The sequence below is a fragment of the Chlamydotis macqueenii genome, chromosome 5 (assembly GCF_036417535.1).
Source record: "Chlamydotis macqueenii isolate bChlMac1 chromosome 5, bChlMac1.mat, whole genome shotgun sequence".
Taxonomy (NCBI): domain Eukaryota; kingdom Metazoa; phylum Chordata; class Aves; order Otidiformes; family Otididae; genus Chlamydotis; species Chlamydotis macqueenii.
In genome coordinates, this window is record NC_141560.1 from 7,135,839 (window position 1) to 7,206,973 (window position 71,135).

The window sequence follows — 71,135 nt, forward strand, 5'->3', positions numbered from 1 at the left end:
ACTTATCTGGTGCTGTGACTTAGCAGTAGCAAATCTACATTAGGCTGAGAATGTGTTATTTGGAGTGTGCAATCACTTTAGGTCTGTGAGAAAATAAGTTGCACAAAGCAGAGAGGTTTTGCCAAGGGCAGGGTTAGAAAGAGGAGAGCTGATGAAGGGAACAGCTCGCCTGGGAGGTTATGCCGTGATGTTGTCTGTTCTTTGCCAAAGGTTTAATGCGTGGCGGGGAGTCTCACCTGGGTCCCAGCGGCTGAGCCAGAGGCCAGCAGTTGTCAGGTGGATGCTGGAACAGCATGTGCCCTAAGCCCGGGGAGGTTGTAATGGCCATCAGCTTTTAAAATGGCTTTAGTGACCTACGTTCACTTACTGCCCCTGTTGGGATTGTAATTCTTGGTACGTACTGAAGCTGATAATAAACTTGTTGGAAGGGTCTGCAGTGTAAATCAGCATCACTGAACAAAATCATTCAGTGTGAGTGTTTCAAAAGGTAAAGACCTCTTAAGTCACTGATCTCATCTGTAGAAATGCTGCACACCAGGCAAGGTGGGATCTCCTTAGTCTGCACTCCATCTAAAAATCCAAAACACTGGGATTCCCACTACATTTCTCCGGAGACCATTTCACAAGGGAAAATTGCTGCTGAACTTGTTTTCTTGCTGCTTATGCTGTATTTACCCTTTTATACTTTGATTGGTCCTAGACTAAATTCAGCAAGACACTGGTATTAATTTTTGAAGATTCTTTTTGCTTCTTAGTTGTCCTTCAGCCTAAAATCTGCAACTATTAAATTCGTTCTTCCTAAACCCATCGTCCTATTTGTAGGTTTCTCCTTCTTCTCAGAGTTCCTAAAAGAATATCTGTCTTGTGATAATGTGGGAAGATGTATATCGGGCAAAAAGGCACCTTAACCTTCTGCAAGTTATGTTTTTATTTAGACTTTAGGTAAGTTTTGAGAGACCATATCATATTGACATGATGCCAATCCTTTGTTAACTTGCTTCTGTTCCCAGTAATTTCATACCTATAATATTCCATCTCCTGTGTTTTGGTGGTTTTTTTTTTTTTTTTTGTTTCTGTGGAGGTCAAAACACAGCAAAAGAGTTGTGTTACTCTGTGGAAGAGAGGGCTTCTTCAGAGCCTTTCTGGAGCAAAGTGTTTGAGATGGTTGTCTGCCATGGGCTGGTTCTGCATGCTTTAGGCCTGTCACTTTAATAAATCAAAACATAATTCTCTGTAAATTCTCCACCCTTCAGTTTTCCTGTCTGGACATGCTAGTGCTAAGGATGTGATGTCAGGAGACTGAGATTTTTGACTGCAGGTTGTTTTGTACTTTTTTTTTTTTTTACCAGGTCTGTTGACAGCTGTAACCAGAATGTGTGCACTTCAGAAAAGGTACTTCTGTTCCAATGTTCTATGTTTTTATTTTTATGTAAGATTTAGCAGTTGAATGAAAGCTTTCCAGATCTCCGCAGGAATATGTGTAATTTGTCCATCATTTCTGGATTTCTAGTGATATTCTCAATGGGTGGAAGTGCTTTTTCTGTTTCTCCTCTCAGTTCTAGACATCTTACGTACATAGTGTGTCGACAGGTGTTGATGGACAAGCAATTTACAGTAATCTCTTATGGTGCTTATTCTGTAGCTCCCTGAATTGTAAGTGACATGCTGGCAAAGCTGAACAACTGATCACCAGATACTGGCATAGTGTTAAACATGGCTTCTGAGGCTGCTCAGAATTTCCTTCAGCCACTGTCTTCTTGGATGACTCAAATATACGAAGCTATCCAACAAGCAGGAGACTCTATATCTGCTTCGCTGCTGAATTTGAGTGGAGTGGGTCGTAAGTCAGACGGAGAGAGGAACCAGGACTTGGAGAATCATGGAGGAGTTTATGAGGATTATTCTGAGGAATCAGACGATGAACAACTCCTGGACCTCTGGGATGAGGAATACTTATATCCTAGAGAAGATGGTCACATTGGGGGTCCTGATCTTGCTTCACAAGACCTCCTGCATGGCTCTGACATGGGTCGACCGAAGCAAAAATGGCTTACACATACCAGCAGTTTACCAGAGCAGTGTGTTGAAAGCACCAGGTCTTTGACAGCCAATGGATCCTATTGGACAAATGAAGATCTCCAGCCGCTTGATCGGCTTCCTCCCATTGCTGAGGAAGAAGGTGAGCCCTCTATGAGGATGGGAAGTCATGAGCACAACCTCAGCGTGGGTGGCTCCTTAAAAAGTGATAATGGCAAGGCAAGTTTTGCAGGTAAGCAGCTAGCATGCACCCTGACAGTATTATCGAGACTTCTGTTTCCTGGTATTGATTTGATTTAGTTGCTAATCTGCTTGTTATGTTCTGTGTTGTCTTTGTTTCCCACAGCTAAGCTAAAACTCCCCAAATCACAAAGAAAAATCTAACCTTTCCTCTTTTGTTTCCAATGCTTCTCTCATTCATGAGACTAATCTTGTTGAAATAAGTAGACATCTCCAGGGTGAAATGCTGTGTATTAGAAGGCAATTGGGCTCTGTTGCAGTAGCAAGGAGTATTTTGCTCCCCCTGTGTTTTGTTTCTGGTAGCAGGACCCTTCAAAGGGAGTGTTTAGCCTTAAGCCTTTGCTTTGAGAACCATCTGCCTTTGCGTCATTGCTATTAAAGATATATATAATCTCAAACCTTGTTTCTTTGTGCCAGGAATCTCAAGATGTTACTGTGCCATGTGCTGTGAAATGCTGTACTAAAAAGCCAGCCCTATCTCATGATTTTATGGATGAAAGGCTCCCAAATCGCTTTCCTCCCCTCCCACCGCCCCCACAGGCTTTTCAAATAAGACTGAAGAGGACAGCAGGCAGGAAATTATGGGAAGGAGAACTGAATTTTATATTTTCAGTTTTAAATAGGCCTAACTATGACTTCTGATCGTTAAGTGACATGAACAGCTTTCCAGGCGATTGTGTTCAGGGCTGAGTTTCAGCCATGTGACTTGTACTCACTAAATATCGCCGTAAATGTGGCTGGAAGTTGTGTGGGTCACAGAGGACTGATGGAGATATGTGTCCCAACCAGAAGCAGGAAAACTGCAGTCCTGCTGACACCATCCTTGGGTCTTGCCGGGTTAAAGCCGGCCTTTCCAAACATCCTAGGAAGGAGATAAGGTAGAAAAGATGGGATGGGGTGGAGGGAGGGGGAAATGGATCTACAATATGGGGCTTATGAAGAACTAGAGACTCACTGAGTCTTCAGAATATCTAAATTCCTTTTCCTTAAGCAAGCAGTGGATGCTCTTGAAAATTTTTGGTTTATAATGACCAAGAGCTTTTCATCACTCTTGGCTTCTAGGGAAGTCTTACGTATTTAGCCTTTTCTTTGCAGGCTGCAGAAGATCAGCCTGTTTGTTTTCATATTTAATGGGAATATCAGACTGAGAGGGTATAAACCTTGATGCTGTTCTTTAATGAATGTTAAAATTAGCTCTTTTCTTTATTACTATTCCTCACACTGTTATGGCCAGGGAGTAAATAATTAAAAAGAGCTTTTGGTCTAGCTATTCTCTCCCAAGCTGGGAGTGCTTCTTACATATTGCAAATGAGCCGTTGCCAATTCTCACATTAAGCACCTCAGAGTTGTATCTCTTGGAGCCAAACCTCTAATCTATGCAGATCCCCTACCTTCTGGTACCTTTATCCATTGCCTGTGCAGTAATCCTGTCCACAGGGTTTGTTCATAGGCACGAAATCAATGCTGCAGGGGTGGATTTACTGTGTGTGCTTGGATTGTCTCCAATGTGTGCACAGGCACCATGGAACAGGGCATGTAGTGTCCTTCCAGTGAGTACTGGGGCCACGGATCCTCCTGGATAAGAGCTATCCGGGGCACAACCTCGTCTCCTGCAGAGCCTGTACCCTCAAGCGGGACTGTTAGTGATTCACGGCAAATCCTGGGGCTCCTTGGAGTAGGCTGGGGAGCAGCCACCTGCTGAAAGTGTTCTCCAGATCTTTGTCCTTTCTCTGGACTATGCTCTACCTCAGAGTGGATGGGAGGAAAGGTGGTGAGCTCTCAGGGAAATGGGGGCCAGGAATGGGCTGCTCTCATTTTCAGAGCAGTTTCTCACCTGCAGTCCTGTCTGCAGGGACATCTGAGAAAGAGGGTCCTTAGAAGAGTGTTATGGACTAGGTGGATGGTGAGAGACATACAGAGTGACAGTCAGATGCCAGAGTAACCCATCACTGCAGCTAAAGGTCACTCTCTCCCAGCTGAGAGCAGGTACCGATCAAATTGCTGTTGGACTCTCTTAATGTTTATTGGGTTTCCTTCTCAGTAAGCTGTCTGGAGCCAATATGGACTGGAAGGCTGGCCTTGCAGAGCTCCCCAGCACCTGCATAGCTGCTGCCTAGAGCTGTCTACTTCCACACAAAGCAATTCAGAGGGCATTGCGTAGCTTTTTACACCAGAGGGAATGTCACTCCAGGTGCTCTCAAATAGTCTTTTATCTTTTTATCTCTGCAGTGCCCTGCACGAAGGGCCATCTGATGATCTCCAGACTTTATAGTCATGAAGTTGGCTATTTGAGAGTTGGAGGGTTTGTAGCTGATGCCTGTTTTCTCAGAACTAAGTTGTATAATAGGAGAGAAAGTGCTGAACTGTGATTTGAAAATGTCTTCCACAAGATCTTTGATGTGGAAGAACTAATTTTGCTCTTCTAAGTGACCCTTCACTTCCAAAACACACACATGCTCTTTGTATTTCATTTCTCAACTCTTTATGTCCTCTTTTTCCTTCAGATTCATTCTCTAATATCAGGAGTATGAACTCTTCTGATGGTAACCTAGGCATGCAGAGAGGCTGTAATACCCTGGCAACTTAAAATTTCAGTCATGGATCAGAATGATCAAGAGAAGATGTTTTGAGGTATCCTTATTTCTGTTAGCTTTGTTACCTAACCCTAAGTGACAATGTAAGCGAGCATATGGACTTGCTGACATTCAGCAAAGGCATTCAGTAGCATCAATATTACCTTTGAACATTTTTCCTTCAATCTGGCTTTTTTTTTTCCCCCTGCTTCTGCAAAATACATGTTTCCTGTTTATCCTTATATTCTTTTCAGAACATTGCATCTTGACTTTATTTCACTTAATGTACCATATTTCTCTCCACAATAGAATATTTTAAAGCTAAATTGGCACAAAACAGTAGCGATGCTGAATGCTTTTTGTTGCCATGGAAATATTTCTGGGCACTTACTGAAGACCTGGTTGCCAATAGTAATGTAACACAGAAAATAGATATGCCTCATTTAGCAGCCACTGGTTATTAAAGAGCCACAGAAACCTGTTACAAGGTCATTCCAATATATAGTTTATTGAGTTTAGGGGGAAAAAACCCCACCAACTCTAGATGAGAATAATTTTGTTTTAAAGAAGATGCAAAACAAAATCCAATAGTTGTTCCCCTCTCTTAAACTTAGAGCACACTTCTGAGATGAAATCAAATAAAATTGCACTTAAGAACCATCATTACCCCTTCTCCTTTTTATCAAATATGTTTTTGATCACATTTTTGCCTCCTAGGGAATGTTTCTTAGCTCCCAGAGCAGCTTTTCTGAGGCCCCAAAGCAGCACACACATTATCGAGAACCATTTTTAGGCTCAGGGATCTAATAAAGTGTTTGAGCAATGAAATTCTTGGGTTCTGAAGTCAAACATCTGTTAGATAGTGTGAGGCATGCTAATCAGCAGGGTGCAGGTTTGGCTGCCGCTGAGTCCTTGTCTGTACTTAAATGATGCTAGCAGTGTTGTGCCAAGGTTTCAAGCAAATGCTGGGAAAAGTTTTTCACTTTGGATGCTTTTGATCCACAGTTAAAAAATGAGGGGGTAGTTCAGCAGGAAATATTGCAACGCTAAGTGTTTGTTTTAGAGGTTAATGATGGGACAGCAGACCCTTCCATGCATGAAGATCTCTGCCACCATTTGCACATCATGTAGTTGTAAATTTTGCAAATACAGATGACCTTGCTCTTGCAGGCAAGAGACCCTCCTTCATTGTCTAACCTCAGTGTTTCTGACAGAGAAACTGTCTGCCATTGCAGAATGGGGAGAGAGCAGCCTTTGCATCCCCCCTGCGGCTTAAGATGCTGTTTGATCAGCTGACTGGGGGTGGTTGGCGAGAGCGTGGGTGCCAAATCCATCATTGAACATTTGGCTTCAGAATTGGAAAAAAAGCAGTGGAGCAATAAGCCATTTCTAAAAGTAGTGCTCTGCAAGCAGAGAAGTAGAGCTGGCCAGTCTGTCTGCTTCCCAGCCTGAATCTGTACAGAAAAAAAAAAAAAAACAAGAAAAAAAAAAAACCACAAAACAAAAAAAAAACCCCAGCCCCCCCCCCCCGCCAAAAAAAAAAAAAAAGACAAAACAAAAAAGTTATTGAGCAACCTGATCTGGTTGGAGATTTCCCTGCTCCTTGCAGGGGGCTTGGACTAGATGGCCTTTGAAGGTCCCTTCCAACCCTAACCACTCTATGATTCTATGAAGTTTGAAGAGCAGCAATAATTGCCATGGCTTTAGCCCACTTCTTCCTCAGGGCCCATTTTTTTTTGCAAGCAAAAAGTCAAAGTGAGCATTAAGTTAGGAGTTTAGACGCTGCTCTGAAAAGGCATGGGGACAGGCACACTAGCAGAGCTGTCTTCTGAATCAGAGCTGGTTCTTGCACCACGAGATCTGTGACTGAAGAGCCTCCCGAGCCGTCTGATGCTGTGTTCATACCACAAGTGTGATTTATAGGTGAGCACTACACTTAAGCTGCATGAAGTCTTTGGGGATGTTTTCTTCAATCAATTAGACAATCTCAGTGCTAGCTAAAGATTGTATTTCAGTCACACTAAAATAATTTTTTTTTTACCTTGGAACACTAGGAAATTTGACATCCTAAGAGGAATCATGTCTAGATGGCTACATAGCTGTCCTCAATGCGTGTGTAAGGGGGGGCATCCCTCTGAGGCTCTGGGAGTTTTTAAAACTAGAAAGCACTAAAGCACTATCCCATTTACTTACCTTGGCCTCCAGCTTAACACAGGGCATTGATTTTTGCCACTAATTGCTGTAGCAGAGGAAATTATTCTTTCTGATGTATATGAGCACTCCTGACCTCAGTAAATGACCCTTCACATGGCCAGGAACTCCTGGGCAAGAAGTGAATTTTCGTAAACCCATACAGCAAAATATACCTGTAACAAAAAGATGCTGCTTGTGTAATAAATAAAACTTCTGCTTGAACCTGAGACCAAACTAGATAGTTGGCCAGTTTCCATGGAAAGATCCTAAGTGTTGATTAATTTCATCACCTCTCTGGCTCTGGAGCCAGCCAGTGCTCTAGCCAGAATGTAGCCCTCTAAAAATCAGTGCCTGTACTCGAAGCAGGACATTTAAAGAGGCTACACTGAATCAATAGCACCACTAGGACGGAGTGAAGGAAAGCAAAGACAGACAGGGGACAAAAGCACTTCACAGAAAGTACTCCTGGCTGCTGGAGTGGGAGAAAGCACTAACATGACTGGGGATGTGCACCTGGTCTCTGCAGCTTTCTGAAATGAAGTGCAGATGTGGGTTTGCATTGAATGCTTTCTCTCTGGGAAATTCAGAACCACTCAAAGTGTTTGTGCACAGACTTTTGTCCTTGTGGAGGTGGTACCGTGTTCCTTTTTTATGTTTAAAGTACCTCTTCGCAGTTCTGTCTTTTAAAAGTTTCAAATTATAGGGGATCTTCATCCGTGATGCCAAAAGTAAGTGGTGGTGAGCGTACGCAATCACCCTGAAGGAGGGTGGGTTGTGTTATGTCAACTTTACAGCTGGGGGAGTGAAGTCAAAGAGTGGTTCAAAACACAAATTTTCAAAGGTGCTACCGTTGTGGGCTCTGTCTTGGGCCTGTGAACATTGCTGTTCATCCTCAGTCGGTGATTTCAGACACGGCATCTTTGTAAGCCCACACTAGATCAGCAATTTGGGTTTGCACCAAGTTCCTTGTCTGGTGGGCAGAGCTTCCTTGTGCCTAGCTCCCTAGGGGGCATGAGGACGGATGCTCTGTTCGAGAGGACTTGTGATTTGCTCTTGCCATCCAGAAAGTTACATAAGCTGTATGAGGAAGGATGTATTTGAGAGGAAGAAATGGATTTTGCCATTCAGTGTGGTTACAGAACAAATTGTGTATGTGAGTGTGTGTGTGTGCATGTATTTTCTGATCCACTTTTGCTAAGTGGCATCCTCTTCCCACTCCCCATATGGCAGTTGCGACTCTGTCTTCCTCTGGGAAGGTTGTTTAGGACTCAAGAGGCTTCATTTACCAATAAACAGCATCTTGGCAGCATCTGGGAAGTGCTGCCTCTCTCCTAGAAACTCTGCCTCCTCACCTTCCATCTCCTACTACAGACGAGGCAGGTGTGAATGATCTCATTGTGTTGTGGTGGAGGTTACGTGCAGGCATACTAGCAGCACTCTGCAGAGCTGGAACATAGTATTTCTGTGTGCGGATACAAACAGTCGTGCTTTTTGTATCTCTCTCTTTTTTTTTTTTTTTTAAATTTATTTTTTACAGTTGTTACTAGCTTGGCCCACTTAATAGATGGCAGGCAAATACTTGCAGAAGGGAATGACCATTAGGACTTTTGGAAGCATGGATGATCCATTTCTAAGTCCTCCTAGCCTCTTTGCGTTGCTTAACAGCACAAAAACCACTAATGTAAGCCTATAAGAGATGGGATCACTCTGCCAAAAGGTGAGCTAGTGCTGGTTCTCACCCCTTGCCAGATAGGGGTGTGCATGTGACTTCCTTGTCCCCAGTTCATTTTTGGCTGTTGTAATGACCTGTTGGCAGCAGCCATCAATTTGAGTGGCCTCACAGACTCCTGAAACAATTTTAGTAGCCAAGTGGAAAGAGTGCAGTGAAAGAAAAGAGGGAGATTACAGTCATGGAGGGAAAAGATGTGTGGTTTTATAGTCATTGAATGGCATTTCTGGGCTGTGTGGGTTCTTGCAGGTAATGATGAAAGCATGGCTGGGCAGATGCTGTTTGCTTGATGCTCATGCAATCTCCTCTTCCTGAAGGAAGACTCCATCAGTACCTGTTAGTTAGATCAACATGATCTACTAGATCAAATGACTTAGGTCAGATCTTAAACAAGTCCATAGCAAAATCTGTAGCAAATCCCTTCTAAGGATCATGGTCTCTAAGGACCATAGCTGATGGTCTTGTGGCTTCATCACCCTACCTAAGAGTTCCCTGATGTTCAGGCGAGTACTCTCGTCTTAGAGAGCTCAATATCCATGTGAGATGAAGCATCCCTGGAGGGACTCTTTGCACCGGGTGTGAGTTCTTGCCCATCCAAACTGGGCACTCAGAGACATTTCTCTCCTCAGATTGAGAGATTGCAGCCCATACGGTCTGTACGTACCAGCATAATTTGTGTGGGAGGATTTTCCAGCAAATAGTTTGAGAGTGGTGGTGCCGGAGAGAAAGCCCTGAATTTGGATTAATGAGAGCTCTGAGGTTTGCTGAAGCTCTGTGTCGCAGGTCAATTTTGGGGTCTAGACTTATTGCCATAAATAACGTAGCTATAAAACCATTGGCCCTGAGGGTGCAGTTTTGCAGTTGTCAGTAGCTGATGTAGAACTGCAGCTGAGATGAATTGTCCTTCCCTGATCACACGGTTGTGCTGCTTTCCACATCTGGCTTCATGAGCATGCTGCTGTGCAGTGAACCTGACCAGCTTGTTGCTTCAGCTGGGAATTACCAGCCCCTTCCCTGTTACTTTTGAATCAGGTGAGTTGGCCACGATTGCTAAAACTGAAACAAGGGGAAGAGGGGAAAGGAAGGAGGACAGGATTGTCCCTTTTGGGTGACAGCTTTGGTCCTGAATGCATGGGAGTCTGGTTGTACCACGTCCTCAGCCACTGCTGCTGCTGAGGTCTGTGATTTTTCCCAGGAGTGCCATGGAAACGGTGGTGGTACAGCAGTGGCAAAGAGGGGGGGCTGTGGTGAATCAACCCTCTGGAAGCAAACAGAAAGTTTCAATTAGGGAAATCAGTGGGAAAATAAATATCTGCCTTGTTGCAGTGCAGTTGTTATCCGTAGCAACCCCAAACAAATATCTTTGCGAGGGAGTTGATTTCCACCCTGTTAATCTGTAAACAAAGACTTGTGCCTAGTAAGCTAATGGTTACAGCGCTGGGTGCCACAAATGGTGTGTAATTGGTGTGCGTACGCTGGCTCTCACGGGTTGTGAGTGTGGCGTAGTCAAACCGCTTTAAACAGGAGCAAGAGTCAGTGTCCTGGGTTTCCTGGGCTTTTCCTTGGCCAGTTTGTTTTCTGCTAGGTGGAAGGCCATTTTCTGGAAGAAGCTAGTGCCAATTCAGAGAAACCTCCTTAAAAGAAGTGGAGAGAGCTTACAAAGTGACTCCAGTACATTAGAAGGAGAAGCGTTCATCCAAACCAAGCAAACAAGTAGAAGAGACAATTGACGGAGAACCTGAAGGAATTCAACTCATTGTGGTATGAAAGCTACCACGAAAACTGTCGTAAAAATAATGCTTATAAAATGAAAGTTATTTTTTTGTTAAAGGAAAGGACAGTGTTCTCTAACTTGTTGGCCGTTGGGATCCAGCAGTTTGTTTAGCTTCTGAGTCTATGAGCATTTAGACCCCCACACCTCTGAGCACCACAACTACACCCATGCCCTGCGGCGTCCCCAGCATAGACACAGCATCTGCTGCCAGAAGGTGCTTTTCTGCCTCTGTAGCTGCGTGTTTTCTTCAAGCCAACCTGACCGGGGCTGGCGAAGGGGTATCGGCTGACTAATGGATGTAACTACATCCACACCAGGCATTTTCCTGGCTTAGCAGTGTCTCCTCAGTGTGTAATCTCTTTTGTTTTTCTTCCACTTCTCCACAAATCCTAGGCCTGTACTAATAAAACCCAGTAGCATAAATGAAGCCTGACTCATGCTTACTCCGCATGCAAAATGTAAAGCAGGTGATTGGGAAAATCAGGGATGATTGTGCTTCTGCATCTTGGCTTCCATTTCCTTTAGCTGTGGAAGAACCTTAGGCAGCAAAGTGAGAGTCAGCTTGAAGCTGAATCTCATGTTCCTAGTTTTAGGAACCAAATTTGAGAGTAGGAAAAAAGCAACAGGAAAATATGTTGATTCTCATGCTGTTTTCTGTGGGCAGATCTCTATTTCTTTGCACAGCAGTGTGCAGAATTGGAGTTTATTGCTCTGACTGCTGTATTGTTTGGCTTGATGGTCAGAGCCAAATAATGACTTGTTTCTGATTACTCCCTGACTTTTTTTTTGTTTGTTTTTTTCTCCTTTTTGTTGGAAATGTCCCCTGGTATGAAAACTGCCAAGTTGTAGTTCTCTTTGCCTGCATTACATGCAAACACCCAAGTCTGTTTGCCTCAGAGAGCTCCCAGTTGGTTTGGTCATGGGCTGAGGATGAAAGAAGAGGTAGAGATTGACGTGTTGCAAGAGCAAGATGCTGTCACTTGTCACTGAGTAGAGAGATGTGGACCTTACCTATCACCTTACCTATAACACTGTGCACCGAATGGTTCCCTGGTTGGTATACGTACCAGAAAGGGACAAAACCACATCGGTCTGGGTGCAAGGAGAAAGCCCAGCTGCAGGTTGCCTTCTGTTCGTTAGTAAATGACCAGTCGGTGTTAGTCAGTGGTGTGTGGTCGCTGTGCACGGTCTCTTTGTCCATAGTGGCATGTGTAGAAGCACGGGTTTACTGTATTACAACGCATCCATCAATTTTAAGTACATTTGAGATGTAGATGGATATTTTGGGTTTTGTTTCTGTTTTATAAAAAGAAGGCTTTTTGGCGATCGGATTGTATTTCCAAATAGTTTTGAGCATAAATGAAGTTTATGGGGTGCTCTCCTCCTTAGTTGAGACTGTAAATCAGGTAGTTGGATTATTTTGTGCTTCCGTTTGAGGTCCCAGTTCAAATGGTTGACGGCAAGAGCGAGAATAAGACTTCAAATTGAAGACAGTGCAAAGTGGAGCTGTAGTCACGTAGGAATTGCTTGTAGCAACTCCATGTGTGTTGCTGCTTTTTCCCGTTGCAAAATGTTCCTCTCTTTTTTTTTTTTTTTTCTGAGAAGCTTTAACATAGCCATCGGTTGCAGCAGACCTTCCAATTTTCCGAAAGAAAAGCCCTTTTCCGTCTGTGTGCAGTTCTGGGTTTTGCTGAGTTAGGAGCCGTTGCAGATCACTGTTTCTCTGTGTCATCCTGATCATGAAAATTTTAAGGCCAAGCCTATGTGACTGCTTCTGTAATAGCGAAGAAGTGGCACAGAGCACTCCTGGGATCCTCCGACAATATACATTATGCATAGTTGTACCGATATTGTCTTTGGTTATATGATCAAATAATTTCTTAGTTTTGTGGAGTACTTCTGCTTCCTTCGGGGCTTGGTGATATTCACGTTGAAACTCTCACTGACTTCTGTAAAGCATAATCAAAATCTTTTTAAAAAAAAACAAACAAACAACAACACACAAGGGCAGCATTAAATGTATAGGCAAGCAGAAATTTGACATTTGCAAACTTTTCATTGTTCAGCCAAAATGACTGTTGTTTGTTTGGGTGTTTTTGGGTTTTTTTTGTTTTGTTTTGTTTTTTTTTTATCATGCAGGCAGACACGGTTCATGCAGTACATCTATATTTTACACCTACACTATGTGTTTTATTTGGTAATTTTTTTTCTCGGATAAGCTTTGAGCAAATGATAAGTTATTCTTCATACTTGGTAACACTGCAGAGAACTCTTGAATTATTTATGTCATGCATTTTAGCTTAGTGTATTTGAATGCCTGTAAGCTAACTTTTTAACTGATTGGGTGTTTGAAATTTCTGAATAAATAGTGGTATTTTGAAATACCTTGCCAGGAAACGAGGTCACCCTCCTTCCTTCCCCGCTGTCACCTCTGGGGAGGGGAAAAAAAAGAAAGTCCCATGTGTCTCCTTCTGAGTGGTGGGAAGTTCATTTGTAAAACAGATGCTGTATAGAAGTAATTGAGATGAAGTTGCTAGAAATATGTATATGCTACACAACATCTGCAGATCTCAAGATGTATTCATTATCTTTCCAGAATTTAGATTGTAATTACGGGCCCTTCTAAGTTTCCATGGTGATGTAGAAAACGTTTCCCCCTTGTCCTTTCCTAATCAGGACACTTGTATATTTGAATGGTGAACATTTTTCCTCTCCCCTGGGTAAAGTTAGTTTTATTAATACAGAGATACTAAGTTGACAGGGAGCTGTCTGCTGCTCAGGCAGGGATTCAGCAGCAGACATACCAACCATTTGCTGCAGATTCCCCAGTGCCAGCGTTTAATTAGCCTGTGTGCTTCCAAATGCTGGTAAGAAATAGCATCCAGTGTCATGACGAGTGATGCAGTCATGCTTTGGGGATTTGTAAAGTTGAAGTCAAAGTCAAGCAGCCAATAATATATCAAACCAGGCCAAACTCCTCCCCTCCATCTCTTCACCCTTCCCCTTCTGGTCCAGAAAAAGGACGTTGCTCTGTTGTGCAGGGAGTTGCATGCAGATCACCCTGGGAGCGGTCCAGGAGTGCTGCATCCATGTGCCCTTTGCAAAGTTTCTTGTAATAACCAAAATTGAACACTACATTAATGTGCATTTATTTAAGCATAAGGCTTCGTGCCCATGGATCCAGGATTTTAGTGTTACAGTAGTTTTAGAAAGTGGTGAAAGACGTGGCTTTATTAGTAAAGGTGATATTTTACTTACAATTTTTGACAAGGTATTTGAGTGAACTCAAATACCTTGAGGACTTTTGTTTATACTGGAATAATTTTTATTTTTTATCTTAAATGCCCAGAAGATATACACATATAAATAGAACTTAGCAGCATTTGTTGAGCATGTAAATCGACTTTGTAGAGATTGCATGAGCTGCAGGTAGTGAATTGACAACACAGTAGGCTGAAACTGAGTGTTTAGTTTTTATGTGATTCGATTATTTGAATAGATTGTAGCACATTTAGGCCATAGGATTGTTACAGCTTGAAATAATTTTTATTTTAAAAAATTTCAAAGAAACTTATTTTTAACAGCTTACATAAAAATAATCAATTCTTTTTTGATAGCTGGTCACTGACCACTTACAAACTAATATCTAAAACCTTTTTCATTTTTGTCAGAGTAGGAGCACTTAGCTTTTTCCTCCAATTGAGAGCAATTTTCTAGAAGGAACAGCAGACTATTTTCAAACTGTGGCAAATCAGACCAGAGGATCAAGTCTACCAGCATGGAGGCATGGAAGCTGCTGGCTTCTGCTGGGCTGGTGGTGGGAGCAGTTTGCCTCGGCACCGCCAGCTTCCCCGCTCTGTCCTCTCTGCCTGAGGAGTTGAGTGCTGTCTTCTCTGCAACGGCGGGTAAATTTATGGAGCAGTGATAGCAGTTGTCGTTAAGTTTGTACTGCACGTTTTCAATAGACCTAACACAGTGTGGAAAAGCAGGATCCGGTTTCCCAATCTGTAGCCATGTGGTTGATGCAGGTGAGATTTTGGGATTGGACTAGATGACCTTTAAAGGTCCCTTCCAACCCAAACCATTCTATGATTCTATAATTTGGGATGAAAAAAGGTGCTTTCCCTCCTAAACCGGGCAGTGTCACTGGGAAACCTGCCGTCTGCCTGTTGTCTGCAATGCTCGTTTGTTCAGCTGCTTGGGTTTGCCATAGCGATTATCAAAGCAAGTCTTGGCAACCGTATCGTATACTTCATGCTCAAGAGCAAAGCAGCGGACCGGCCACACTTGACAGCTGGCTTGTTCACACCCGTGTACGCAAACACGTGCATAGACACCGACTGCCGGTCGTCCCCACCGCTCCCTTCGCTGAGCGTGCCGGTGGATCAAAACGTCCTGCTGCTGTGCTTCGATGATGCTGGTCAGCAAAATGCCTCTGTGTTTTCATCCTGACAAAGCACAGCCAAGTATATATAGCAGGTGTTGAACCCTCCTTCCCGCATCTGGAGGATATTCACACTCTAATGAGGGTGCAGTCATCTCGAATTCAAAGCACATGTTGGTAGCAGGAGGGGAAGGGCGCTCGCAGGGGCGTGCTCAAATGCATATATCTTCACTTTTAAACGTTGCAATTCACATTGGTCTCCCGAGTTCCTCTGCCGCTGGTAGATGGAGTCAGTGGTGCCTGTTAGCCATGTGTCGTATTTAAGTGTTTGTGGTATTACCCAGAGCAGGTTACGTCTGAATTGCTTTTTCTGCGCCAAAGAAGTTCCCTTTCCACCTTAGCGGGAGCTGAAGAGGAATGGAAGCATGATCACGTTTTTAAGTCCTTTGCTTACTGCTTTGTCTTTGCACATGCTAATGATTTTACAAGTGGTTCTCTCTGTATGTTGTCCTACTTTGTGTTCTACTCTGTTAAATATCTTCTTTAAAAAAAAAAATAGAATAACATGCAGAGCTGGGCAAGGTCTAATAATACGTAAAAGCTGCTGATACAATATGACATTCACAGGCTTTCCAGAGGTTGAAGAAGCAGATTATTCTCAACTTCATTCCCTAGTCCTCCCTAAACCTTTGGTCCCCTTTTTCTCCCCAGAAGGTCCATCTGGGAGCTAGAAGTGTACCATGTTATCTGGCTTCTTGGCCAAGGGCAGCAGATTGTCTAAAGCCTGAGTTGTGTTTTTCTCCCAGTAAATAGTTACGGGGAGGATGAAGAACAGACAGCACCTTCAGGCAGCAATGATGAGGTGATTAAGCAGTTTGAGATCTCTGTGTTGTGCTCACAAAGTCTGCGAGCAGAAGTATCTGAAGCAGCAACACCAGCAGCCATGGAGCGTAGACCCAAATTCAGCCATTTGCTCTCCAGCATGAGAAGTACAGTACAGAGGTATCTGAATGCAAAGGTACTGTTTGCATGAGATAAGATTAGAGAAGTTGGACTCTTCAACATGGAGAGGTTCTTTTATTGTGGAGAACAAGTCCTGAATCTTGCTTTTTCTCTTACTAAACTTGCTTTCCCTATTGGTTACCTGCAGCTCATTTCTAAAATACTTTGAGGGAAGAGTCTAGATCCAAGCCCTGCTCAAGTCCGTGAAGATCTTTCCATTAACTCTATATGACTTTTGTATTCTGGCTCCTAATCCAGTGATTTTGGTTCTAATTATTTTTGATCTGTGCCACTTAAGTCATTTCTTAGCAAGCCTTTTAGCAGAAGTTGAATGTCTTCTTTTGTAACAGCTTTGCAAACACAAGGTGAACAGTGAATGAATTATGCTGTATCATTTGCCAGCACATATGCCAAATGTCAGGCAATGACAGAAACTAAAAATTTATGGCACAGAAGGGAAGAATTTTATGATCTTCTATGGACTAATGTAATGACTCTTTTATACAAACAGAGATGAAATGCATTTAAAAATGTAGCTACTTAGAAAATTGGCCTGAACACATTCTAAAATCAAGTTCATTAGAGGGAAGAGCCGTGAAAGTGCCCTTTCTTTTTCGTTCCGTAGAATGTTTTAATTTTGAAATACAATTGCTTGATTTTTGATACACCCTCTGATTAGAGCAATCATTTCAAGATATGACTCTCCATCAAACTCTTCTTCTGGAACAACGTGGTGCAGAATTGCTCTTACTTTTCTTTTCAGAGGTAATATTAACAGTGTGTAAATAGCTGTTCAGAAACTAGATGAAACCAGGTGTTGAAGCCAGCTGTCACTAAGACATTCAGTTCTCAGCCCCGTTCCTCACTAAGCTCAAGATTAGAGCCTTTGTGATGACCAAATGCCCATAAACTAATCCTTGGGTCTGTCAGGTCTCCTTCAAACCCAGAGAAGCTTCTGAAGCACGTGGAGCTGCTGTTCCTGGGTGTACAGTGGTAGTTGCACACACCCACGGCTTCCGGAATGAGGTGTTTATTTTGGAGAAAAGCTGAGTAGTTGAGGTAAATCCTAGATAACCTCACACCCTGCTAGCCCCCAGTTACTGGTCTGAGAACTCCATGTGTATGAGAGTCTGCTTTGGCCCCTAGCTGGTGTTTTGACCACAAAACACAAAGATTTGTGGGTGTAAAGCCATCATTGTGCCCCAAGGGGGTATCAAATCCTCTGGACCTTTCTGAGTGGGAGGGATGAAAGATCTTTCAAAAGTGCTGAGTCCAGATTGGGATCACGGCACTTTCATGCTTTCTGTAGACTCTGTCTGGGACTTCTCTTCTCCTTGTGTTCTCTTAACAGACCTTTTACTCATATAGGTGGTAGTTTTATTTGCTGTATGTCTAAGTTTTTTTAAAGATTTCTCATTCTGTAGGAAAAGTTGAGCATCTCAGAGCGCCCTGAATAGCTTCTGTCCCACTCAGCCATGACATACGGTAAAGTCTTCTCAAATCATGTTCTTACACAAGCTTTTCCTTGACCCTCTGTTTCTGTTGTCACCGTCATGACAGTCTGCACTTTGGATTCATTTAGCATTAACTTTTCACCTGTTAAATATCTTTGTAGTAACCTGAATAGAGCTTGGAAAGAGGAGTGCAGACCGCAGGAAGTGTTTGAAGGATGCTCTGGGGAGTGGAATGGCTTGAATGCCACCTCTGCCCACAGACTCTCTGCAAATCACCCTGTTAATGAAGAGCCTGTTTTAGTTCTGGAAACATGGAGTCTTCTCAGGCTATTACCCAGCATGTGGTAAATTAAACAATCTTGGCCTGATTGCATAATATCACTTGAAATTTAGGATCCTTTTTCTCTTTAATTCCCAAAATTTACAAGCCATTTTTGTTTAGATTTATTGTAGTTAGGTAATGATTCTGTTCCTTTGAGGCTCTTCTGGGAAGTTTTTTAGCACTTTTTGATAGCTAATCTTGAAATAACCAGGGGCAGGAGCGCTGCTTGGTCTCCTTGCATCTGGTTTGGTTCAGTGCAAGGGAGCGTGTGGTGCCGGGGTACTGCAGAGTGGTTTGGAACTGGGGCTGTAGCGAGGCAGGAGGATTACTGCTGTATGAGGATTACTGCAGTCTCACAAGCTCCTGTCTCTGCTGCTGTTACTGTCTTTCAGGAGGAGGCATTTGAAAGTCACTCCTAGCAGGTAGGAGGATTTTGAGTCCAGAAGTACCTAGATCCATCCTGAAATCCTTTCCTCCTCTGACCCATATTTAAACATGTTCTTAACTTTCAGCATGTGTTTATATACCATGTGGAAGAAGGGATCACATTTCTTTAATTTGGAAAAATCATAAAGAAAAGACAAGCTCTATCTTGTAAAAGCACAGTGATTCACTGCAGTCCCTGAAGCAAACGTTGCCTCGGTCAGTGCAGGTAACAGGCACACATTAAACTCTTCATCTCCCTGTTTCTTGCTGGTCAATGAACTATGTGGTGTTAATTGAGCGAGATCTACTAGGCTCCATCTTTTAACGCTGGCAGTGTGTTTTAGGAAGCGATGAGGCCTCTCAGGACATTTCTTTAGCACATTGTAATGCTTCATAGAACTGAGAGATTGGGCATCGTTGAGAGGGAAGAAATATACTGTGGGTTAACCAGGCCATTTACCTGCCAATGTGAGGGAGGACTTCACAGTATTTTCCAGACTTATTTTCAGTGTTTGATTATCATCCTTTCATCTGACGAAAGTCACAGTTTCTTCATAGCCAGTTCTCCAACCTTGGACACAGACTTTCCTGATTTATTGGCGATTTGTGTTCCCCTGTGTTCCCTTTGTCTCCTTCCTGGCTTGTGGATGGGTGACACAACAGGGAAAGGTTGGGAGACAGGACCGGGGGAAAAAAAAAAAATCACACTCTTTCAGTGTACAGTACTACCTGTCCTTAATTTTAGAATTGGCTGCTATTGCTCTGTGGGGACTCCTGGCTAATTAAAGTTCAGATAGTTAGATAATGCTGTCTCAACGTATATCCCTGATGCTGTGCTGTTTATTCATGTCAGGTATTCATAAGACAATTGACATTTTCTTTCTTAAGGATCTCTTGGGTAAATTACAGGCATTTTACTGCCCTGACCTTTTCCGTTACATGAAGAACTTCTGTTTTCACCGTTTTATTGTGAATATAATGTTAGAATGGATGTAGTCAAGAGATATAGTTGTTCTAGTCTGTATAGTTGGGCTATTACCTGTAATGGTCCTCTAATACTGGTATTTATAGGTGATTATCTCTTACCAAACTACTTTAAAGAAGAAGCCAGACTGTTTCACTGAATGATTTTGGTGAATCACCTTTTCCCTTCCTTTCCCTGAATACTACATTTGCGTTTCTATTGCATTCATTTTGTGCCTGAGTCTTAGGGAGATGTCTTGCTCTATTAATATATTTCTGGAGTTCTCCTGTTCTGAATAGCCTTTTATGGCTTTAATGTAGTTTTTGAAAATTCCTCTATTATTGATCTAGATATTATCCCAGCAGGAGTCAAAACCACAAGACAATTGTGTGAGCGTAATTTCTTACTACAGTAGCATTTTATTCAGGAAGCCTGCTGTGTGGTGTGTGCTTTGATGGATGACCCACTGTTTAAAATGTGTATTAGACATTGGCTTGCTAATTAAATGCCTTAAGGAACGCCTGTACCCCTTCCATCTCAGTAAATTTGTGGAATTTCTGTTATTTTATTTCTTGCTTACATTCTCATGTTTGCTTTTTTTTTTTTTTTTTCTTCCCCTGACTTTGTAGGAAAGAATGGGAGTAATGGCAAAAAAAAATCAAATTACTTTCTACCCTCACTCAAGAATTTCAGCTCAGGACAGAGGCGAGAGACAATGAGGGCTCTCAGTTTCAGGACTAGGTCTACCAGATGGGAGGATGAGGAGGAGAAGAGGTGGGGTTTGCATTTCAGCAGGGAGTGAGAAGAGCACTCACTTGAAATTTGAGAGATCTGAATTTGGATCCCTCGTTCCTCCTAAGGACCATCTCCCATGTCTCAGAACAGGACCATAATTACAAAGCTGTGAGGTGCTCTCAGCCTTCTCTGTTGAAGTGCCTGTGCTTGAAATGTTTTACCAGGAGGGAGAATGTGAGACCATTCATAGCTGAAGAAAGGGGATAAAGTTTTTCTTCTAATCTCTGAGCTGTTAAATTGAAAGAGCAGCCAAGGAGAGAGGCAGAGACTTCTGTACACCACCAGGAAATTTGTCCTAAGTATAATCCCCATTCTCCTTGTTGGATTTTGCTTTTTTGTTTTGGTTGGTTGGTGGGTTTTTGTTTTTTTGTTGGTTTGGTTTTTTTGGTTTTTTTTTTTTGTGGAGCAGGTATGAATCAGAAATAGTGTATTTGCTGCTAAGGCCAAACATAGAGTTTCTTCTACTCAGAAAGATTTGGACTTCTTGTTCTAGACAGAGGGCAACCTGTTCCAATGTCTCAACACCGCATAGTAAATAATTTCTTCCTTGTATCCTGTCTAAATCTACCATCTTTCAATTTAAAATCATTACTCCTTGTCTGGTCACTACAGGCCTTGCTAAAAAGTCTCTCTCCATCTTTCTTATAAGTGCCCTTTAAGTCTTGAAAAGAAGCAGTAAAGTCTTCCTAACACCTCCTCTTCTCCAGGCTGAACAGCCCCAACTCTCAGGATTTCTTCATTGAAATGGTGTTCCAGCCTTCTGACCGTTTTCATGACCCTCTTGCAGACCTGCCCTACATCAGCCAGTTCCCTCAGGACCTTAGAATGCATCTCATCAAATGCCATGGACTTGTGTATGTTCAGGTCCCTCAGAGGCTCTCAAACCTGATCTTCTCCTACAATGAGTGGGATTTCATTCCTCCAGTTCCTGCCTTGAGATTCAGGGAGTTGAGCAATTGCCAGTGAAAACTGAGGCAAAAAGTTGAGTACCTCAACCTTCTCCATGTCATTTGTCACCAGGTTCTGTGTCTCATTTATCAGGAGGAGAATGAAATTATTGATTCATCTAAACCAAAGCAATCTAATAATTTGCTATTAAATGCAGTAATTAATACTATTTTCTAAAGATTTGAATTGGAAACCAAATTTAGAAGAACAGATTGTTCCATAGTAATGATCTTCTTGAGAACAAACCTGCAGGTTTGAGAACAAACAAGCAGGTGGCCCTGCTTGGTCAGGGTGGGCGGACAAGATGACCTCCAGAGGTCCCTTCTAACCTCAACCATTCTGTGAAACCTTTAAACCCCAAATGACTGCGTTTGCCAAGGAAGTCATTCTGTTTTCTTTACTGTCATCAGCTGTCTGGAACAGTATCTTTCACTGTAACACCTCCTTGCTTGTTTGAAAAGAGATGGAGGCAGAATCTGTCTGTCCATGTTCCTAAACCAAGGCCTGGCATCAGATGCATTAGTAGGAGGAAGGTCGCTGTTTTTCTTCTAAAAGTGCTTGGAGAACACATTCAAATCATAATGTTGTTTTCATCTGTGTCCCTGCACATGTAGTTATCTGTGTCACTCCACCCAGAGAACTCTCACTGATGCCTTCAAGTAGAGGAAAGTGCCCTGTGTTCAAATTGAGACTTTGATGGTGTAGAGAAGGAATCTGTGGTCTGAACCAGAGAGGATTATTTTATTCTCATTAATGAACCTTACCTGAGCCCATGGAGTAAGTGTGTAAGATCAGATGAATTAAAACTAATAAAAGTAGACAGGAAATTAGGGAACACATCTCCTCTCAGTGGCCTTTGGGACAATTGAGCCCAAACATCAGGTTTGAAGGTTCCTAATTGGCTTGCGGGGCTGGTCATGCACACCCAAGCTCTCAGGGTGGGTGGTAGAGTTGTGGTGGCACTCTATTATCTCCGCGAAACCCCTTTCCTCACCAGTATCATCCTGTTGAGGGCAATGCTAACTCCTGTCCTTTCCTCCTCCTTCTTCTCCTGCATAGAGGGAAATTGCTGATACCTGTTCATCAGGCATATGCTGTGCTTTTCTGTAGTTTGTCTGACCGGTGTTTTCATGGAAGCGATTGCTTTTGGGGCTGAAAAACACCCCCAAGGCACTTGAATATCCCAAATACTCCATTGATAATTGCACTTAGTGGTTAACTTCTTCAGGTAAAGGCAACTGGTTTCTCAGTTCAGGATGGGGTGAGAAACAGCCACGTCCCCTCCATCAAATGCTGATTTATACAGGATTTGTTATTTTGTTAGTTCAGTGCTCCAATACTCAGAAGTAGAAACTCTCTTATGTACACTGGAGATTGGGAGGGGGGAGGGGGAGGAAAAGAAGGGAAAGAAAGGCACATTTTGGGAGATAGAGGGGGAGGAATTTATTCTAATCCTCTGAAATTATTTTTTTGCTGAAAATTGTTAGATCTGGATGGACTAAGCCAACTGAGTTACCAAGACAACCTATCCTGTCATGAAGGTGACCATGTATCTGTTGATTCAAGAACAACAATTGAGAACAGGGGTGCTGGGCAGCGCAAAGGGCCTAGGATGGAGTCCAGCATTGCCGATGGCGTTAGCCGGCAAGCCGCGGAAGGACGTTTGGAAACAGAGACAGCATTTGGCAACCAGCGGTTTGAAGTAAATGATGCTACTGACAGCTCATCGGCTTGGAGCCCTGAGGTATGGTGAATTGTCATTTATTACACATGGTTGTAAGCTTTTGAAGGATATTGGGGACCAAAACATGTTAGGGGAGAAATGAAGTGAAAAATTGATCAGCACAGCACAAGATAATGGTACTCCTGTGTGCATGAACATACACCCCTATGTGTTTCGTCTTTTTCTTGTATTTTACCTCTTGCTACTGACAGTTATTCAGAGAAGCTGTTTTATTGCTTGATTTCTGACTGCAATCTTTGAACTGAAATGGGAGCCATTAGCTGCTTGACAGCATTTACTGCCATTTAGCAGTGGCCCAGGGCTTTGTTCCTGGCTGTATGTGCAGGGTGTGTGTCTAGGGACATGGTGTGCGGTCACTGGGTCAGATCTGTGCCTCTTTTTCCAGGTGGTTTCTATGGCTTAGACAATGGGAAGCACCTGGAAAGCTGGAGGTAGCTGGTGGGGGTGACCTGTGACTTGGCCAAGTGACCATCACGCTGGTCCCCATTGATTCCAGGCATCCTTCTAGGGAAGGAGAGAGCCTCAGAGCTCCTCTGCTTTCCATTAGCTCTGTGTCTTTGTTTTGAAGCCTCAAGAAAATGTTACAGATTTTAAGACATTGTAAACACCTGATGACTTCACATTCCCCTTTTCTCTCATAATCTTTTTGTGTGATGTGTTGGTTTTCATTATTATTTCACCAGAAGATTAAATTTTTGAAAAAATATCAGCCTGCACCAGACATATTAGAAGAACAGCACAAAGGTCACATTTTCTGCCTGCGTTAAAAGAGGCTGTTCTTCAGCTGCGGAAACTAATACCTCTGTCACTTTCTGAGCAACAAGGCTTTGAGGGAAGGGCTCCTTTCCTCAGAGCACGCTGCCTGCAGCAGTTAAAGAGATGGAAATCAGTGCCTTGATGTGTATGCTGAGCCCTAAGGGGTGTTTTGAACCACATTTTGGTTTGCTGCACAAACCAGTCCCACAAAATACTACACAACACGTGGGAACTCCATGAGGCAACAGGTCTGCCCTGTCTTTGCTGTGTGTCTCTGACACGTGCTTTTTATCTGCCAATCTGAGGCTCATTTCTCCTTGTCCACATTTAGTGTTCATTGCCATGGTTCACTTGTGCTGCAATGTCTCCAGTGTCCTCTTGTGTTTCTTTGGAATGCATCTCAATTTGCTTCTGGTATCTACATTGTGCAAATGCAAAGACCGGTTATAGCATCAGGGGGCAGATATGCCCCAGTCCCTGTTTATGTACTACAAGCAGCTTCTCATCCAAAGGTATTGTGTGGATTAATGAAAGACTTTTTATTGCAGGAACTAAATGTTCTGACATGCCAGAAATGTCCAAGTGCTATTATGCTTCACTCAAAGGACCTCTCTTTAGAGACAAAAATTATAATTTTATGTCCGTGCAGTGGAACCACAAGTACCATTTCAAGCCTTGTTCGTAATTAGATGCTCTTTCAGGTTTCTCTGGCAGAAATGGACTTATTTTACCTAGTGAAGTGGATGTTGGCAGTCCTGAATGACCGGGTTAGACATATGGTATCAATCAGTACACTTGGCTTTACATCTCAACAACTGTGCTGGGAAGAAGGAAAGAAAGAAATTCAGAGGAAGTTATCTAAAACCCACACTTCCTTGGATTCCGGTTTAAGTGTCTGTATAACCAATAGGTTCAGAAAGGGCTCTCAGCCTCAGCTGAGCTCTGAAAGCCAAGAAGAATTCTGTCAATGACTTCCACAGAAAGAAGATTGAGCATCTGTAAACTTTGTGTACTGAAAGCTTGTACGGGGGTGAGTGCTCTGGTAGCACCATGCTCTCTGAAAGGGCCAGCCCATGAGGTCTTTAAAGCTTGGCTGCCCATGGAAAGGTCACTGCCACAGAGTTTGGCATTGCTCTTTCACTCTCTGCCTCATCAGTTTTCTCTGCAGTGGATGCGGCCACAACTCTAGTAGTATAATTTGAGATTTCCTGAAGTCCAGATCTTTTCTAGCTGTTTGGTCAAAAACCAGATAGCGGACCTTCAGTGTGCCCTGCATGCTGCAAGAAGATGAGATACTCAGCCCTTTTGGGGCAGGAAACTGCCTCTTGGATCTTCATACCTGTGGGTTTGTGGTGACGCACGGGAGTTCGCATTCTCCAGCTCAGGCGTGTAGATGAAAGCAACGTTATGCCGCAAGCACGGTTGTATCCACACTTTAGCAGCAGTTCTCAAATGTGCCTTGATTCCATCTCCTCAGTAGCAAACGCGCAGATGAAAGTGAGGAGGGATGAACATGTGGAGGGAAACATGAATCAAGCACAATCCCATTATGTTTCCTTCTTAAATATTATTTCATCAGCCAGACAGAAATAGCTTAACAGCTACACAGCAGCACTTAACATTTGCATAACATCACGTTCTCTCCAGGCAACCTGGTCTGCTTTGCATTTTTGTCTTTGCAGCCTGCTGTTCTTGCAGAAAGGCATTTTTATGGGCGACAAGTCATTTTGAGTGCTGTCTAAGTGATGTTTTTTCTGTTTTTGACATCACTTCTACAAGACCAATGACAGCAGGTCTCCATCACCAATGTGCACACATGGACTTTTATTCACATGCACGAATCCCTTAAACACGTATGAAAATACAAAAAGCCGGAGCTTTGCATGCCATGGCAGATGAATCTGAGCACTTGAAAAGTACGTTGATAGGAAGTAGATATAAATTTTGAGGTTTGTCTGAGGTCTTGTTTGAGACCACCCTAGACACTTCTGAAGGGCATTACATCAGAAGTCCTATGGCTCATCATCATCGGTACTCTAAACAATACGATTCCTCTGTCGAACAGAAGTGTTACTTGAAATGCAAAAGAAGATAAATGTTTGAGGAGGAGGGTGACTCAGACTGCTAGTGACAGGCCTTAATTCACCTTCTGGCTATTAACTGAAAATCTTTTCCTAGTACACTCATGTTTAAATACAAATCATTGATCACTATAGCAACCCCTTTATCATATGAAGCACGTTCTCGCTCTAAGATAAAAAAACACTTTTGAACAGAAATGCGCACACCCACTCATCGAAAGGTAAGGGGAGCATCCATGTTTTTTATCTTGTTTTATCAAGATGATTTTTCTTTTAAAAGTAGGTAAAAGATTGTGTGTGAATTGGCCTGCACATGTTTTGATTGTTTATTTTGAATTTTTATTCTGAATGTATTAGTACCCAAACTGAACAGGAGGAACAGATGCTTCTCTTGGGAGATCTAAAAAGGGAATAAAGAATCAATATGTATTTAATCAGACTGTTTTTCTCAATTGTAATTGCTTTAGCTGTAGGAAAAATATTGAATTATACGGTAGCATCTAGAAATGGAATTTCCATTCTGCAAGAAATTCTGACATGATGATTTCCCCTCCCATCAAACTGAACACCATACTTAGGTTTTTTTTAAATTTCCAACAGAACAAAGTATTCAAAAAGCCAGGATATTTGACTGAATTGTTTTGTTTCAGTAATGTAAAAAAATCCATTTTGGAAAAATTTCTGTGTATGTTCAAAGTAATAGGTTAAGTTGTTGGTTTTTTTAAATCAAATTAAACCAAAAAGTTTTACTAATGCCTCAAAATTCACATGAATGAAATTTTTAAAAAAGCCACCTTTTTAGTTTTTGACTATGGAGGATTTTTGCAAATCTCTTGCAAAACACTTCAATATTGGTGAAACTTTTTGTTGAATATGTTTCGACAAGTGCTGTTGCTTACTAGATTATATGGGGTATATTACACAAAATCAGGCAATTAACTAGTGCTGGCTTTTCAAGAAACAGTGGGAGCAGAGCAACTGCCTACACTTGCAAACGCAAGTGAGAATGTTTTTTTAAAAATAGAATTGGGATCACAGAGGCAGTTGAACTCCGATGGAGGTTTTACTTCTTCCTTCTCTTTGCAGGAACATGATGAAGTGAACAGTGTACCAGCTCATCGTGGTGCTCATGACCCCATCTGTAAATGTGGTGATCTAGATGTCATCTTCAACTATAAAGCCTCAAGTCAAAAGCTGATAGTTACCATCTTGGAGGCCAGGGATATCCCAGACAAAGACCGCAGTGGTGTGAACATGTGGCAAGTGCACACAGTCTTGATGCCTAGCAAGAAACAGAGGGGTAAGACAAGGGTTCAGAGAGGACCCATCCCCATGTTCAAGGATAAGATTACCTTCAGTAAGCTGGAGCCAGAGGAGTTAAGCAGCCACGCCATTCGTTTCCGCCTCTATGCGGTGCACAAGATGATTGGAGAGAAGATGATGGGAGAGCAGTTGTTCTACCTGAGCAACATGAGCCAGGAAGGGGAAGCAAAGGTGACATTGGTCTTGGAGCCAAGGAGTAATTTGAGTGTAAGTTTGAAAGAACTTTTGAAAGTTGTTCGATTTGAAAGTTGTTCTTTTGGGTTGCAACAGTTGGGTTCCCTTCCTCCGATACCTAAAGAAAAAAATTATTTATCTGGTGAATGGGGACCAACTGTACCTGATATCTTTCATTCAGAGCTTTTGGGATGCAACTGGTGGATCTGTTCTATTGTCCTTAAAAAGTTACCAGTAAGGGGAAGCACAAGGCATCTTTTCCATATGCAAAGCTGTGCCTTATTAACAATGACTCAGCTAGCAAGCTTACACAAAATCATGGAGATCTTCTACATCCACACAGGTCATCAAATGCTGTGCCATGCAGAAATAGTAGGTTGGTCCCAAAACCACCAAAGCTAATTACATCTTAATTTCAACAGGGACAGTAGTTCTTGTGCACCGTTATGTTGATGGACCTATACTAGTACCAGTGCAAGAGCTACCTCATTTGGCATTAGCTCCTAGCTTGTGAATCTCAGCATTGTGCACTTCCCATGTTGCCATAAACACTTAGTAATGTTCCTTTTCATGACAGATGGAAGTGCAGAGGTGGGTCATGTCAGGAGGAACTGGCTGTGCTGCTTGATAGTCTTCCATGCACATTACAGTTATATCTGGCTCTGGCTATGCCAATCAGTTTGTGTAGATGAGCTCTGTCATTATTCATTGTCTACGAAAAGCTCAGTGAGAGGCTGTGCACACAAAATGAATAAAACATCATACTCTGGGTGAAGAGAGGGTAGAGAGAGCATCACGGCAGCAGAAAGGAAGAAAATACATAGTACACGACCAAAAAATCCCAAACTGCATAATGTATTCCGTCCAAAAGTCATTGTGAAGCAGATTTACTGTGCATTTGATGTAGCAGGATGTATGCTTATCTCGGAGGCTTTGATTTACACTAGTGATAACACCTTATGCAGAGTTCCTCATCTTTAAAGAGAAAGTTCAGAGATGTGTTTTTGTAAAAGTGATGCTCTGATTCTTCTGTTGCCCCATCATATTTCATTCTTAGTCATTGTCATTTTTCATGACAGATCTTACTAAACAAGGCTGCAAGATATAATTTAAGGGAGGGTGGTGGTGAATGTCCTGATGAGACTTTCAGTGCTCTTTCCCTGCAGAGTGCAGACTCTCAGCTTAGTCTGTCAGCAATCTCTCACAGCGATAGCGCTTCTTCAACACAGTCCCTGTCGCATGGAGGGGTGCCAGAGCTGCTTGTGGGATTGTCGTACAATGCCACTACGGGGCGGCTGTCAGTGGAGATGATCAAAGGCAGTCATTTCCGAAACCTCGCAATTAATAGGCCACCTGGTAAGTACTTTCACTGCTATTAAATAACACCATTGGGTTAAAATTTGCTTTTTATTTTCTTCCTCAAGATATTCAGTTATGTCATTTTTGAGCTAGGTCTCCTTGCAGAGTATCTGATTGAAAATTAAAAGCATTATTTCAAATATGTGTGCTGGTAAATTTTACAGTGTAATTGGAGGCAATCATATGAAGACACAGTTGATGGGGCAGTAATACCTGAATTTTATTGCATATACCTTTACAACATCTGGTGATGGCAAAACTGCTATTATACCCAAAGCACAGAGTAATTCTCGGCTGATCCATAAAAAGAAAAGTGCATTTCAAGTGATTATGTGTTACCATGTGACCCCCAGAGGCACTGTCTAGTGCCATTAAGTGTTTCCCAGGGCTATACTTTGTTTAGTCCCCTTGCTGTGCTGCTGAGCGCTAGGTGACCTGCTGCTTTGGAGCCTTTGGGGATCCTGCTGCTGTGAATTCTCTGCTGCCGCACAAGAAAGTCTTCTGCAGAAAGAAGATTTGAAAGTTATTCTTTTGAGTTGCAACAGTTGGGTTCCCTTCCTCCGATACCTAAAGAAAAAAAAATGGAAATTGCCTTACAGTATGTTTAGTTAGTGCTGGAGCTGTAGTTAGTCCTTGAGAGGGATAGTGGATGGATGCCGTTGATGTCCATGATGTAGATGGGGTCATGCAGCCATAGTGCATGGTGTTACCTGCTTTGCTGCTGGAGTGCCTCATTCAGGGGTTGGATGGCAGTGCTGTATTAATCTCGTGTCGTCCTTTTGCCTTCTCTCTGAAACATTTTGTTGTTTGTTTGTTGGTATGTTTGCTTTTTGTGATGTGGTTGCCTGCCTGTCAAAGGTAGTAACCTTTGACAGTTCCTTGCATTCACTGGATTTGACATATTATCTCCGGCTTGCAAAATGCTAAGATGGCTTTTGCAAGATGCTGTGCTTTTTGGCCCAGAGCTAGCAAAGTATTTATGGAATATTTCAGTATATGAACATGAAAACTTAAGTATCCACTAAACTATACTTCAGTATATTACAGAAATAATCTGCGTCATCAATCAGTCCCTTGAGAAGTAAGGGCAAGTCTGTGCAAGAGTAAAACACATGACCCCAATCTGTGTAGCTCCAACTAGCCTTGGATTAGCTGTGGCAACACAGATCTCCATGCGAGTTACTCAAAGACAAGTTCTTGTTTGCATGTAAGTGTTTTATAAAAAGGTTTCTAGTAGAGACCTTTGTAGCAATTTAACACAAAGGTAAACTAGGACAAGACTTTTATCACATGCTCTAGCAGGCAAGCTTGCCTGTGTTTATATATGCTGCAGTGTAGATACATCCTAAAATTGTATTCTTAGAAATGAAATTAAAATAGTCCCAGTATAGGTCCAAGTTAATTTGCTACATTTTTTTTTCTGGCATATTTTTATGTATCTACCTGTGGTATTTGAGTTTTGTCTCTTAGCTGCCTGAAAATGTGGATTATGCAGCACTTCCCCCACTACCAGAGGGAATGCCATACTGGACCTGATGGTCACCAACGCAAGTGAGCTAATCGGTGATGTCAAAACTGGAGGCAGCCTGGGCTGCAGTGGTCATGCACTGATGGAGTTTGCAGTCCTGAGGGAAGTGGGTCAGGCAAAGAGTAAAATCAGGACTCTGAATTTTAGGAAAGCAAACTTCCAGCTCTTCAAGGAGTTAGTCAATAAGACTCCTGGGGAAACTGCCCTTAGGGAAAAGGGAGCAGAACAGAGCTGACAGATCTTTAGGGATACTTGCCATAGAGCACAAGAACTCTCCATCCCCAGGTGTAAGAAAGCAGGAAAGGAAGGCAAGAGACTGGCATGGCTGAGTCAAGACTTGCTGGTCAAACTCAAGGACAAGAACGAAATGCAGAGGGAGTGGAAGAAGGGGCAAGTATCCTGGGAAGAGTATAGGGATGCTACCTGGTTGTGTAGGGATGGGGTCAGGAAGGCCCAGGCATGGCTGGAGCTGAGCTTGGAAAGGGACGCAAGGAATAATAAAAAGGGCTTCTACAAGTATGTCAGTCAGAAAAGGAAGGTCAAAGAAAGTGTACCCCCTCTGATGAGCCAGAGTGTCCTCACAGTGTTGCAGCCTTCCAGAACTTAAAGGGGGCTTATAAGAAAGATGGGGACACACTTTCAACCTGGAGTACTGCATCTGGAGCCCCCAACATAAGAAGGACATGGACCAGTTGGAGCGGGTCCAGAGGAGACCACAAAGATGATCAGAGGACTGGAGCACCTCTCCTGTGAGGACAGGCTGAGAGAGTTGGGGCTGTTCAGCCTGGAGAAGAGAAGGCTCCAGGGAGACCTTATAGCGGTCTTCCAGTGCCTAAAGGGGGCCTACGGGAAAGACAGGAAAAACTCTTCAGTAGGGTCTGTTGTGATAGTATGAAGGGTAATGGTTTTTAAATGGAGGTAGATTCAGATTAGATATAAGGAAAAAAATTTTTTACACTGAGGGTGGTGAAACACTGGCACAGGTTGCCCAGAGAGGTGGTGGATGCCCCATCCCTGGAAACGTTCAAGGCCAGGTTGGCCGGGGCTCTGAGCAACCTGATCTGGTTGGAGATGTCCCTGCTCCTTGCAGGGGGGTTGGACTGGGTGGCCTTTAAAGGTCCCTTCCAACCCAAACTATTCTATGATTTTATGATTCTGTTCTTGAATCAGGCCCTGCACAAGTTGCTTTGTTTCTGGCTGGCTCAGGTGTCTGTAATGCCCACTCTTTTCCGATAAGTGAAATGTTTTCACTGCATAGAACTGAAATAATTGCCTTCCCGCTTACTATTTATCGTGACCAAATTACTGACTTTTTTTTGTTTTCTTCTAACAAGCGTCTTTCTGGGTGCATGCTGTATTGCTCCATGTGTTGCAGTAAGCTGAGCAACCTTGTACCTCGTTGTCTGCGAGTGCTGGGGAGTTGTGTCTGTCCTGAGCCTCTGGTGGGATGGAGATTTGCAGATTAGCAGTGTGTGCACAGGTTAGCTTTCTGCATGGGAGAGTTTAGCTGCCTTGATTAGAAGTCCCATTCAGCTTTTTAGCTGATGGATGCACAGGAGTGGAATAGCTTGGTTGGCAGCATCTCTAAACCTGAGAAGCACTTTGTTTCTGTTGACGAGTTCAGAACAAGAGCAGGATATGGGAAAAGGAGACATTCCTTGAGGGGTCTTTCATTTTAAATTCCACCTGAATTTTCAGTTTTTGTGTTTGTAGGGCTTCAGATAAACCTAGTTTAATCTGTTTGATAAGCTGGCCAAAGTCTTCTATCAGGCACCCAAACTGATAGTCCTGACATTATTTCATAACAGTTCTTCCATCGTCACTGTTAAGGCTATCTTCAGTTGGTTCTTCACATCCTTTCTGTATCCAGATCAACTTTAGCATTGTCAGACCAGTATTTCTCAGTGTTAGATCAGTTTCTAGGTGAAACACAGAAATTCATAAATGATTACAGGCACGTTCTGAACCCATCACAATCTGCCTCTTTTATTCCAAGTCACATTGTTGTTTCTGCATTCTGCATTGTTCTTTTGCACCTGTAAAGATCCCAGTAGTGGTGAGAAAAGGAAAACCCAGTGAAGCAGAAACTGAAAGAAGTTAAAAGGAAGGAAGAAAAACAGCATTTGTCTCAGGTGCTGGAGTAGCATTTCATTGATAACTCCTGCAGACACTGCAGAGGAGTGCTGTGAGGCCCGATCGTTACTGTCTGAAACGTGCTGATGGCTGAACGAGATGCTCAATAAGTCCTTCACTAGGTGAAAACTAAAACTGCTATGTCCCTTTCTGGAGGGAGAGCAAATAGCCCTTGTGTTTTCTCAAATACGTTCTGTCTGTGGTTCTGTTGTTTGAGGCTCGGAGGGAGTGATTTATTTCTTTAAAGTATCGTGGGGATATCTGTGCATAATAGTGCTTTGGGACACTTAAATCCTAAGCCCAAACTGCTATTCAGGCCAGCCGTTTATGGTAAAACTGAGAGAAGTCAATAGATGGAATCCGTCTCCATTCCCAGCCCTGCATGCACAGAGCCTGTACAGTACCCATATGTGGTCCTGTCGCTTTAGCGGTGTCTGCTGCTGACAGCTGCAGCTATGGGGAATGACAGGAGAGTCTTGCACAACAGCAAATCCTTTAGCTGTGCTTTTTGCCCGCCTTGACCCTCTTCTTTATCACCTGGGGTCCTGCCCAGGTGAGCTCAGCATTTCCTGCAGTGTGTATGCTCCCTCCTCATCGTCCTTGCACAGAGATTGCACTGTGTGCAGAAGGACCTAGACTGGGGCATTGGTGATTTTAGGTGTTAAAGACAGCGGAGGGTAAACCAGATGGTTTTCTGGAGAAGGAAAGGGAGATTGTGCACAGCTCAGTTTTTCCTGGGCACATCATCTCCTTCGCTTAAACCTTTAAATGTGGTGCAGAGAGTTAAACTGAGTCAGGTGAATATCAGAGTCATGGGTGCTTACATGGGTAATAACTGGGTTAGGAAACAGCTGGACAGCTTACAGAGACTTAAAGCTTGCAGGCAGTGTCTTCTCTTCAGGTCACGTATGTGGGATTTAAGGGTAGTTTGGTCAAGGATAAGTGTGCAGGCATTGTTCTGGGGAACATGCTGAGTTATAAGCCTGAGTTTACAGTCTCTGATCACACAAACAGATCCATTATCACTCAGAGCACTTAAGAGCACTCAAGAGTATGGCCGCAGCATCGGACTGTAAATTATCAGTGTGTGCCAAAAAGCCTCATGCAGAAAAGCATGTACAGTTTGGTCAGATGTGGACACCCTCAGTATTTTAGTGCTAATGGCTTGTGTGCTGTGCACCTTGTTCTCTTTGGTTCTTGTAAAAATCATTAACCTGTGCTGGCATTTTGTAGGGGTTCATATTTTGGTCTGTGGTGTTGTATCTTCTTAGAAAAAAAGACAACAGTGTGTTTGTTTAAAGGATTTTTATTATAGAAAAAAAAGTAAGAAGAGAAGCCTACTGGCAGACACATCTTTAAAAATTTATGACCAGTTATATACTGTGTGTATGGTGGTAGTACCTTGGGACTGTAGTGATGGACAAGGAATCATTTCTGTAGTCAGTGTATAAACACACAACAGAGAGGTGATTGCTGCCCACACGATGTTTAACCTTTGTCAGCTGCTCTGCTGAGTGCAGCCCTCTCTCCTCTCATCCATCCTTCGTTCTTTCCTCTTCTGCCTTTCTTTTGGGGTTTACATCTGTGTGTAATGCAATTAGAGAAGGACTATTGTAAAGATATTCCCTTGCCTAAGACAAGTCCTCCAAGCTTTTCAGCAGCTGCAGAATTAATCACACATAATGATTATATCCGTACACGATCATTATTACACCAGCAGCATATTAACCCCATTAAACAAATACAATAACATTAACGCTGGAAAAGACAGGAGGGAGAGAAAAAGCTATCAGGATTTCTATTGGGAGAAGGAGAAATTCTTGGAGTAAAGACTTGTCTGAAAACAAACATCTATCTGGGCCACAGATAACAATGCCAAGAATTGCAGAAGATGCTCCCATAGTAAAATTAGGATCCTTATGTGGTATTTGTTGTTCTGGTATCAGAGTGCTTGAAAGCCGTTAGTGGATTTTATTTTAACAACTTGTTTGTGAGGGAAGGAAAGTTAATATCCCTGTTTCTTTCCTGGAGAACTAAGGCACAGGTTAATTTCTTTGATTACTCCCAGTCAGACCAGGAAGCTGATTAAAAAAATTAACTTTTAACCTGCATGTCTTACGCTGAACAGGGAATCTGCTTGAGCTCCTAAAGCTTTGTAATTCATGCTTCCATCTCATCAGTAACAGAAGGAGGATCTGTACCAGGGTGGACTCAGTCTTCCAGAGAACTTGGTTAGCAGAGCAGTAGAGGTGCTGGGCAGCTACTTGTTGCTGGGTACTTGCCAGTCGGTCACAGTAAGATTGTACAAAAGATGACCTCTTCTTCTGCATCTTTTCATTGTCCATCACTAAATATAGCTTGAATAAACTTACAGTAATATCAGCTGAGAAAGTTTTGTTCAGGGTAGTAAAGATGAGGCCAGCTGCAAGCAGCCCCGGAAGGATGTCTCAGTAATGAGTGGCTGGGCAGTGAGGTGGAAGATGAAGTGTGGGTGAAGATAAGGGATTGCATGGGGGCAGCGGTGAAATTAGAACTTCATCTGGATCGACTCAGAGCCACTTGGGAGAGAAGTATTAGGCTTATATTAAATAGCTCCAGGCAAATGTCTACTCGAGGATCAGCAGTAGTAGCAGAAAAAACAAATTCAAGGTTAGAAATACACAGTGGGGAAAATGGAAAATTGATATTTGACTGTAAATATACAGTCACTGGTGTAATGCATACCATGTGCAGTTCTGGCTCCCTCTGTTCGAACAGAATATGGCAGAACTGGAAAGATGTGGTGAGAATTGTCAGAGACAATCAGGAGCATGGAAATAGCTTCTAGTGAGCTGCAGCTGAATAGACTGTGCCTCCTACGATGCTACGACAAAGGAAGATGGGAAGATTTTATGGAGGTCTATGAAATCGGAAGTATTGTTGAGAAAGTGAATTGGCAACAGTTATTTACTATTTCTCCTGATATGAAACCAAAGGATCATAAAATGAAGAAAGAAGGTAGCGGGTCCTGAAGAGGAGACAGCTCTTCACTTACGCTGTTGAGTTTATCACAGCAGAAGGTTATGGATGCTAGAAGTCTCGTTGAGTTCAGTACAGCACAGGACAAGTTCATGAAGAAAGATTCACTGAGGACCATTAAATACAAAGACACTGTCTCCGCCTGAGGGAAGTTCTTGAGTCACAAATCACTGGAGACTGGGAGAGTATTTGGGAGAGAATCAGCATATGCCATATTTGCCATATTTTTACAGCCTTATTAAGGGATGGATGGGTGGATGGACTGGCTTGGTACAGCTCCTCCCACCCCATGTGAGACGTGACTGTGACTGATTAGGCTCAGAAAAGAAAGTTGCAGAATAGTGGACTTTCAAGGAGTGATTGTGAGGTTTTTGTAGGGGATGTTCCGTGATAATTAGACATCCAGTGATGGCATGCAGTTATCCAGTAGTGTCTTCTATAGTTTTATATTTCTAAAAGGCCTGTGAAAAGTATAATCCGTGTTACACTTGCTGGGTATAAAAATGAAGGTATTTTTGAATCAAAGGAGTGCATTTGAAGTGGAATTTATGGTGATGCCTCTCCCACTCCGGTGAACAAGCAAAAAAAAATTAGTTTTTTTCCCCTCCCAAAACAAGCAGAGGACAAAACCATTGCTTCCAGGATGGAACTCTCCTAATTCCAAATTTCAGCTGGAGCTGAATGTTTAGTGCAATTCTGCGGTGACTTTACAGAGCAGTGTTGGCAGGTGATCTAATGACAGGCTGTATAATAAAGCCACGCCTGTGGGCACCACTGCTGGGGGGGAGAAAAGCCAGGCTTAAGCATCTTTACATCATGCTGCTGCCGTTGCCGAGGTGTGCATTCGTGCTTTCTGACACGCTCTCGGTTAAAGTTCCCATCCCCTCTCTCAGGCAGCAGGGGTGCATAAAGCCCCGTGTATGTTGTGGGAAGTGTTGAAATGCCCTTGTTGGAGGATTGTGCAACTGCAGAGGTGTCTGTGTTACGCTTTTCTGCGTAAGCCTGGATTAAAGCTACACCTCATTAGGGCTGGAGAGTGCAGGGAGGTGGTACGCTGGCTTTGCAGACCAATGTGTGTGCCAGGTGAGGGCTGGCACTGTAGAATGGAGTGGACATGGGGCATTGTGGCAGCAGAAGAGGGTCATCAAGGAACTGAGCTTGGAGGCTCTCTGGGAGCAGGCTTCCTTCCGGAGAGACCAGGGCATTGCTTCCAGGGAGCTCGTCTCTTGCCCCTCCGCAGCCCATCTCTGTGCACAAAACAAATCATTGATGCTGGCAATTTCCTCCTCTCAGGCCAAACAGTGCTTTCAGGGAGTAGTGCGCTCTTTGTGCTGCTTTTTAAATTAAAGGTGCTGATGATCTGTTCTCTGATGACTCACATATTATGAAGGCTGCCAGATCCCAGCCTCTCCCTTGTGTGATCGCTGCCAGCTGCGGGAGAGGGGACCTGAGCAACAGGGGCTCGGTGGAATAGGGGAAGGAAAGTTGGCTCCTCAGCATCGTAGTAGGCAGCTCTCAGCTCTTGTATGATTTGTAGAGTAGGCCAAAAGCTGCCTCTGGCCTAATCCAGATGTGGGATTGGGATATGGGCTTGAGAACAAAAGCTTGTGTCTAATTCTCCTCCCTGCTTTTTTTCCCAATCCACCTGCAGTGAGCCAGGTTCAGAGCATTCCTGCCCTGCTGCTGGTTTAATGGGGAGGTAAAGCTGTGACTAATGGGGCAGCGGTCTTCTGGGTCTCAAACGGAAACCTTGCGTTGAGTTGGGCCTGCTTTGCCACGCAATGCTGCCAGTTATTATGTAGGCTGGGAGTGTGGGCATGCCAGCTGGGTGAAATTAAGCTCTAGGCCCAAGGCTTTATTTTACTGCGAGTGTTATTAGTCTGGATTACAGCATGCTGACATGGTTGTACTGCTTTTGGAAAGGAGCTAGCTTGCCTGGAGCGCAGGTGGGAAAGTCCATACGGTGCTGTGTGGTACCCTGAGGTCCACAGACTCGAGGAGTCAGGAGTCTTTGGTTGTTTATTTCCTTTCTAAATATAAATTTAGCAGGGGGATGGACGCTTCTCTAGTGCAGTGTTTTTGTTCGCAGGTCAGCTTTATTAATAATGGTGGGACTTAGGGTAAATGAAAGCAGAATGCACGCTGTGGTCTCTGCTCCAAAACCGGGAATGTATAAATTATGGTTGATTATTCCCCTGAGCTGTCATTATCAGTTAGTTCCCTTAGAAGGATGATGACAGAAATGGGTCATTAGAAGAATCACGGATAAACTGATTGCCTTTGCAGATGAGCTCTCAAGAGGTGTTTTATGGTTGGGGCAGTGTTGATGGTGACAGCAGTCTGCAGGAGGAGAGGTTTGGCCAAACCTCTGGAGTAAGATTATGCAGCATCAGCCCAAAATGTGTCTGGCTTCTTGCAGCATTCCTTGATTTAGTGTTTTTCACTTTGGTATTAAATGCAGAGGTGTTGATATTTTATGTATACATGAAGATTGTTCCATCCACTCATACCAGAGATGAAAGATGAGTTTAGAGTTAAGGTGATCTGTAGCAACAATTTCTGTTCCAAAGCCTGTACGGAAAGGAGAGCCTGGTGGATGCAATGCTAAAATTGGTCTCAGCAAAATTAGACTTTGTTCCTGCTTCTTCACATACTTCTGTGTAACCGTGGGCAAGCTGTGGTTTCAGGCACTCCCAGATATTAAGAGATCTAGCTCTTCTTTATGTCAGTGAGATAGGTGCCTAAAGAGAAGGTGAGCATTTAGGCATTATTAAGAATGTAAGCCTTAATCTCTCTTCTCCTTTTTTGCTTGACAGAGGTGCCATGAAAGTAAATACACTGAAAAGTGTAAAGTGCTGAGATACCACAGTGATGAGACCATTACTGAATCTGAGCATGTAATTAGATGGAAAATGTTTGCCTTCATAATGAATAGATGCTCTCACACATACATTGCTCAGTAAATTTTCAAGTTCATCTTTGCTATAGTTCCACTAATCTTACTGTGTATCTAGGGATGGATTTTCTTCAGCAAAGCCAGCCAAAGGGGAGAGAATTCAATTTCAGAGGACCAGACTGGACTACAGGGAGAACTAGGGAGCGTTTCCTCATGAGACACCTAAAAATGCTGCAAGGAGCACAATGCAGTAAGGGCAAGCCATAATCTTAAAATGTAGTTAGTGAAGCAGAATAACAGCTCAGTGTCATACGTACTAGCTCTGCAAACCAAATTTCAAATGCTAAATATATTATCTACACCTACTCTTTTATTTCTGTTCAGGCAAGCTTGATTCTTTTGGCTGGTAAAATATACTCAGTGGAATAAATTTGAGAAAAATTAGCAGCCTGATTTAGTTATCACTTGCACTGGTTTCGTGCCTGTGTTTTCATGGGGATGAATAGGGCTCCTGGTATTAGCTCTGCCCTGAGCGTAGTCTCCTTCCAGCCTGCATGATCTTGCCTGATCTAGATGATACCTGCAGAATCCCAGCCGACCTCGGTGCTGTATGGACAGTGCCTTGGTGTAGAATTGTGTAGCAGATCTGATGTGTATTAAAGAAAAAGCTGGATTTTCTGACATCGATCTCTGTTGGGTTTAAGTCATTGGTCGTATGATGCTTGGTTTTCTTCAAGACCAGCTATATTGCTCCTCACTTGTAAAAGCTGAGGCTTCAGTCAGGGTTTTGACATCCTAGAGTTTATGACTGCAAGAAACTCATCCATTCATTGCCTGGAAAATAAACTGGGACATCCTGAAACAGCATCCTGTGCGGTATTTTAGACGTGGCACCTACTTTAGTGTTAAAATCTAAATAATCCGTAATGATAGCATTGTCTACTAGATCTTTGCTGAATTATGTCATGTGCGGGTTTCATGGTATTGACAATAACCAGGTTGTCTCTGTACGGGCCTGCTTAAACACATGTACCTGTGCTTGGGTGTGATGAATCACACTCCAGCTGTCAATACTGGCAGCAGTCAGAAGGAAGGATGACAGCAGGGTTTACTGAGAGGAAGATCTAGACCTCAGTCCTCTCCCTGTCTTCTCAGAAAACCAGATACAGGCATGTGTGGGTGACCTTTCCCTGAAGTAGCATGGGACGATAAACTAAAAAAGTACTTTATTTGTTGTTAGTTGTGTTGCACATTGCCATAGTCAGGTGGGATAGCAGTGAGGATGTTTGTAGCAGTCCTTGGGTGCTTACTGCTGCTCTGCTCAGCCCATCCCCTGCCCCAGCACAGCCAGAGAAACCCTCCCAGGAGCTGCCCAGGGGTCCAGGGGCAGGACCTTTCCAGTGCTGCTCTGTGCCACAGCTCTGCCCTTGCTGCCCGTTCCCAGCCCCTACTGTGATCCCAATCAAGTGCCCTCACCCTCAGCAAAGCAGTTCTCAGAGGGCAGTGGGGAAAGCCATATGACACCCAGGACATATCTGGAGAAGAATGGAGGTACTGGGCCAGGAGCAAATAGAGAGTCTCATCTCCATTAATTCCTGAGTCTCACTGAATCTCAGCACTCACCTCTCTTGCCTGTCAGCCGAAACAAGCCCCTTCAGCTTTCTGCCTGTAAATGGTGTTGGTTTGGAAAATGCACTGAAATTATATGCAAGATGTAAGGTTTACATTTGAAAGAAAAAAAATAGATTTTTTTTTTTTTTTTCACAGAGAATTGTACAAATAAGCTGCTTGTTTGTACGAAAAATCAGCCTGGTGGAGATTTTTCACTATTTGAAAATCTCCTCACAAAAAAAAAAACAAAAACAAAGAAAGGAAAAAAAAAAGAGTGAATACATTAAATAGATCCATAAAACCCCTACTCCTCGCTTATTTTTATTTCCAGGGAGGTCCCTGCAGCCTCAGACGAGCAACGAGGACTTCCCCATGAGGAATGCTTCAGTGCGCGCTATGTTTTGTCAGTGCAAACCAAAGTGACATCTCTAATAGTACTGCAAGAGGTTGTGTCTGGTAGTTCTCTTGTGTGGTTTTACGTTGAGTCGAGCTAGAAGAGAGAGTCCTGTGTTGGGCTTTGTGTTTCTGATGGGTCTGAAGTTGCTACAGAGTTCAGTTCCTCAGCACCACCAACATTGAATGTTACTGTGGGAATTAGTCTGCCTCTTAGAATCATAGAATGGTTTGAGTTGGAAGGGACCTTTAAAGGCCATCCAGTCCAACTCCCCTGCAAGAGGCAGGGACATCTCCAACCAGATCAGGTTGCTCAGAGCCTCATCCAACCTGGCCTTAACTGTTTCCAGGGACTCTTGGTAAAGTGGTTCTTTCCTTCCCAGGGAACTATGTCATGTCAGAGCTCTGCTTTTCTGTCTAACGAATAGGTCTTTGTTGGCAAGATCTACTTCATCTCCAGTGTCACGCTGGGAGCCAGGCTGGCACCACCACCTAATGATTGGACTGAACTTTCCCCACGGTAACTCGATAGCTGTACAGCTGTGCAGGCTCACAATTTGCTCCTCGATTGTCAGTCTCCTGGCAGCGTTTTCAGTGGAACAGTTTGAGAGGAGCAGAGAGCTTTGCTTTGGAGACGCAGAAGTGTTTTCACACCTGAAGTGTAATTTCACACCTTGTATTGCTCAGTAGATAAGTGCATAAAATAGCACATGAAGCAGGAACAGAAGAGGATAGACATGCTGTAGACAAGAGATGGAGGCTTGTTATTTATTTCCTATCTTCAGCACACTCTGAAATAATACTCACTTGCAGAAAACCAGGCACAGACTATGAAGGGGGTTAGGAGGGGACTTTTCTAGCCAAGTGTTCTGTTACCATCACATGCACAATGAGGTGAAAACTTAGACTGAGCTGGGTCTGTGGAGCACTGGGAACACAGAGCTTTGCATGAGACCATGGTATTAGTGACCACACGTAACAGAAGTGAACTGATTAATGTAGGAGGCAGCAAGAGTTTTAAGGGTGGGTTTATGGGGACACTGACTTGGACCATCCCTTTCCTATATCTACTAAGCATTTTTACTCCTAGTAACTTAAATAGTGAATAAAATAGACCCTGAATCTATGAAAAAATTAAGATGAGAATTTGGAAAAAGCCTTGAAACTATCATGCGAGATCAAATTTCACTGCGTATGCAGATTTCCTTTCCCTGTTTTTCAGGACCCTTTTTGTTTGCTATGTCAAATAATAAGTCATAGAGGCATTTTTCCAAAGGAAAGTGGTGGAGAGGCAAATGCAGACGAGGGAAGCCCTGGTAAGACAGCTCCAGCAAAGCTGTGTTGTGAGGGAGAGGAAAGAAAGGTGCAGACAGAGCATTTGATATGGAGAATCCATAGAGATGCTAATAGTTTCTGTTAGTCTTAGACAGTCTTGGTAGGCTTGAGAACCAGATTTCCTGCTCCTTCCAAGAGAGTAGGGCTGAAACACGCATCGGTTTCCTTCCTTCCTTCTCCCCAACTATATATGAGTAAATCCAAGAGCTTCTTTCACCTCCTGCTTCTCATCTCATTGATTTTTCCTAAGGAGAGCGAGCAGTCCAGCCCTCATCTACTACTCCCTGCAGACAGAGCTGCTCCACTTGGAGGTTTTTTTGGCTGTTTTTTGACTACTTGGGGCTTTCATCTAGTCTGTCACCCATGCCAAACTTATTTCCTCTTTTTTTTTTTTTTTTGTCCTAGATACCTATGGAAAGCTCTGTTTGCTCAACTCTGTGGGCCAGGAGATGTCTCGCTGTAAGACCTCTATCCGTCGAGGACAGCCCAACCCTGTCTACAAAGAAACTTTCATCTTCCAGGTTGCCCTCTTCCAGCTCTCTGATGTCACACTCATGATCTCCATATACAACAGACGCAGCATGAAGCGCAAAGAGATGATTGGCTGGATTTCTATGGGTCAGAACAGCAGCGGTGAGGAAGAGCAAAGTCACTGGCAGGAAATGAAGGAGTCCAAGGGGACGCAGGTCTGCAGGTGGCACACACTACTGGAGTCGTAGTGGTTACCAGGGCAGCGTGCGGGTCCTGGAACTGTGGGCTGTCTTCCCTTGTTCTCAGCCAGAGAAAACAGCTATCCCATGGCAAGTACCGTGCTCTGGCAGGTCACGTACACTTTAACCTGACTTTTCAGTGTCAGCAGTCATGGGTATTAAAGACAGCAAGGCCTGGGAAGTAAGTTTTAGTTCTTGTCTTTCCAGGTTGTCCTGCGTTTTCTATTTCCAAATCATTAACCCTAGGGAAAAAGGATGGGAAAACCGACAAAATCCTCTCATTGGTCACCGTCTCGCTCATTTTGTCATAGGCTTAATCATCACAGACTGATTTTGATGCTGTTTTCTTCTAGGGTAAAGTCTCTCTTGCCTCTCTGCCCTTGTTTATATTAATGAAGTCTGCAAATATTCTTGACACGCAGATAGCTCACCAATAGGCTAACCTGCATGCAGAGCACATTCTCTCTCTTTTATTTCTAAGTCCTAGAAATAAGGATTTGATACCACTGTAGTCTGGATGATATATTTTTTAGGCAGCATGGGAAAGCATTCTTGAATTCTCTGTCAACTTTAAGTGCCTAGACGTTACTACTGTTCTCCTGGACTAACAATTGATATTAGGACTAAACACTACCAGTATTTTTAATTAGGCATCCTGTGCACTTGTTTGCCTGCATTGCCGTAGGTTTGCACGAGGGATAACTAGCATCAGTTTTATATTGCGATTATACAATGCATGTTTAGAAGCTTACTTTGAAGTTCGTGGCTTCTGTCATCATGAATACCAAAAAAGACCAGAACAAGCTGCACATCCACCTTTGTGCCTGAATCACTCTTTTCTGCATCATTGTTTTGCCCATGTGTTACTCTGTTTTTTAAAAGTGGGGTTCATTCAGAAAAGCTTTTCTGTGAGCATTACGCAGGAAGGCTTTAGAGCTGTGATTTCTCCGTGGTTCAGTGAAGCACAAATCAGTTTACTGAGGGCTCTTTTTCACATATGCTGTCCTGTAATATCTTCTTGGGATCTGCAAAGGGACGGTTTTTGGCATGCTAAGCAGTAGAGGATGCCAGACTATGTCACCTCATCTTCAGGGCGAGCTCTCTTGCAGGCCAGGAATAGGATCCAGGGGACGCGCCTGGAGGGGCTGCTGGCTCTGCTGAACTAACACCAAAGTATTACGCTTCCTGCCTCTAACTGAAAACAAGGCAAGGAGCAGGCTTGCTGGATGAGGTGATGACACTTTTATATAGTTACTTTTCAGACTATTTTGTCATTTTCCAATTTAATCTTTTTTCCTGTCTCTGTGAGTTGAAGTCATGGAGACAACGGATAGCGGACGTGTCTTTGTCTGCTATTTGACTGTTGAAAGTTTAACCGTTGTTAGCTGCTGTGATGCTGCGTGTGACACGGCAGATGATATTCGTCCTCTAGTGTCGTGATGGTATGCAGGCAGTAAGGTGACTCTCAGCTGCCCAGTCTCCCATTCTCTGCGCTCTCCAGGAGAGGACTCGCATTTCTCCATTCCTGGTGATGATAGCAAGACACGAAATATTTTGCTGAAAGATTTGTCTGTACTGAATCGCTTCATGTTTTGTTTTTGTCATTTACTGAGATGTGGCACCAAATTCTGCCTCCTACTGCACCACAGCTGTCTCCTTCCCTTCAACGGTGCTGTGCAAATCTGATGAGTGCAAATTTTGGCTCTGGCTCTTTGACAAAAATTGAGCCTCGGTGCTGGTTTGCATCACCTCCAGGCTAGCCAAACCCTGCGGGGCAGTGCTGTGATACACACAGGTTATCACTTGGTGTGATACACACAGGCTTTGTCGGTCCTCATGAGGCAGATGGAATAATCTGCTTGTAGAAGGACGTCTGGTATAGGTGAGACAATTTATCCTGCCGGCCACGGTTTTATATATTCTTATCACTTACCTATCTGAGCATCATTTTTTCCAGTGAGACTGGTGGGTATCCTATGCAGGAGGGTTGTCCTCCACTGCCTAGATAAGCTGATGTGATATCTGCTTTGCACTACTGGGGCTTTGTATCACAAAGCAGGATCTAACCCAAATACAGCTCAGCAAACAAATACATTTATGACTGCACTGTTAATGCTGCTGTATTACCAATGTGAGAGAAAACGAGCATTTGAGTGGTAACCAGCAGAATAGAAATGGTTTTTTATCGTGTGTTTTTCTTCTAGAAAGAAAGTAGAAAAACCAGCCCAATTCAAAAGGTGCGCTTGCTGATTTCAGTTGTTTTCCAATCTCTGCATCTTTTTTCCTGAACTGCATAAAATGTATATACAAGTGTTTATAAGTAATTTTATTATCTGAGATGTGTATGTATAATAAACTTATTGAGATTCTCTTCGTAACTTCTTGAACCTGCAAAGTGTTACTTATGCTTTGTGATTAGCTAAGGGAAAAGTATAGGTAGATAATACGTTTCAGCAGTGAACTGGAGATGACCCAAATTTGTAGTAGTGTGACTAAAAAAAAATTATTGGAAAAGATTTTAAAAAGCAATTAAGTAAACTGGTTTTGGACTTCTGTGCTGTTTTCACATCAAGATCTTTTCTGAAGATACAGCATTAAGAGAACTGAATTTTAATACGTAATTTCAGCGTAGAGTGTTGGGAGTCAGAGGAAAGCAAGTGAAAACAGCTTACTTGGAGTAAATTAACATCTAAGCACACGTTAAAGCTATGCTCTCAGATGGAAGCAGGTTGCTGTGTCCTTGCAACAACGTTTTGGCCTGATGTTTTACCAGAAAAATTTGGAGAGATGGGAAAAGGGATGAGGCAGGGGAAGCACTGGGTTTTTGGAGCTGCTGCTAAACCTGTTGGCATATCTGTGCCTTGAGCCATGCGTTTGTGGGGTTCATTGAGTTCCTACTCAAGCGATGGAGAAATTGAGGAATCTTGAGATGAACACAGTGCTGGGAGTGCTCATGCTTGCTAGCTGTACTCTGGGATTTTTGTTGCTTTTGTGTGGGTTTGGTTGTTGTTTTTTTTTTCTTTTCAGTATCGACTGTCTGTGAAATGAAGGCTTTGCAGCAGCTCCTCGGTATTCCAGAGCTCCCATAAATCTTCCCATTGACAGATTGGATTAATCATTGCTAATATTGATACAGAGTGGACTTGTGCTCATGGTCTTTCTTATGTAAATACCACTGCCCTTTCAGTCACTGCTTTAACCCCTTGTTCCCTTTGGAGGTGGCTGACAAGACTCAATTTCCAGACTTTCATTCCTTGGGAACCTTGACTTGCACTTGGCTCTCAGTTGGTGCTGCTCAGTAGACTTGGGGCCCTGTGCTCTGCTGGCCTCCATCCATCTGAATGCTGATGCCCAATCTCTGCTTTTGTGGGGCTCCAGGTGAGGGAGAAGAGTTGCGGGAGGGCCATGAGGGGTTCAGCAAGTGGGAAGGCAACAGCTGACCTGGTTCTGGGAATGCTGGGGTGCTTGCAAGTCCTAATGCTTGGAGGTTTCCTAATGCACTCATCTTTGCTAAGATGATTAATCCCATTTTGACACTGTCTGGAATCCTATTTGTAGGTTATTTGAATTTTCTTCTCTTGGGGGGAAAAAAAAAAAAAGCCTGAAAACCCACAAAACCATTGTGTAGGAAGGAACTAACTGCACTGGCATAAGCCCAGAATATTGTGGGCAACTGCTCTGGATACATCTCTGTATCTCAAACAGCGTCGTTCTGCTAGTTGCAGTCTGTTCCTTCCTTGGTCTCTCTCCAGCCAGCACGCCCCTGTCCTGCCAGGCTCTGTGCTGTTATTTTATTTTATTTTTTTTGTTTTTACTGTGTATTGACAACAGAACAGAATGATCTCACCACGTTTATATTCCCTGTGATGATGCTGACTTCCAGCTGATGCCCACAGAAATCAGTACCTCTTTTAGCCCACAGAGCTACAGCTATAGCTTACTGAACTGCCCGTTTGTAAAGGCTTTATCTGGACGATCCGCTATGTCGTTTGATTTGTTTGGTTTTGCTTTTTGGTGTCTTTAATTACCTGGACCCTGCTGTGGCCTGCTCGCTGCTGTCGCTCTAGCTTGTCTGCATTTCCCTCGCAGGGTGATGTGAGGTTTGTAGCTCCTGGGGCACACAGACAATACTCGCATGTATTTTTAGCGGCTGCAGATCCCAAGAAGTTATTTGGTGCTTTACATAGTCGACTGATCTTCAGTCACGAATGTCTTTAGATGTTTTTGGATGCCCAGAACCAAAGGCTGCCAGCTGCTATTGATCATTTCTCCAGCACAAAGCCTAAGGTGGCAGCTTGGCAGAGGAGCAGGCATTTCCTCTGGTGGCAGTTCATTTTCTCCTTCAGTTGAAGCTGGGGATGACCTTGGAGCTAGTGTGCCTGCAGAGCTTTCTTTCCACTCCCATATTTATCATCATCTTTAATCTGTATGATCACTGCACTTCATCTCTCTGCCTCTCAGCTGCCTCCTGCCCTTCAGAACAAAAGGTAGACAGAAAGGCTGAGTGAAGAATACGGCCTTCCCCATCGCGTTGTCCCCAGGCTCAAGGGGAGCTGACTCCTGGAGGGGTCATCTTAAAGTTATGATGCTCATTATCAAGACCTTGCCTCCCTCATCTCCAGTCTGCTTGTGGAATTCGAAGCTTGGTGGTTGGGCTGTGATACTTTAGTAATTACAAAGCAGTGACACCCATTCACCTCAATGTGGACCGAGTTAATGACAGAGGAAACAACCTGTTCTGTGTTTGCTTTCTTCTTCTTTTTTTTTCTTTTTCATAAGCATCGTGTTCTGTAAGAGGACAACGGAGCCTGAAGGAATTAGTATGCAGAAGCATCCGCTTTCCATTTAAAATGTACTAAGTGTGATGTTTGTAACTATGGTTTGAGGGGAAAAAAAAAAGCAGCCAGGGTTTGTAGAAGAGCTCACACTTTGAATGAGGCAGGTTTTTCCCTTCAGTGTGCGCTGCCTCAGCAAATACGTTCTCATACCCCAGGCAGTGATGCTGGCTCCCAGCTGATCTGCTTCTGTAATAAAAGCAGCCAGAAGCTGACAGATCCTAAAGCTTGGAAAGATGTACAGGGTAATGCAATGTAGGTGGTTTGGAATCTAGTGCAGAGGTAACAAGCTGTTGTGCAAAAAATGAAAACCCGGAGCAGCGGCCGGGAAGGTGGTGGGGAGGGAAGGCTGTTGGTGGGCTTGTGCTGCAGTGGAGCTGGGAGTTTGCTCAGTCCGTACTCCAGCAAGCAGCACAGCCTGACTGCAGTGGCAGCAAGCCTGAGCTGAAACCCAGTTTCTCTGCATGATTCATGCCCCATCCCTGGAAACATTCAAGGCCAGGTTGGACGGGGCTCTGAGCAACCTGATCTGGTTGGAGATGTCCCTGCTTCTTGCAGGGAAGTTGGACTGGATGGGTTTTAAAAGGTCCCTTCCAACCCAAACCATTCTATGATTCTACAGCTCCAGATCTGCTGAAGCAGAACAGCTTTTCTTTTTTTTTTCCTTTTTTCTTTTCGCAGTTCAGAGCGAGCTCGTGTCTTCCTTCAGCCTACGCTGTAGGCCTTAAGAAATGATGTGTAAATATTTTGTCTCTCACAGCAGCCCAAGGTCATCTTTCTGGAACAGCAAACAGGCACAGGATCCAAAGAAGAGCAGTCTGCCATGTGAGTAAGGTTAGCATCTGCACTTACAAATGACAAAGGCTATTAATCCTCATGCTGTAATCCCCAAGCTGTTTGCCAGCTGGCAGCAGGAAGACGTTCCTGCTCAACCCACACAGCTATCCATGTTTTTTCACCTTTATGAAGCAGATATAGGTCAATACTGTAACCTGGGTAAAGAACTTGGTAGATACCATTCACCTCTTCTAGCATTGCAGTCCCTCTCTTCTCCCCGCAAGCCATCTGTAAAAACAAGGGTGTAAAAGGAGGGCTGTGGGCTGGGCTCTCCCTGTGTTGCTCCCCCAAAATAGAAGGCTGAAGGTGAGATTTTCTGCCCTCCCTCTGCTTCTGAGTTTCTCATGGGAAAATAAATGTTGAGATCTCGCTGCAGAGCTGAACGGCCTGAGCAAAGCTCTGTCACTAGACAGGTCTTTACACACGGAGCAGGGACAACTCAATGCTTGTTTGAGGCAGATGCAAATCCAGTGTTGAGACATTTTTGATCCTAATTTGGGAACCTACATGGGATTTGGGTATTGCCTGTTGCAGGGACATAAAACCTGAATTCTGTGAGGTACCACTGATGAAGGAAGTCTGTGTTCCCTGGCAGTGATGGAGGTAGGCTGTGGTAGTCTGTACGATCTTGCATAACAAAAACCTGTACAGGCGCCATGCTGCATCCAGTGAGCATTAGGCGGCTGAGGCTGGAAAAAGTTGAAGAAGAAACCCAAAATCCAGATGGGAGTTGTGAAGCTTCAGTCAGACCTGTTAGTTGCTCATCTTTTTAGAAAAGTGGAAAGCAGATTGTTGGGTTTTACTTAACAAAAGTGATTTAACACAATCACAGCTTCCAGGGCAGCTGCAGGTGCGAGGAAGTGAGGACATCACCTCCTGGCTCTTGTTTCTTCCCAGCTGTAATGGGTGACCATCAAGTAGATACCATATACTCTGGAGGTGTCTATCCCCTGTAACATCATACCCAGCGTGGGCTGATCTCAGTGAGTAAAGGAGAATGAAACACTGATCTTGGCCATGGGCAAAGAGTGAGAAGGATTCAGGATTCAGACAAAAGCTGAATTCTTTCCTGAGTCCCATGACCATTAATTAGCCTTGACCTTCAGGGAAGGCAATTTTATTGTGCCAAATATTTCCCTGTCCCTTAATTTCTCAGACATAAGAGAACATTGCAAATTTCTCTCCTCATTAGCAGCTGGGAAAAATCATATAATTTTGTCAGCTTTCCTCATCCCTGTTGTGTCTTGTTAATACTTTCCAGGTGCTTTTCCTTCATGCTGTCTCCATCATCGCATCTCCCACCCTCTCATTAATATCTGTAGAGATCTGCTCCAAGTCAAGTCCGTGCCTGATAGCAATATTTTATGTTCATGGTGCTCAGGATAAAACCTATCCTCCAGTCTCTTGCTGTCACTGTGTGGCACCTCAAGCACAAGTTTTCCAATTAAACCAGTACCACATCTCTCCTGTAGTCTTCTGCTGGCACTGCTGTGGTTTTTGTCTTGCTGGGCTGTATTCTCAGCTGTAACTTCATTGACTTCTTCCCAGCTGAGAGTTCTGTTTGTCAATAAGAGTAAATGAAGTAATCGTTTGGTAGACTTAGCATTTAAATACTGTGTGGCATTTATACGTGTATATATAAAAATGGTTTTTATGGTAGAGTGCCCCCGGGCATTTGCATGAAGCACATCGCAATGTATATTTGAGTGTTGATTTAAATATACTGTCTATAATACGTGATTTTTAGTGTCTGTTGGCTTCTTTCTATATTGGAACAGTATACCATTTCTGGCAGGTACAGGTTTTTGTTGTCTTACTGTAGCAGTCACAGCTGGACCCTGGAGATGCCATGGCTGAGATGTGTGTGCGTCTCCTCTTTCCTCCATGTGCTCTGTGATGTGGTAGTCCTTCCCCTCCACCAGCTTTGCAGGTGGACATCCATTGCTGCCAGAGGTCATTGCCACAGCATTATAAGCCCACTTACTGCATCTCCCTCCTGGTGTGTAGTAGAATCATCTCCCTTTAAGTTTTTTTGTCCTGTCATTTCTGTCATGTACTCAGTACAGAGCATGGGCAGGTAGCGAGATGGTTGTTATTCAGAGTAATTCAGCCCTGTGGCTGAGGGTACATCAAGAGTAATAGAGATCTCAGCTCTCCTTTCCCAACCTGAGGTGGACAGGCACAACGCTTAGCCATAAATTGATCACTTTAAATAATGGCAATACAGTCAAATTAATAAAAATACCAGGTCCCTGACTCCTGTCGGTGCAAAAGCAAGTCTTCTAGAGCTTGAATGTACCGCTGAATTGTTTTTATGATAAATAAATCTATAAAAGGAAAATTGGTCATACTGTGAAGGTTATAAGAAACAAATTCATATACCCTTGTCACTTCTGTAAAGTTCAAAGACTTACACTGAAAATTGTACCTTCAATCTACTTAATAAATGGCTGGTATTGACTCATGAGGCCACCGGAATGGTACGAGCATCATTTCACTTTGCTGTGTGTGTGACTGGAAGAGATATCTGAAATGCAAAACTGTGATAAAAAAGATGAAAGATAGGATGAAAAGATGTTTGGATATTCAACAGGAAGAGTGGTACGGGTTTATTTCATGTACTTGACAATGAAACATTTTTTTTCGTACTTAAATGTAACGTGCATGATCATACGATATATTGCCTCTCACTAATTATATGCTGTGTTAGGAATACTAATGTCTAGTTTATATCTGACTGGGAAAAAAAGCATTAAGCCCAGCTTCTGCAGAATTCTGGGCTGAAATTATCCACACAGACCATCCACACCTTAGAAATAGTCTTATTTTGTTATGGTGAACACTGCTGTTACATGTTTTTATCAATAAAATGGAAGCAGATGGCTCATGTAGACATGCAAAACCAGGGTGTCTTCCTTTTTGTTCATGTTGTGGCAGAACCAAGTGAATATGCATCTAGGAGAGGTGGACGTGTTTTGTTCAGAACAAAGATGCAGGTGTCCGGTGCATAATGCATAACTGGGAGGAATGGGAAATATCCCCCACCTTGGTCCCCTGTCTATCTGTGGCAGCGGGCGGAGGCTGCTGGGGGACTTTGAGGGACTGAAGAGGTCCCCATGTGCCACCGTGTCTCAGCCTCCTCCCTCAGTATACTACCTTTCAGCCAGCTCTTTGTGAGGGAGGAGAAGCGCTGGCTCTGCCTTTGATGTCTGGTGTTCCCCTCTCTCTCATCCAGCCTCCAGCGGGAGCTGGGGGAGCAGCCCCTTGCACCCAACTCTGTGGTGGTCCCCCAGCCATTGTTTCTCCTCTGTGTCCATGGATATACCTGCACCAGGGCACGTGAGAGTCAATGTCACAGGTGTGTCTCCAGTGTGTAGATACCAGCTTTGTTGACATCCTGGCTGCGTGTATGAGACACTGAAGGAAGCCACCGTAGCGGTTGGAGTGGCCACAGAGCGGATGTGTCTTGCTTTGGAAAGAGAGGTAAGAGCTCATCCCTGGCCTGGAGAGCTGGAGTTGGGCTGACAGGACACCAGGCACATCACCGCAGCAGTGAGGGGTATGTCTTTGTCTGGTGGCCACTTACAGTTGCACGTACCTTTGGTTATGATGTGTTTGTGTGTGTGGTACACTTCTGCCAGGTCACAGTTGTAATCTATGCCTGTGTTAAGACAGGGAAAGAAGCTAAAAAAAATTCCAAATCGGTGATTTTGAACTGAGGGTAGTTTGTTCCTCTCAACATATTAGTGCCACCTTTGAGGGAGACATGAGAAACCACGATTCCTGAATCCCTGCTGGCATCCGCAGAGCTGGCTTTCCAGGACCAGCCGAGAAATAGAGTTTCTTTTTCTGTCGATGGTTGGTCATTTCAGCCTCTGGAAGCCTCAGCAACGGTGGCTGGTACGAGCCGTGCCTGGGTACCCAGAAAACCCAGCCCAGAGCTCCTTATCTGAGAGATGGCAGGGAAATGGGGTATGCTGGGAGACTCGGAGAGGCATGAGGGAATTGGGAAAAACTTACCCTACTTGATGCAAACTGGTGATGAAATATGTGTTTTCATGAAATATCCCTAAGGACTGTTGTTGGTGGGATGATCAGGCTCTGCTGAGAGGAATGGGGGTGGGAAAGCGCTGGTGAAACTTTACATTTTTGGAGACCCCAGCAGAAGGTCTGGCTGCAGAGGGGAGGCTGAGGGGTTTGCTCTGGGTTGAAGGCAGCTCCCCAGCAGCTCCTCTGTGCGCAGTGGGGGATCTGCAGAACCAGATGCTGTGTGCAAGTTGCTCTGGGGTTTGGGAGCTTGAGTGGGTGCTGCTGCAGAGTTGGTGGCATCACACAAGTCAGTACCGGGGCAGTGCTTTCCTGGCCTGATTATTCATAACACCATTTCACCCCATGCATTTTTCTGAAGCCCAGTTAAAGTTCACCCTGCCCATCTCCCAGCCTCAATTCCCCACGCTCTCCACACTGTTTCTCCCCTGTAAATGAAATCCTGAGGGGTAGTGGTAATTACTCTGAAAGACTTGGGCGTGCTGGGGACACCACCCATGCTTTGCTGTTCCCACAGCCTCGCGATGTCCTTGTGGGATGTCCATGATGACAGAGGAGCCGGTGGTATTGTCACAGTGGGTGCATTGTCTCAGACTGAGCACCAGCACAGGGCAAACCAAGGTGGAGTTTGGTTTATTCCTCTGGGCAGACTCGCCTGTGTCCCCGTGCAAGCTTGGCATGTACTACGGTGAGGCTGCTGGCATTGAACCTGGGGAATGGGCCATGTATCTTGGTGACAAGATTTGGGCAGCTTGGCTTAAATGACTGGTCCAAGGCCACCCATAAAATAAGTTGTAAAATACTCGGGCTTTCTATGTGCTTTGTGTACAACTCTGCTGTGCAAATATGACGGCGGGCTTAGCCATCCACTTGTTGCTGCTCTTGCTGGGACGCCCGCTGTTCAGCATGAGCACATGTCAACTTGCCAAGCTCCCCAGGGGCTCTCAGCTGTGTTTTGTTTTATTGTTCTGATTATCCTGTTCTGCCTCCAGCTGCATTTTAATTCCTTGCTCAGAACGGCTTTGTTCCTTGGCGAAGCACCAAGTATTGTTTTGCCAAGACATCCCTGATGTCATCCTGATTTTGACCGGTTGGAAAAGTCACATTTTTAATGTCGGGGAAACTAAGTTTTTAATTTCAGCGAAAGAGTGATATCATTTTTCATGAGAAGGGTGAAAGCGTTCCCACTTCTCAATCAGCTCCGTTGAGGCTAAAGAAGCTGAGCTGTCTGCCATCTGTCTCCTCGCCAGTCTCTCCCCCACTGTCATCGTTCTTGAACAGGTTGGCCAATTTCAATCACATTTGAAAGAAGGGTAACTGTCTCAAAAACAATTATACTTCTATAAATTTTGTCACCTGGCAGAGGATCATTTACAGAGAAGCCGAAAGAAGTAGGTTTGATGGCCAAGGGTAAGTCAGCTGGTCCATCACAGTGGCGTGCAGCTCCAGAGCGGCGATGGTGTGTGCCGCTTCTTGTGCTGTCTCTGGTTGAATTGGAGGTGTCCCAGGGGACATGGTGGAATTTGGTTGTGGGTGGTAGGGGAGGATGGAGGGGATAAAGAGCACAGATGTGTAGGAAAATGGGCTTCATTAGTTCTGCTCTTCCTCAGCTTGTTTCTGATGTTTTTGGAAGGTTTTTTTTAAAAGGGTAAAAAAAAAAAAAAAAAGAACAAATTTTAAAATACCAACAAATGTTCTTGTACAATGAACTGGGAGATAGAGTGGAAAAATATGTGTTCTAGTACAGGAAAAGCAGAAAGAGAAAGAACTGGTCTTTTAGGATGAAATACAAAGGTTGCATTTTAGACACAGGCAGGGTCAGCCTCCCAGGTCACCCGGCCCCTCCGAGGTTGGCCAACTGTTGTGGGGCATGAACAGGGTCCAGAAACCGGAGCTGCTCCTCTCCATTTGCCAGGACAAGCCAGCAGCTGGGAAAGGCTTTGAAGGACTTTGTCTGTTGGAGGCAGTTGAGTGGGCCCGGCCAGGGGTAAAAATTGGTACAGATTTGCATCTGAAACTGCTCAGCGTTTCAGGCACAAATGCCAAAACATTTCAGGTAGGCTTTATCTTCTGCAAATACCTTCTGCATGCTGTGTTTAGAAATACAGCACGTGTGTAGGTACATGCTGCCTGGGAGGACTGGTGCTTTTCTATACACAACTTCTGAATGTTTGGTGCTTAAATTCAAAAGGGCACATTAATTTAATTCATTTTACTTTAACAGTTGGCTTGAGGAGATGTAAGTGCTTTGAAATGAAGGAACTGATTTTTTTCTAATTCTGTGAGGCAGTTAAAGTAAAGTGAATGGTAATGTTCTGGGGTTTTGTATTCCCAATTGCTCTGAACCATTTAAAAACATATATTTATTGTAGCACTGACTATGTGAGGCAATCTTGCTTTCAAAAGACTGAAAAAAAAAAAAAAAGGAAAAAAAGCACTACTCTTCTATTGTCTACCTGTCCAGGTTTTATGTTGTGCGATACACCTTTAAAGTCTTATCTTCTGAAATAATATCACTGTCAATAGAGACTTTGGTCCCAGTTCACAGTTCTGTTTAATTTCCGTTGCATTAAAACGTCATACGGTTCATCTGGGCAGCGATTCCCGACCGGGCGTCCCTGGCAGAGGGGAAAGCTCCTCTCCAGCCGAGGAGGGGAGGTGATCTCTCGTGCTCCCATGGCAAGAGGAAGGGGGTGGGGTGGGGTGGGATGGGGCATCTGCACTTCGTCTTGATGGAGGTCCCTCTTAGGCAGCAGAGTAATGCTGGTTTATACTGGCAGGGGATCTGTTTCCTTGCGCTCTCTGCCCCCCGCCCTCAGAAGGGGGACAAAGAAAAGCAGCCAGACTTGGATTGCAGAAGAATTTGCTCCAGGCTGCTCAAGGGATGGAAGTGCTTCTTGGAGCCAGCTGGGGAAAGATTAGCCGACCTTTTGGCTGTAAATTATTGCCAGCTAATAAGTCCTGCTTGTGTGCTGACAGGAGAGGGGAAGAGGTGTCTTTGCAGCAGAAATTGTGTTGAATGTTAAAAAAAAAATACAATCAAATTCAAGAAGACTGGAGTAACTAAGCTTGTCGTTCATTCAGCTCTCAGATGCAGAGTAGGTGCTTCAGTGTCTTCCTTTTCTATCTCCGCTTACAGAAATGATATTACCGAATTAATTATGACATCTTTGTGAAGAGCTGAAGAATCGCTCAAGTCCTCTATTCAGCAGCAGAGAAATGTCAGATTCATCTCACAGTAAATTTAAAATTACACCAACCTGAACTCTTGCTACTGGCAGCATAATAATAAGGCAGGTAATCAAAATCAATTAAATTCCAGTGCCTTCCTATTGTCCTAGAAAATTCAAATTTGAAATTAGTTTGAGTTCATTTGACTTCTCAATAAAAGAAGCAGAGCTTCAGAGATAATTTGAAATAAGTGTATGGCCGTGACTGATCTTTTCTCAAACTGCAAAGACCGGAGGAGCTGCGTGCATGCACGTGCATGTCAGTGCATACCGAGTACCAAATACGACCAGGTACTCAGAGTCAGTGGAGGGACTGGTTGGAGGCTGCTGTGTTGACAGATGTTAGCTGGGACTTGGGCCTGCCAAGACTTGGTTTGTTAAGGTCTGGGTGAGATATTGAATGCCAAATGAAGTGTGCCTCCATTCCCACTGTGTAAGATGGAGGAGGACTAAACCTGGTCCATGCTGCTCTGCAGGACCTTCACGGAGACCCTGGAGCAACCAGAGGGTGTCCTACCAGCAATGAGATGCCCAGATACAATCTGTATCTGGGCACCCGTCTTCCAGATCACAACAGAACAGATTGCTCAGGAGCTTCAGGTGCTGCCAGAATGAGTGTGCTCCCGTATCACCTCGCCTTGGTTTTGGCACTGGCTGAGCCTTTGAATCCCCTTCAGTAGTAGGACGGGGCATGGGCTGGAGCGTGTGACTGCTCAGATGGGGTGGCTGTGGCATGAGCAGGAGGCCCCCTTGGAGTAGTGATGTCATCCACGGTGGATGTGTGGACAGAGAGACAGCTGGGAGGCGTAAAGAAAATGCATTGTCTAAGGAGGTTTTCTTTTGGAGAAAGGTGCTGAGCAAAGCCCAGGCTGGGCCCTGGGGCCGATCTAAGCCAGCGTCATGCCAGTAACTTCAGTGCAGCCATTGGCACCGATCTGGCTTTCCAGAAAAACTCATCTTGTACCACCCCTTTTCCCAACTCTAGGAGTGGCACACTTCTTCCAGGGAAAACTACACATAACTGGGTGGAGAAACTGGTTTTTTATTAAAAAAAAAAATTAAATTGTTTTATACTCTCCTATCTGCCAGCGTCTACCTATAGAGTTGGGATCTTTGGGAAAGGGATTGCCCCTCTCTGTGCGCTCTGCCTGACGCAGGTAAGATTTTATTTACTCCTTTTAAACTTTTTCTGAGCCTTGCAGGCTCCACCCTTGGTAGTGAGGGGGTAGGCTGAGGCTGATCTCCCACCATTACCATGAGGAGGGTGCTCAGCAGTAAAATCCCCCTGCCTCGCTGGGATGCAGGAGTCGTCCCATCCCACAGTGACCGGCTGTTGGGACTTCTGTTCCTGCAGCGTTCCCTACTTCTACCTGCGGGATTTCAGAGTGCTGGGGTGCCTCTTTGGGGTGGCGGGTATCTGTGCCAGGGTGAGGCCCAGGGCCCCGTGCTGGAGCATCCCAAAGGGAAAAACCGTGCCAGGATGTGGCGGTGGAGGTGGAGGAAGGAGGGAGCAACAGGAGTCGGGAGGGAAGCGGAGCGCGACCCAGTGAAAGAGGAGAAGAGCTCGGCTCTCAGGTCTTGCTGCCAGCAGTCCCAAACTGGACTCGCCGCTCCCTTCAGCCTTTCCAGGCCCCCGGGTTCTGTTTCTCCCAATTTTGCCCTGAAGCGGGCAGAGCTCTCGTCCTCTCCCCGCGGCTGCCGCTCCCTCCGGCCACCCTTCCGCCCGCCCTGACGGCAGGTTTAAAGTTCCCTCCCCCCCCCGCCCCTTCCCGACTCCTGAAGCAGGGCTGTCCCGGCTGCCGCTGCCCTTTCACGCCCCCATCTCCTGTCGCGACGCTCCCGGGCAGCTCCTCACCGCCTTTCCAGCTCTGAGCCGCGGAGTCTGCTCCATCCCCCTGCCCACCGGGCGCCCCGCCGCCCCGCCCCGCCCCGCCCCGTCCCTCCGCGGAACAGCTCTGTGTCAGGCCCTCCCCCCTCCCTCCCTCCTCTTCTCCCTCCCTTCCCGCGGCCTCGAGTCGCGCCAGTGATGGAGAGAGCGTCACCGTCTCCTAGCAACCCTCCTAGCAACGCTCCTAGCAACCGGGCAACATCTGCTCCCGCTGGACCAATCCGCGCCGGGAACATCTGGGCACCCACCTCCGCGGGCTGCGGCCGGGAGGTGATGCGCTCCTCAGTGGCTGCAGGGACCCGCAGGAGCTACCACCACCACCTCCAACTCCACCATCTCCACCATCTTCTCCACCACCATCTCCTCCAGGAGCAGCAGTCGGCTCCGGGCAGCGAGGGAAGGACGGGAAGCAGCCCTCGCTCTGCAGCCGGGGCTCGCTGGGTGAGTGCCATTGAGATGGTCCTGGCCAGGGACATCCAGCCGTGCGGTTGTCCGTGGCAGAGAGCCGGTGTGGGGATTTTTCTGATGGGGATCTGCCCAAACGGCTTTAGCAGGTGGCTGTTGGGGTGGAGTTAAGTCTGGGAGTTGTTCGTGAGCTCTCGGCTCGGTTGTGTCGTGGAAGAGGGCACAGAGCTGAGAGGGAGGCTTGCTGCTCGTGCTGCCGTGCTATGGGCTGCGGGCAGAGGTGCCTGCTGGACTCTAGCGTGCTCTGTGAAAGGTTGTTTTGATCAGAATCGTCTTTCTACAGTCAAAGCTGAACTCTGAAAAGTAACCATAGCTACTCTTTCATTGCCTGTTAATGATGTATCATCCTCTGGGATGAGACGACTCTCTAAATATAGTTGTCTTATAGCTGCGAGGCATGAATACGCACACATACATCCTCTTGTTTTTTTCTTTCTCTCCTGCAGGATTTAGAGCTGTTTATTTTCGTTCACGTACATAAAAAGTGTGAGTGTCCCTGCACACACACATAAAAGCACAGGGTTTGGGTATGAACATGCATATCTGTGATTGTTTTTCCCCCTGGAGTGGGAAATATCCTTACAACAGTGTGCCAAGTACTCCCCCCAGAAAGCAAGGCATCAGCTGGATGCTGCTGCATCTACTTGCAGCCTAGGAACGGTACCGTATGCAAGGCAAACACTGCAACACGCACGCTGCAATCGTTCTGGTAAACAAAAATGGTCATCTGATTCCCCAGACCCGTACCGCTCCGCAGCCAGTGTGGGTGTGTATGCATGCGTATGATAGGAAATTAATGCTACTAGTGAAAGTAATGTCTTAGTTTCAGTAGCAGCCCTTTAGCTTTCCTCCGAGGCTGACAAGAATTAGTGGGGGAAATAACGTGCCATTTTAATATATGATGTTCAGGGCAGTAATCATGTTCCAGCTCAGGAAACTTCCAGATATTTAGAGGACCAAGCTGTATTTTTGCAGCATTTACTCTGAGACAGTTACAGCTATACCACTGAGAGACTCAAATTATTTTTCTTAATTTTTTTTTTTTTTTTTTTTACTTTTCTGATTTCAAAAGGGAGTCCAGGAAGCAAGACTAAAGTTGGAGAACTGAATATGACATCAGAACTCTTATTTTTCCTGTTACTAAGCTGCTGAAATAGTACTTTCCTCTCTTGTGGTCCAGCTACTTGCCTTGTGTGTCCTGACTTTGCCGCCTTACCCACGTGTGTTTCTCCTTGGTCCCCCCGGCAGGTAACCGTTCAGCAGGGCCGTGCTGCCAGAAATGCTCGCTGAGCCTGTGCGAGGAGGAAATCTTACCAGAGCTGCTGAGATTATCCCAGAAAGACCCTTTGCAGATTGACTCCGCATCCTCAGGTAACTAACGAGTTTGCAGAATTCAGCTGGTCGGGCTTGCCTTCAGCGTGAGGGAAATCACTTGGGTTAGTGCTGAAAGGGGGTGAAGCTGGAAATAGGATTTTATTCTGTTGATAAAAGCAGTGGAACTACAAGAAGAGAGGCAGGAATAGTCCCTCGGTCATTAAGTCTTGTGTCTTCACGCACTGAGAGCTATTCAGATGCCCACATGTGTGCCCAGGGAGAACCTGCAATTAGGGAGGTCTGCAAAGCAATTAGCAAAGGAAAAGAAAGGCAGTTTTAAAGTGCAAAGCCAGCAGACAAGAGCAGGGTTGTGGGTCCCTCCCTTTCCGTGGGTCGATTAAAGGGGGCTCTCTGCTGGAGTGAGGAGTAAGAGCCGATACTCTGGAAGGACTGCGATCGATGGGCAGGCTGCGTGAAATCCTGGGGCTGGCGTGTGTTTTCGATCCACATGTGCATCTGCCTGTGGTCTGGTAGCTTTGCATTAGCAACTGGGAATCCCACAGCGGGACCAGCTGCTTTTCCCGTCCTGGAAGAGATGAAATGCAGCAGCATAGCGTGTGAAATGAGGGGAAGGTTTCAGCTGAGCACTCCCTAATTGTGAGTGCTGTTGAGGTTAGAGACGGGGGAATTTACCACTGCAGTTTGACAGCAGTGGCAAGGACACGATGATATTTCCTGCCAAAGTCACATCTCCTGCTGACAGTAAATGCCAATTTCTGTAGGCTCAGAAGCCTCAGGTCTTCTATTTGTGCATGCAAGAGATGCTCAGAAATGGTTTCAGTCTCAGCCAGCTTTAGCTTGCGTATTGATTATCCTCCCTTATGCTGTGCAAGGAAACCCCGCAGGGCACCGGCACATTTGCCTCACCCGCTTCCGTGCCCAGCGTCGGCAGGTCTGCCTTGGCCAGCCAGCCTCCCTGCTCATCCCTGCAGACCCCTGCACCAACAAACCAGTGGTACCGGCTAGCACAACCCCGTTCACTGCAGCACCGAGCAGGCAGGGATGGATTTTCTTCCTGAAGAAAGGTAGGAGAGGTGGAGGCTCAGGCAGGCATAGGAATGCTCCTGAGGTCTCACGTATGAGCTCTGGGTCAGAGCTGCTGCAGACCTGGGGCTTGCAGACCCCTCTCTGTTACCCGAGATGGAAAAGCACAAGCTTTGTTTTGTTTTGTTTTTGTTTTTGTTTTTTTTTTTTTCCCCTGCCTGTTCAGTCATTTGCTAAACCCCGTCTTGCCTCCCGTCTGGGCTGGCTTGCAGCCCCGTGGAAATCACCCGGCACTGATTCATGCCGAAGAGGGGCTCCTGTTGCCGAGGTGATGCGGGAGCGCAGGGGCAAAATGAAAAGAGATTCTTGCAATTTGCAGTTCAACTGTGAAGTTGCCATGTTATAAATCTATTTCCAGTCCAATTTAGATAAGATAACCTTCTGTCCAAACATGCCTAATAACTCTGTAGGTACCACACCGTAGAGCACTGCAATTATTCCTGGAGAAATAAATAGGAGCAGGCACATTTTACTCTTTTGAAAGTACAATTAAAGCCCTCGCAAAGCTGCGTTCAGAGAGATCCAGCCTTGAGCCAGAGACGCCTATTCCCTCACTGCCGCGTGTGGGATTTATGTTTCAAACTTCCATTAGCGTTAATGGCAGCTGCAGCCGCCGCGCTCCCATGTGCCGCGCATTCAGAGCAGGCGCGCGCCGGCGGGGTGCGAACGCCGGGCAGCGTGAGCAGACGGCCCCTGCCCCGTGGCTCCCGGGCCCTGGCAGCGCTGCCCGCTGTGTGGTGCAAATTTTACCGAGTCCTCGGTGACTTAGCAGAGGGCTCACAGCCGAAGGCTGGCGGGATGCTGAATGCGCTTTTCTGAGGTTCATCCAGGCTGGAAGGACAAAGCTCACACTCAGGACTCAGCACTGCCCTGGTTTAGTCCCCGTGGGGAAATTTGGCCCTGCGCCTTGACTTGTGGTGTAGCGCTGAAAAAGAAATGTAATGTGATTAAGATGTATCTGTCTCCGAGCCCGGCTGAGGCAGAGGCAGTGACTCATACCACCTTGCTGTAACTGTCAAAACACTTGGCTCACGAGAATAGCCTTCCACACAAGAAGCACTGATTCAATATGTTTATATTTAAACAAAACACCAAGGGGCTGATTCACTGCGGCATTACTACAGCCTTGTGTGCCTGTAACCCCGGCCAAGCAGCCCTTAGGCGTGCACGGAGCCAGTCGGCTCTGGCTTTCAAGGCAAGTGTTAGAGAAAGGCTTGGTCCTTGCGAGCCGTCTGCGGGGAGAGGTGCCCCTCGTAGGCTTCAGCATCGGTGCCGGTGGTGAGGGCAGAGTTCAAACTCTCCTTCCCCTGCCCCTGCAGACAGATGTGTGGACATCACCAGCAGCCGCAAAAGATGATGGTGACAATGAGATGGTGGGATGGCAGCTGCACTGAGCGCAAGAGCAGACCTTGAGCTTCTGTGGAGCAGCCCTGTAATGGGACTCGCTTGCCTTCCCTTCTCTTTGCTTGTTCATCCTGTTGCTTCGGGCATGCCGGCAGCACCCTTTCCGTCCCAGAGAGAGGAGGTAGAAGTTGTGCCACCCATGACATCCTGTGGGAGCTGCTGGGCTGGGGAAGCAGGTGCCCCAAGCCCTGCAGATTTGGAATTGTTGGAATTTGCTATCAGCTAGTGTGGTGTCGAGCAGCTTGTGGCTACTTTGCTCTCAGAGTAGGAAGACATTTAAAACGAACCTTACAGCCCAAGAGTGCTCTTGGTGTTCATTTGCTGGTTGTTTCCCTTCCTTGCTACTGAACTAAGTTATAAGGGGTTGTTATACCTTTGCTGCTTTGTCTGATGTCAGGTCTTTAGGAATTTAAATACAGCCCACCACTTTGCACCCAAGGGGTATATCCCAGTCTGGTGCTGACCGTAACCGCAGAAAGGGGGTGCTGGTTGGGTGCTCAATGAACCCACTGCCAGGATGGTCATGTGTGTCCCTCTGCCAAATATGATTCTTTCCATCTGCTTCTGCCAGCCAGCAACAGCCCCCCGCTGCAGCCACAGCCCTCCCTCCCTCCCTCCCAGGGCCAGGATCCCAGCGCTCCGACAGCTCCTTGCCCTGTCCTGGCTCCCTGCTCTTTGCTGGTGTCTCCAGGGCCACCCGTGCTCAGCAGACACTGAATGTCCCACTGTCACCCTCCATCTCTGGGGCAGGGAGAGGAATTCCTGTGGCCAGGAGCAGCAAAGGAGAGGTTTGCCTGGAGCCGGTGGAGACGAAGGGCTGAGCTGTGATGCTCTGCACGCTGCATTTGTCTGTCTTGCCCCTGCACTCTAGCTGATTTTTGGCTTGCACTGTGCACAGGCAATGCTGGGTCTGTGCTTCCAGCCTTTTTGCTGAAAACCACTAGAGAGCCAAGTTTTCACATTTAGAGGCTTGGTTTGCAAGGAGAGGATGGGCCCGTGGTTGGCTCATCAACCTGTATGCTGGGTTTGGCTCCTTTCCCAGCTCCGACAGCCTGGGCAGCCGCAGGAACGGCACTTCGTCTTTCTGTACCTTTGTCTTCCTCAGAGTAGTGTGAGGAAAACTGTAACATTTTCCCATCCCACGGTGCTGGGAGGATAAATGCATTTGTGATTGTGCTCAGATAACACAGCAGTAGGGTTCTCACGTAGGAGAACCTAATACCAGAGTAACTAAATGTCCACCATGTCCAGGCTCTGGTGTAATTCAAATGCTAGAATAAAACCTGCGAGCAGAGAAGGCTGCTGCATGTGGATTTAAACTGGTGTTTGCAGCTACTCAGCGCTAACGGAGCTGTGAAGATCACAGCCATACCCTTGCCCTTGAGAGTGGAGGTCGGCGCAGGGAGCATCTCTGGCGTGAGCAGTGGTCCAGGCTGGCTAAAGCATAGCTTTGCCCCACTGCAAGAGCGATGTTCCCTCTCCTGGGGAAATGCTGCTCTTCTGTGCGATCCATGTCGGGCCGGGTCCCAGAGGGGGACTAGGGGTCTTGACTCCACCGGTCAAGAGTTTTCTGTCCAGATTTGTAACATCCTTTATGGGAACCTCCATCCTCACAGACTTGGAATTCAGGGAGAAAACACAAGAATAATCTCTTAGGAGGGGATTTCTTCTTCAGCACCTTCTTGTGGGGTTTTGATATAGAGGAAGGAAGGGAGAGCGCATGACTCCTTCCTGCCAGTGAAGGAGAGATGCCACCAGTCCCTGAAATAGTTATGTGGGCATCTTTTCAGTCCCACCTGCAGCTAAGACTCCAGGAGCCCCCCATGCCCGATGGCAGGATCCTTCCAGTGATGTGAGGTCTGTGTTTTTCGCTCTGCAATACCTTTTGGTTTTCTGCTGTGGCAGAGAAGCAGTCCAGAACCAAGTCCTTTATTTCCTCAGAAAACCTGAGTTTCAAATGCTCCCATAAGGAGATCTCAATTTGGGGAAGAATGTATATCCCGTAGGAGCTGGCTTTGAGTTATTCTAAAAAGTGGCTCCAAATACTTTATTTCCCTGCACTGCCTTTAAATGTCAGTGTAATATGTTTTTTAAAATTAGTGCATTTAAAAGCAAACAACAGAAGTTTCTTACAAAAGAGAGGGTTTTGGAGGTGACGATGCCACCTGCAAATGCACATGCCTCCTCGTGTTATCTAGTGAACAGGAAAGCAAAACCCAGTCCTAGCTCTTACAGGACTCACCAGACTGAATACCCCCGAAGTCAGAGATCTCATTAAGATGCTGAATTAGCACCGTGACACCTTTCCATAAAGATGAACGAGGTCAGAGCAGCCAGTCAGCTCTGGCTGCAGGTGCGCAGAACACCCTGCTCCTCTGCAGGGCTCTGCTTTGAGGGACCAGACCTCCACTGGGCTCTTGTCACAGGTCAAAAGCCCAGTAGTCCCTCCTGTTACCCCAAAGTACCCCAAAGACTGAGCCTTCATCCTCTGTGCCTTGAAAAACTGAAGCAACCCAGAGACCAAGCCATCTCCATCACTCCCCCACAGAGCTTGGGCTCTCCTCCTTCTCTGGAACAACACTACCATCTAGCGAGTACGGTCTATATTGCTTTTTCAGAGAAGCTTCGGAGCTCTGTGCACGATGTATGGAAATTAAAACCTGTCTCTTGTCTCACACACCCCCCAGTGTGGCACAGGGACCCTCGTTCTGCAGATGGGTGGCCCCAGCCTGGTCCCTCCTGCGGTGCCTGAAGACCTTCCTGGCTTGGGCATCTCTCTCATCCCACTCTGCAAGGCTGTGGCTGGCTGCTCGGTTGTAGGACCTGGAGACCCTGCCCAGGGCTGTGGTTGTCACTCTGGACCAGGGGTTGCTGTGCTGGCAAGCCTCAGGGTGGTGGCTAGGCCTTCGCATTCGCCCAGCCTCTCAATTATTTTTCCAGCAGGTGGAGGGCTACAGGTTGAGCTTGAGAGTCGTCCTGGCTGTATCCCACCTCTGCACCCCTCCCCGTACACGCCCGGGACCGTGATGCTCCAGCAGCAAGTATTACTGAGTCTCTTTGTCTTCTTGTTTTGTGCAGAGCTGATCTGATCAGGGCCTACCAAAGACATTAACGACGTCGAAAGTAGCCTACTTTAAGAGAAAATATGCAGAAGAAGAACATTTACATCAAGATTACCATGAGTATTGTCCAAAAGTGAGTAGCTGTCTCGTTCCATACCCGTCCTCCCCTGGTTCGTTCCTTGATGCTAAAGACCCATTTGCTTGCTCTTTATTCCCCAGCACCTGATACTACCCGAGGACCGGACTTGTATTCTAAAACTTTCTCTCCAGAAACTCCGATTCCTGGACGACCCCGAAGCCTATCTCCGTAGGTCTGTATTAATTAACAATCTGTTGAGGAAGATTCACCTAGAGACAGAGAGGGAGAGCTATGAATACTTTAAGGAGGCTCCGTGTTATAGGACTGCTTACTCTGATGCACGAAAACGGCTGAAGTTTATGGTACAGGAGTGCTGTTCCCAGTCGCTCTATTATGAAGAGCTGCATTCGTATCGCATCGTGCCTTACTCTGCAGAGAACGCCGTTTACGGAATGGGCTACACGAGCAGCCATTTGGAGCAAAATTCTCAATTGCTTATTTATAAAATGAATTAAAGTAGCTGTTAGACCCACTGATGTTTGTTTCTGAATGTTTGAACTGCTTATTGAGATGTTAAGATGAGGCACTAATTGCAGATACACTTGTGATCAAAGGCAGATGTGTTCAGAGCTGAGTGGAAGATCCTTTGAATAACGCTCCACAGCCCCCGCTCTTAACCCCCTGGTTATGAAGTACCTTGACGTAACGCGCAGAGCTGGTGCGATACGGAGGTCCTTGTCCGCAGAGACTGCGCGCAATATATTTTGTGGAAGCGAAGCCGCATTTCAGTTATCTGTGTGTAGATACAGACTTTCCAAATCACTTTGCAGTTAAACTATGCCATCCCCGGTGGAAGGGGAGCCCCCAAAGCAGTGGAGTAGTCTAACGGTGAGGAGTGAAATGCGAGGTATTTACTGCAAAGGTATAGATAGAAAGCTTCTTTGAGGAATGCTTTGACAATGAAGGAGTCCGTGCCAAAGGAAACAGCCTTTTCCTTAGGATTTTCAGACTTAACTCACTTGCTACTTACAAGACACTCCATACTGAGATTTGCAAGGGTTTGTTTTTTTTTTTTTAAATAGTTGCATTCACCTTTTACTTATATTATCTCTTAGCTGGTATCTACTTTGCTATTTTAATACAAACCAGAATGACTCACAGGAAAGATTGTTTCTTCAGCCTGTCATCAGTGTTTCCTTAACTTCATTTTGTTCTTTCCTTAGCTCTTTCCCTGATTCTTCTTTGCATGCTAGTTTGTTGTTTGGCCCAACATTCACATCGGTGCTAGGGAATAGACGGTAATTTGTTTTTATGTGGGATATAAAAGGCAGAAAAACAATGGTAACTCTCACGGATAGAGAATGAATGTACCCGACAGATGCTAGTTAAACCTCAGAGGTTCTCCTGATGAAAAGCTTAGCGTTAGTGATAGTGTTTCAGGTTAAGTGGAATGTCTAATTTCAGTTTGGGAATTAACCTTAGAATACGTAAATACATATTTCACAAGTGATGACATGAGAGCTGTTCAGCAAATTGGTGGCTACAAATGGAAAGTGTCATAGCTGCCAAAGCTGTGTCATGAAAATACCAAAGAGTAATGTGAGGGAAAAGAGGATGCTCCAGCAATGGGGTCAAAAGCAAAGATTGCACTATAACCTGGGGAAATGCGATTAACGAGCCTGTAAACTCGCCGTTACCCATACACCTGCGGTTCACCTGCGAGTGACTCGCATCCCAGAATTGCTGAACAAATCTATGAGATAACCCGGAGCCTGTCAAAGTCCTACAGGTCTGGTGGCTTACAGTGAAGAAACCACCTTTGCCTGCCTGGCTATCATCACTTCAGAGCTTGAAAGTGAAGCAAATAATAGCGCACGCTCAGCTGGAGGCAGAGATGTATCTAAGAACCTAATTTTTTTTTTTATTTTGAAAGGCTTTGCTCATGCAGATATTGCTGATGCTATTTCCGAAGCATTATACAGTATGAACAAATACATATTTTTTTTTTGCCAGGGACGTGCTCCATGTAGGATTCCTCCTGTAACCCTGCTTAGAGCATCCTAGTTGCATGTGTTACGCATATTATCACAGCTCTCGGGCACGTGTTAGTGCAGGGGGAAAAAAAAAAAGAAAAAGACAAGAGCAGGAGGTGTGAAGAGAAAAGTTAACTCCCATATCAGTAATTAGAAGCCAGTACAGGTTTAGGAGACAGAAGGGAACAGTGAAAGATGGATATTCTTTAAATGAAGAAAAAAAAAAAGGCAACAGCAGCCTAATTCAAAACAAGGATAACCTGCTAACTGGAGAACCTAAACAGCACATATGTTGTGGGAAGGCTGGAAAAAACAGGGCAGCACTGCTTGGGAGGTGCTGTTAGTCATGATGAATGTTCAAGTTTTTGTTTTTATTCTGAGACAAGGCATATTTGCTTATACAAAAGGGTGTCTTTAAACCCTCGGTCGGTGTTGTTTGGTGTCAGAGCTGCTTGGCTATGTGTGGTTATATTCCTGCTGCCCCCTGGCTTGTACCAGCCCCAAGTCCCGTGAGCGATTAAACTGGTGTTTAGCATAGTTTGAGAAAAACAGCTAAAAGTGGCCGTGCCCATCTCCACAGGGGCTGGCAGAGAAAGGCCAGGCTGATTACCAGGGGCATGGAACAGCCCTAACACTGCCAGTAAAACCTGGCACTGAAACCCATCTACTGCATGGCGCGTGGGCTGGTGGTGCCACGGCTGCCGCGAGAGGGGCCGTGACCCCAGAACGCTCCTGCACATCTCATGCCAGTGCGGGGGCAGGGACATTAGAAGACTGCTAAGTGGCAAAGGAAAATTACTATCATCTTCTGATTTTCCAGACTATGTAATTTTCCTCTCCAAAGTGATCTGATTTATGCATTTTTTTTTTTTTAAATTTGTGTCCATTTTTGCCTGAATTCATAATGATCTAGCAGCTATGCAAAATGCTAAAATGCGTTTTTTTTTTCTCTTACTGACCTACTATATTCAGAGGACTGTTCTGGCCTGAACAAGAAAAAAAACAAAACAAACCCCCCAAAATTAGCATAAAATTAATAATGTTTCAGTGGAATGAAAAAGCTCAGTAGGATTAAAGCCTGAAAGAAACCCGTTGCCGCTGTCAGATTCATCTTTGAAGAATCTTGTTGCTGGAAGGGGCAGATAGTTTCTTGCCCATTGAAAACTTCTCTGATAAGTTGTTATGATAACTGAACAGAGAGACAAAAATCTGGATCAGATAACAAAACTCCTTGGGCTACCTGTGAAAAAGGATAATATTTTGTGTTTTTTTCATGCTTTGTTTTCTTGAACAAAAAATATTGTCTGTTTTTTGCTCTAGGAGCTGTTAAAATTTATTATTGCTTTCTAGAAAAGAAAGTGTTCATTTATGGTTGACTTTTTGATATGAAATGGAATCAAAGGTCCACAATTCTAAATATTTTAAGTTTGCTCAAGTTTTTACTGCCTTCTGCTTTGCGCAGTGATTTGTGCTGTTGAAAAGTGGGTCTGAAATATTCTCCTTTAGTGCGTAAAACCCATAGTTTGTGGCGTGATAAAGAAATACAAAAGTGCAATAGCATTGCAACTTACTCCCAAAATATTTCATTTGACACTTTTTGAATTATATACTGATTTTAACGTTTAGTTACGAAGTGACCAGATACTAGCATTTTAATACAGCTACATACAGTGATTTTTCTTTTTTTTTGGGTTTGTAGCTACAGTTCAGTTCTTCTGGCTTCTGACGTGTGAATCTGTCTGTAGGTAGTCAACCTTCAGTGATATATATATATTCTATTATGACTGCAGTAGGAGCTCCCACGTATGGGCTATGTTTGCACTGGATGTAAAGAAAGTCCTTCCTTCCCTTTGGCTCCGTTGTCTTGGCGACGGAACATTAATCAGAGGGAATATAGATGAGCCGGGTGAGAAGGACAAACTCGGTAATGATAGCCGATCATTTTGAAAACCACTGGCGTAGGACAACTAGTTTGACTGTAATTAGTGTTTCAATGAGTTAAGTTTTCTTTGTGCTGCTTTTCCTGGACGGACTGCAGATGCTGGGCCTGATCCTGGCTGCAGGACAGGTGGTGGTGGCTCGGTGGGAGGCACAGCATGGGTGCATTGGTGCGTGTGTGGGGTCACTCTCTGGAGTCGTGGCTGAAGGCCAGAGCACTGCCTGAGCTGGCAGCCAGCCTGGCTCAGCGGGGCTGGGTCTTTGCCTGTACGACCTGCTGCAGACACCCCGAAATAGTGGGGCCCTGATCCTGTAAATGCTTCATTTATCGTCTACGCTTCTTCGCTCGGAAGCCAGAGAGGCTCCTTGTGTGCTTGACACTCAGCACGTGCACGAGTGTGTGCGGGGCTGGGGCTGCTGTGCGCTGCAGAAATACTCCCCAGTGGCCTAATTACCAGTGAAAGTGATTATTGAGCTGCAGCTTGAGTTCTTGAATATGTTTATATTGCACTGTAAATTGAACTTTTTGTTTTCAATGAATGTGTTGAGTATATGGACTATCGTGCCTTAAGGTCCCATCCTCATACGAACCTTTGTGTACGTTTTGTAACTCTGCAAACTGTGTGTAGCTGATTTCTCTGTGCACTCTGTATGGATCCCATTCAGCACTCCGCAGGGCCTTGGGAAACACGACCCTGACCTCAGTTTGCAATGAAAACAGAGGGGATATGGCAACGCACTCTTCTCTTCTTTTTTAGATTGCTTTCCTCTTCGCTGTTCATGAAATTCTGTTTTTCTGGTTTCTATCGGACCTGAGTCCTGGGTTACCTACCATGCCAGGTGCCCCTCACGGGAACTCAGAAAGTTGTAAAAAATTTGTCTCCAGCTTTTAAATGCCATCTGTACAGCGCGTGCTCAGCAGGGAACCACAATTGCATATAATAACTGTGGCAGGTGTTGTCAAGTATACCAGCATATATTTGACACGATTAACAAAGCGGAAAAGGGAACACCTATTTCAATGGAAATGCATGAGCCTGCATTATATTAAATACATGGTGGTTATACACCACTTAATTGGAAGAATACCTACTTGTTCTATAATAAAAAAATGGCTTTTTAATGTTTAAAATTACTTGGGACCTGATTAAAGGTTTTTATGAAATTGTTTTCTAAAGTGAATAGTAGAAAAATGTATATGTATTTTAAATATACATATGATGTGCATGTTATTAATAAAGCTCTATTTCTATTGAACCAGATGGACTCTCATTGAGTATATGCTGATTGGTTAACAGGTTAACATGTAGAGTTACCAAAGAAAGGTTTCTAACACCATCAATCCCCTGAAAAATCTTAGGCTGACAGATTCTTTGAAGCACCTGGATCCTGCGTGTGCGAACCTGGACCCATCTGACATGTCTGATGTGCAGAGCTGGTGCAAATCCTCTGGATGCTGTGCAGACCCTGGCATTCACTCGTCCTGCCCAGATCCCATCATTTGCATCCCAGATTGCCTATGGGCTTGCAAGACCATTCTCCATCTCCTTGTTTATTTACTTTATTTGAAAATCTACAAGGAACCATTTTTCTAATGATGAGCTGCAGGGCACCTTCCAGATGCTGCAGAAGGCTCAAAGATAAAAAAGGTGGCTATTGGAGCAGTTTGGTAAAATTTTTACCAAAAAATCCTGAAATTTTTACTAAAAATCCTGATTATAATGGAAAGATCACCCTCTCCCTCATTCTTGGAGCTTTTTTTTTTTTAGGACTGTTTTCCCTGAAGAAACTGAAATATAAGCCTGAAATATTTAAGGGATATTGAAAAGGAGAAATATTTATAAAAGGATGAACTTCCTCCTCCAGGCAGGAACCTCTTGAAACACCTTCTGGGGCCAGGTCCTTTGGCACCCACCTCCCCCATAGGGCTCAGGTACCACCTGGGGCTGCAGGCCCAGGTTTTTTTAAGACCTGAGCATTGCAACCAGCTGCCATAGGCACAGTGGTAAATCAGTTACCTCCTCTGACAGCACTGCCTTAGGAGAGAGCAGCTGCATGTGGTCAGCCTGAGGATGGCTCTGAAACCACCGATCCCGAGTCCCCTACAAACCTCGTTTGAATGTGATGTTACCAGGATAAAACAGCCACCACCCAGATCCTAAGACGTTCTTTATCAGCCACAGCCTTATCCATCTCTGAACCTCTCCTGTCTTTAACCAAAAAGCAATACCTGGACCTGGGCATGGATATGTGCATGACTTAAAGGAATGGGCTACTTAAAAGAGGTAGGCTGCCGTGTCTGTTTGTCCTGTTTGCTCTCAATATTACATGTGAATGACCAAGGGTCTCTGAGGTGGTGTATCCCTGCCACAGAGAGATGTACGCAGATGGCCAAAATTCTTCCTAGATGCTGGGCGGGAGCTGCTGCCTCAGAGGATACACCACACTGGTAGGAGACGCTGAGCCTTGAGCTTGGTTCAGTCTTGGAGAAAACTGCTTTAGTGCAGAAACAAAAACCAGTGTAGCAGCTCCCCACCTCCCAGTGCAGCCGCACTATGATGTCCAAACCATGCAAATACTTTCTCACCATGGATATTTTCAAGGCTGTGGGAATCACCCTTTCAGAAGGCAAATTCTGCCGCAGACGGAAGGTTGGGTCCTCTGTGCCAATTCCTCTGCTGCTAAAGGATGTTGTGAAAGCACTGTGGCCAGACCACTGTGGGCTTGCTTTGCTCTCAGTTATATTTTTTTTTTTTGCCCTTTATGGCCATTTGCAACCAGTTTGAATGGAAGCAGCTGCTGGGCTGCCCTACATCGGCACTGCGAGCCCAGACACGTGGAGCAGCCCGCACAGGACCCAGGGAATCCAGATAAAAGCTGTAATCCACCATTACACCCCACACTCTGTGCATTTCAGGGTTTAATTAATTCAGACCCTAAGATAAGCACTGCTGTCCTCCAAACTAGGAGATGCTTTGAGCTCCTGGCTGAAGTGTG

At 44.8% G+C, this 71,135-nt stretch overlaps 1 protein-coding gene and 1 long non-coding RNA gene across 2 annotated transcripts; both read left to right on the top strand.

The window, feature by feature from the left end:
* Positions 1-1,707: 1,707 nt before the first annotated feature.
* SYT16 (synaptotagmin 16) lies at positions 1,708-47,566 on the top strand. The gene is made up of 6 exons (XM_086748879.1): positions 1,708-2,269; positions 22,329-22,585; positions 26,509-26,952; positions 28,086-28,275; positions 41,598-41,878; positions 47,498-47,566. The coding sequence occupies exons 1-6, from the start codon at positions 1,714-1,716 to the stop codon at positions 47,564-47,566; spliced, it is 1,797 nt and encodes a 598-aa protein (XP_086605005.1). The 5' UTR covers positions 1,708-1,713.
* A 9,436-nt stretch (positions 47,567-57,002) lies between these two features.
* On the top strand, positions 57,003-69,395 carry LOC147600468 (uncharacterized). The gene is made up of 4 exons (XR_015258814.1): positions 57,003-57,180; positions 58,453-58,575; positions 64,105-64,221; positions 64,308-69,395. It is a non-coding gene; the product is annotated as an uncharacterized LOC147600468 (long non-coding RNA).
* Positions 69,396-71,135: the final 1,740 nt, after the last annotated feature.

What these genes read in the sequence shown, in the direction of transcription:
- SYT16 (XM_086748879.1), top strand. Translation starts at nt 1,714, where the DNA reads ATGGCTTCTGAGGCTGCTCAGAATTTCCTTCAGCCACTGTCTTCTTGG. An exon ending in CATCGGCTTGGAGCCCTGAG is followed by an intron (nt 22,586 to 26,508) that starts GTATGGTGAATT and finishes TTCTCTTTGCAG; the next exon opens with GAACATGATGAAGTGAACAG. An exon ending in CGCAATTAATAGGCCACCTG is followed by an intron (nt 28,276 to 41,597) that starts GTAAGTACTTTC and finishes TTTTTGTCCTAG; the next exon opens with ATACCTATGGAAAGCTCTGT.